Below are 62,202 nucleotides of genomic sequence, written 5' to 3' on the forward strand. Positions count from 1 at the left end.
ACACACACACACACACACATACACACACACACAATTGCTTCCATAGTGATGTCAAGACCTACCTTGACGAGGAAAAGGTCAAACCTTTAGAAAATGCTGCTAGTACATCTGATAACTATTCCTTGATTCACAAAGCTTCATTTGTCAACAAATCTTCCTCTCAGCAGCTTTTTGGAAGAAAAACCATCCCAGTTTCACAGTTGTACTTCCCAATCTCAATATGGCATAATTTTTAGGAATCAAACTTCTGATAAGTCTGATCAGAAATTCTTCTCTCTTCCAATGTGCACTTATTGTAAGAAGAGGGGGCATGTTAATTCTCATTGCTACTGGTTGCAAAAAATAAGCAAAAGAATAATGACAGAGCTATTCCAAATGCTCTTATTTCTAAGAGGTTAAGGTTACAGTCATGTATTTTAGGGCCAAACAATATCTGTCTGATTTTATTATGGAGAATTATGAACCATTCATTGTTGAAAGGTTATTTATCCTTTGTTGGTGATTTTACCAAGCCTATCATATTAAAATATTAACTGACACAGGAGCTTTTTACTCTTTTACTATCATTACTAGGAGCAAAAGTTACCCCATCAAAAGACTGACCAATAAATGTGTCAGCTAATGAAATAACTTCAACATCGTTCTCGAGAGCTCTCTTTGCTACTGCTCTTCTTACTGCACAAGCTGTGTATAAATCATAGATTTCAGTTTCAATAGGATCAACTTTCTGATCCCAACAAGGCTTGTTGGTTACAAGTGGATTAACCACAACCTTATCTCCAGCTAGGTCATTGCCTAGTAAATAATGAATACCCTAAGTGAGTACAGAAATCAGTGCTGGTTGCTGAGACTATGACTGATCAAAAATTAACAGAATGGAGAGGAATATTAACAAAGCCACACTTTACTCCCAGAATAAAAACACTTTCACTAGAAGAAGACTTCTAAGGCAAAGGCAAAGTACCTGATAATAAAAGACTGATAAAGGTTTTTTTGATACACCTTTTGGCTTTCCCAGATCTATTTTAATCTGATCAAAGGTCAAATTTTTGGCCTGGAATTACCCAGCAAGTTATGCATCAATCAGACATCCAACAGTTTAGATTTTCTGCCTATCACCTTGAAAGTCGAGGGGCATTTGACAGATTTCACCAAACTTTAAAGAATATTATTCAGTCATATTAATTTGATAAAGGAAAAGATTGGGACAAGGATGTTCATTTGTTCTTGTTTGCTGTTAGGAGGTTAGTTCAAGAATCTTCAGATTTTAGTCCCTAAGAATTAGTTTTTGAAAATAATGTCAATGGATGATTGAAGTTATTAAAAGAGTAACTTCTTTCAACCAAAAATTCAGAAATTAATCTTCTCGACTGTCTCTGATTTCAAATATAAGCAGTCAAAGGCTTGTGAAGTTGCAAGAACTAAACTTCAATCTATTCAGTCAAGAATGAAATTAAGGTATGAAAGAAATACAAAGAAAGGGTGTTTTGAGCCTGTTGATAAAGTTCTGGTGTTCCTGCACATAGCTCAAACTCCTCTTCTGGTCTTCTGGGTAAGTATTATGGTCCTTATAGAACGGAAAAGAAGGCAAGTGACTTAAGTTCTTTCATTAACACTCCTAGGGGGTGGGGTGAAAACAGAAACAACTTTGCCACATAGATATGTTAAAAGAGTATGTTGTTGGAGATATCCCTGTTAAAACGTCAATTTAGTTGTGCATATCCCACACAGTGAGGATTTAAATGATGACATGCAATTTTGTTGTAATGACTTTGATGTAACCAATCTTTGGAATTCAGAAATATTGAACAATCTGGACCAGAAACGTTTGCATCTGTCACACAAGAAAAGAGTGATCTAAAACAGACATTACATGAATATGAGCACTTGTTTCCAAATGTTCCAACATAAATAAAAAACATCTTGCATGAAGATTAAAATGTAGGTTCTAAACAACATTCTTAGAGTGAATCATCTCATACAGGAATGTTTGTAGAAAGAAATTCAATATTTGCTGGAGAATTATTTCAAAGAACCAAGTAAAATTTATGAGTTCACCACTATCGTGCTGAAACCGTATGTGCACTGATTATAGAAAAGTGAATAGTGTCATCAAAAGATTCATTTCTAATGTCAAGAATCAATGACTCCATTGACAAAATTTGAAATACAAAGTATGTCACGCAATTTGATCTTTTGAAAGGATTTTGGCAAATTCCAGTCACAGAAGGAGCAAAGGAAATTTCAACATTTGCAGCTCCAGATTGTCATTTTCAATATAAAGTCATGCTGTTCAGCATGAAAGGTTCTCCTTCAACTTTCCAGCATTTAATGAATATGACAGTATCTGGTTTAGACAATTCTTTGAATGACTCAGTTGTGAGACAAATTTAGGTAAAAGTGAGTTTTGCCATGCTTGTTTTACAGTCTTATGACATGTAGGGCACAGTCAAATCAAAGCTATAGAAGTTTGGACAAGGCTATCTCTGAATTCCAAGTGCCTATCAGTAAACAGCAACCAATGTGATTTTCAGGTATGGTTGGATATTATTGGAAATTTTGCTTAAATGTTCCCATAATTGCTGAACCTGGCCAATTTGTTGAGTAAGGAAACCAAGTTTCATTGGTCTGACAAATGTCTTGAGACTTTTGATAAATTGAGACCATACATAAAAGTGTACCAGTTCTTTCAGCACCAGATTTCAGTCAATCATTGAAAATTTATGTTGATGCAAGTGGTGTAGGGGTTGGTGGAGTATGGATTCAAGATGACAAAAATGGTGTGAATCATCCAGTGTGCCATTTTTCCCAGAAATTAAATGGAATGTTTTGCTTCAATATTAGCATTGCAACATTTTGAAGTTTAAGTTAGTTCTGCTCCCCAGATTGTTGTTTTCAATGATTATAAATCCCTTACTTTCATAACAAAATGAAAAAAAAAATTCAGAGGTTGTTTAGATGGAGTATGATGTTGCATGAATACAATAGTGACATTAGGTTCATCAATGGAAAAGATAATCTGATTGCAGACACACTTTCATGTGGATAGAATCGCTATATCACTTTATTTTGTATATATGTTGTATCATTCATAAGATATTCGATGTAATTTTATGTATGTTTGACTAATATGTAAAAGAAAGCTTTATTGCATTGATCTTTTTTCCTTTATGATGAGAGGTGTTATGTAGCTCTACTTTGTGTGTTTAAGTTTAGCTTCAAGATTATAGGTTGTTAGGGTCATTTAGTAAACAACATATTAATTTGGTCAATGATTATGGGTATGTACATTTTGCCATTTTCTTTGTAAACATATTTGGAAATCCTATGGTCTATCTGATTTCTAATTGGTTGGTTACTAAAAATTCATCAAAGGACCTGACCTTGTTTACAAGTTGGAATGTTCTGGAAATGAACTTAGAACACTCATCCTGACACAGTTTTAATGCAATATTTTTATATAAGGGTTGTACCTTATAATTATTCATTCCTATCTTAACAACTGAAGAAGAATCAATCATTTCAGTTGTGTTCAATTGATATTTTTATCAGATGTATTTATTACAATTATTCATTGGAAATTATAAAGTGCTCAATAACTTTAAGAGTTTGTGTGTGTGTGTGTGATTTGGATTTTTAATGTAGCTTTAACAATGTTTCAGTTATTTTGCTATAATGTTTGCAGTGTGACAGTTTATAGTGATGTCTAGCACTGAAGCATCATGCTGCAGACCTGTAGCACCATGACCCACCAGTCACCTTATCCTGACATCAGGCCGACCAGTCCTAACACTAACCTCTAAATGCTGAGAGCCAAGAAAGGCAGCTGCTACTACCATTTTATAAGTCTTTGGTATAACTTGGCCGTGGTTTGATTCTGCGACCTCATGCATTGAAGGTGGATGTTCTAACCACTTAGACAACTGGTGCAATCGACAACAGGATAAAGTCACTACTTTGGAATTACTGTGAATTCATTTAAAGGCATTTTGGATCACACCATTGTCATACATCAAGACTTAGCACATCAACACTATTCATGGCTACTGGCACATCAGAACAATAAATTGGACTTCTTTTGGAACACCGCTGGAACTCAATTGAAATACTCTTTTTACTTGTGATAGAACATTTAGGAATATTTGGTATTTAATTCACAATGCTGTGCCATTAAGTTCTCCTTAAATTTTCACTTTGTATTTTAGGTAAATAAATTATAATAAATTATTTGTTGAATTTTACAAAACTTGTTGGCCTTCACATTTTTCTGTTACTTAGTTTAAAACCATATAGTTGTAACAGAAAGCTATTATTTTCTCAAAATGCTTAAAATCTGACTGTCATCAATTGGATTCTTCAACTTTATATATGCCAGTAATATGTTAGAATCAAGTTTTAAAAAAGTGGTAAGCAAAAGTGCACTATACAGTAAAACCTGTCATGAAAGACCACTGCTATGTGAGACCACCTGTCCTAGAGACCATATTCTCAATGCACAAATTTAATGAGTATATAGCATAGTGACCTGTAATGAGAGACCACCTGTCTTCAGGGAACACAATATTTGGGCACAAGAGGTGGTCCTTTTTGTAGATCTTGTATAGTTAAAGTGTTATTTTTCACAATCACAGTGACATTTTGTGGCCAACCTGCCATAGTGAAGTGTGTGTGTTTGTGATTTGGATTTTTAACGTAGCTTTAATAACTTTTTAGTCATACTGATGTGTGACAGTTTATGGTGATGTCTAGTACTAGGGTATCATGCCACAGACATGTAGCATGATGTCCCACCCAGTCACATTATCCTGACACCAGGCCGACCAGTCCTAACACTAACCTCTTAAGCTGAGTGCCACGCGAGGCAGCTTTTAGTATCATTTTTAAAGTCTTTGATATGACTCCCATAGTGAAGAAACCAAAAGTATACAATGATGAAATCTGAACTATGTGATACAGGTGATAGAGCTGTGGTGTTTATTGGAAGACATGGAAAGAAAGCATGACTCACAACTTTATCTCAAAGGGTACAAGTGACTGAGTGCAAACAGGGATAACACTTTTAATCAGTGACCTTCATCTTAAAAATACAATCCTGACTGTTCAATATGACATGTCATTAAACTGACAAAAAAGTTATTCCATAGTTCATCCTTGTGCATTATATAACATTTATGTTACATATATAAAAGAGAAACTAAAATCTAAAATATTAATATCTGAACTTCATCCTGATGATAAGACACTGAAAGTGTCTGAGATAAATGGATGAAACATATACTATCATATCCTTCTAGTGACAATATATAAGTTTGCCAAGTTTCATCCATTTATCTGATACAGGAATCGGAGATGTGAAATGTGGCAAAAATGTAAAAGAGTTCCTTGAAGGGTCTGATGCTCTGGCTGAAATACATGTTCAGGAATTCAGGATAAGACAATTTCTTCCTTTAAACTGCAGTGTGTTGAAATAATATTCAATATTCTTCAGCAATCATTATTTTTCTTCAGATTAGCACTGTGGTTGATGTATTGGACGTAAACATCACACAATTTTCATTTAGGACCAACAAGGTATCATAACAAGTCTTCTGGTGGAAACCCCATTTAAATATGATATTTGTGTTTTGGAGTAGCAACGACAACATGATTTTCAAGATGAATGCTATGGTGGCAATAGTTAAGATAAGATTGGTACCATTTCTGTTTAGATATGATAAGTCTTTTGGTGGAAGCACAATGTTGATATGACAAGCCATCTAGGAGATGTAGTGATAACAAGATTTTAAAAATGGCCACTGACAGTCATATTAGAAGTTGGCTGGCACCATTTTCATTTATGACCAACTTGACATCATAAAATGTCTTTCAGTGTAAACCTAAAGCTGATATTGCCATTCGGTCAGGAAAGTAATAATAACAAGATTTCCCAGATGGCCACTGTGGTAGCCATACTGGATGGCAATACTAAGGCTAACTAGATACCATAAGAGGCTGTTTAATTAATACCCCATGTTGATATGACCATTCAGTCAGGAAGAGTACTGACAGCAATATTTTCAAGATGGCCACTGTGGTGGCCATATTTGACATCATTTTCAGTTTGAACCAACTAACGTTACATCACCTGTCTTCTGGAGAAAACCCATGGCAATACTACTTTTCTTTCAGGAAGATTAGCAACAACAATATTTTCAAGATAGCCATTGTGGCAAAAATGGACATCAGATGAACACCATTTTTATTTCTGATCAACTGGACATCATATAAAGTATTTGTGTTAAAACCCCAGGCTGATATGACCATCCATGTAGGAAAAGTAGCAAAAACAAGATTTTCAAGATGGCCACTATGATGGCCATATTGGTCATCACAACAGCGTCATGTTCATTAAACATCAATTAGACATCATAAGAAGTTTGTGGTAGAGGAAACCCCATGCTGATATGACCATCCATTCAGGCTGAGTAGCGACAATAAACGTTTAAGAATTTATGGTGGCCATATTTGATACCCAAGCAGAACCACAGAACCATTTTCATTTAAGACCAGACTATACCATATGATGAATGTGTGTAAACAATTGCATGTAAATCCTCCATGTAGCTTAGAAGTAGTGATAACAAACTTGTACGAGCAGATGGATAGATGATGGATGATGGATGCCAGACCGTCTCATAAGCTTGTCTTGTCTATGCCCTGTATAGCTAAAACATCCTTAGTAACCTACCAGGTTAATTTCATTAATGGAGGAATTAAATGATAATCATATCTTGTCCACCAGAAGAGTGAGAAGATCACTGAACAATGATCATTGCAGCCATAGAGAGGCTATCAAAATGAGTTGGACTGCAGAGCACCCAACCTTTTGAAAGGACCTTTGACATCATCCTGAAAGGTGGGATGACATAAGCAAACAGATGATCCCACTTCAGACTGAAGGTGTCTATTGCCAAGGCCCTCTGGTTGGGGACTTTGGAAATAAAAGGTGAGCTTGTTGTTCAGCTTGGTGGTAAATAAGTCCACCAAGAAGGTTCCCAAAAGAAGGAACAAGAAATCTGCTATGGATTGGTGGAGAGACTATTGAATAAAAAATTTCTTGACATAATGTCCACCAAAATCTTCCTCCTGTCGGGGATGTTACATACTCAAAGGAATATTCCTTCTGAAGCAATCCAGTAAAGCAATCCAGTGAAGAAGGTTCCAAACCTACATGCAAAGAAAAGGTGCATGTGTGCCTCCTTCTCTCCGGAGGTACTTTTCCACTGATATGTTGTCATCGGAGACCATCACACAGCAACCTCCTATTTGTTGGATGCACCCCTGAAGGCCTAAAAACACTGTCATAATTTCCAAATTCATGAGACCATAAGATCTGAAGAATTGAACCCTTCACTTCTAGATGAGTAAATTCCTGGGTTCGGGTGGTGCATTGGGACTCCCTCCAGAAGCCAATCCTGATCTGCCCACCAATTTTGATGGTGGTGGAAACTGTAACTCAGAGAAATGGGAGCATTCAAGGGTCCCTGTGCAATTTCTAGGTTGCTTAAAGTAGAAACTGGACTGGATACAAGTAAAACATGCCTAGGGGAAACCAGGTCCACAGCAGCGTTCAAAGTCTCCAGCTGAGAGAAAAAGATGAACTGAAAACTCTGTCTTAACTTTCAGTGTCTCCAACAGGACAGGATCTAGTTTGTCTTGTCCAGAGCTACTCAGACTGCAGAGCTCAAAATTGGAATACCTCCCCATCCAAATACAATCTGATGTACTTCCTCTGTGGAGGAAAGATAAGGATATGAAAGTATGCATCTTGAATGGCTTCTCCAGCAAGATTTTGCTTATGGAGAAAGGGCGATAACTAGATGAGACTTTCCCACATTTTTGGGAACAAGGAAAATCTGGGAAGAGAAGACTGGAACTGGAGATTCATCCTTTAACACCTTTCTACTGCACCCTTCCAAAAGAAAATGGACCTCTTCCTTTAACTGGGCCATATTTAACTGGCAGAAGCAAATGAGAGACCTTACTAGAGGAGGGCAATTCCAGAACCGAAGACAGTAACCATCTCTTATGATAGAAAGGACCCAACCACTATGCATGACAAAGCCTATGAAAACAGGTTTAGTCTGCCACCAGCAGGAACTGAAGGAAGAGCTATGGTCTGCAGGAGTGGGTGCAAGTCAACATAGCTGTCCACCTTTGTTGTTAGGAAAGGATGACGGCCCTGGAAACCAGAGAAGGGCTAAGTGACCAGAATGAATGGGTTACCACACAAGTCAAACTCATCTTCAACGAGGACAAAACGGACATCTTCATCTTGGAAGGAAAGACTATGTGACCTAATGAGGGGAGACTTGGTGGGAGGAGAAACTTGATTGGGAAACTCCTCTCGCAGAGATAATAAACTGTTGAGAGCAGTGGTCTCTGTTTGTGGTTTAGGGTAATTTTCCACCTGCCTTTAGCGTTTTGGAAAGTTGTATCTCCCACACTCTTTTTTGGACTTCACCTCATCAGACAAAGTAGATCTACAGCCAGCAGGCATGACCTCACTACTATATGCGGCCCAGGTCCAGAAGTCCAAGGCTGCATGTAGGGAATGGGCTAATCACTTTCCTGTGGAAGAAGGCTCCACATCCTATAGGAACTGAGAGGAATAATAGGGAAGGAGGAATGCCATTCCAATTCCCATCCTTAATATGGTATCTGTAAGCTGATTCCCAATCCCAACAGGATGATAAGGCAGTCTTGAGGAAGGGGAGAACTCAGCTTGATACCTATCTCTATACTGTACAGGTTCTAAAGACACATTTACAGTGACCAGTAACTGGACACTGGGCAGGCACTCTACAGGCAACTCAGATCTATAGTAAGAGCCACGTCAGATCTGACAGACTTGGATCTGATCACTCCATTTTCAGGGAGCTAGACTGCATCACCAGGAATGGGTCAATGGGACTGAAAGGGTACTGCTCCCCCTTACGAGGGGTTTAACTCACAATCAGTCTTTACCAAGCTGTGGGTCAGTAGAGGGTGCTGCTCATGCCTGGGTATGACTTGCTCTCTGCCCCTTCGGACATGTGAGAATGCTCCTCCACCCTAAGGGGAAGACACAACTCGCTAATGTGGTAAAGAGAGGTTACTGTTCAGAAGGGCATGACTTGTTCTCTGCCCTCACAGAATGGAGACAGTGCTGCTCCGCCCTCTCAGGAGGGCATAACTCACTCTCCACCCATTTATACCTTCACTTGGGAGGGTCCCACTAATGCCAGTAGTCTCAGAGCAGACCTGCAAAAGAGAACCCAGAAAATTCAGACAAAGACAAGGATACCTTTTTTGTCACTTGGTAGGTTAGTCAACTCTGTGTAATATCCCACATCTTGTCAGAACAGAGGTTACAAAATGAAAAGCTGTCTCTTCTCTAACAGCATATACTGGATAAACAAGAAGTGGGGTATATGTCCCAAGGAGATTTCTTTTGTGGCCACACTTACCCACACCTAAGACAATGTTCCTGAAATAAAGATTCTGAAAGAAGAATGATACATAAAAAACCTTGAAATGAACCAGGTAAAGCTGGGACTATCGGTAAATCTATGCTAATATAATTTATTCAGCAATGAAACACCTTAAGTGGGTGTTTCACTACATATAAATGGTAAAAAGGAAATAACTACAGCTGTTTCAGGAGATAAAAACAATAATTAAGTTAACCAAGCATTTATTTTGTTTTAAAGCAAGAGACTACATATTAGCAGAAAACCAGTAGGTTACGATTGCTAATATAAGAAAAAAATTACTGAAGGTTATCTGAACCGAAATGAAAAAGATCACAAGTTCTTGATCAAGGAGTTTCACGACAGATGCACTCAAATGATGCAGGACCTGCCTACCACATATAAAATGTCACAATTCATGGCATTGGTAAAGTGAATAAAATAATTAGCAGGTGAGTCTGTAGACTGGAAAAATATAAGGATAATGAAATTTGACTATAATGATTACCCTTGAAGTTCTGAAATGTTATTTGAAAAATATGACAAAGATTCAGCGTGAACTTATGATTAAGGGAGCTTGCAGTATCATTAAGTGTTAAACTAACAATGAGAGAGAAGAAAAAGGTCCAGGTGCTGTTAGAAGCTATTGATTTTACACTGCTGTTGATATTCTTATGATAAATGAAACTACAAGCTAGCTTGCTCATCTGGCCCACTTTAAATAACTGTCAGTGGGTCATGGAGCTTGTGATGTGTTAGATATCAATTAGGTCAAGTGAATGGAAGTGTGATATTGTTTACAATTACATGAGTTTCCTGGATAAAGAGGGACAAGTGATGCAACATCTATCTAGAAAAAGAGATAACATCCACCTGTCTACCAAAGGGGTGGAAAAGCTGGCAAAAAATATAAATGCATTCATTCATGTTGTCTGGTCTTCCAGCCATATTACAAACTTCATCTGTCCCTATAAATTCAATGTGGGTCAAAACAGCACCAGACAATATGATATGGTCAGCCATATCAATACAGTCAGTACACTTTGAGATGTGATTACTGTGGTGAGATCAAACATTCAGCACAGGAATGCAGGCACAGACAGCCAATACAATGCCATCAGTGTGGTAGCTTTGGATACAAGGCCAAAACTCACACTAGATTTATGGAATAGATAAAGGGTAATGAGGCCATCTCAACTCCACAGAAGATTCTATTCAGCAGGAGGACCAGTCTATCTTTCAAGGACTGTCATATACACCAGGCGTCCCTTGTCAAAACAGATTTGATCCTCTTGCTGATGCATGTTCTGAATGTGGAAATTTACCAGCTACTTGTACATTTTGAAATATGACTAATAGTTCAGATTTATACAATGACTATAAAAGTAGAAAATGCAGTTGCAGAAAAACTAATTTTTATACTGAGTAATGATAGTTGTAATGATGATCACTGTGGACATAGTTTTAATACTTTTAATGTCTCCTTGAGTGCCTCTAATAGCATTGATATTAATCTCATCAATTTAGGAATTTGTAGTAAAGGTTTACACATAGATCATTTAAATATTCAAGGTTTCCATGAACAGATTTATCAAGTGAAGTTACTGCTAACCTCTCCAAAAAATAATATCCATTTATTTGGACTCTCAGAAACAATGTTAACAGAAAATCAGGGTGAACATTTCTTGTATATCAATGGCTATGACAAGCCTTATCAAAAGGATAGGAAAGCAGGCAATAGTGGGTTCCTTGTGTATGTTAAAACTGGTATTATTTGCAAAAGACAGGAAGACATATAAGAAATACAGGAAATAGAATCCATTTGGCTACAGATCACTCCAGAAAAAGCTAAGCCCTCTTTAGTAGGTTTTGTGTACAGACTCCCATCATCACACACTGATTGATGTAAATATTTTGAACTTCAAGTAGATAAAATTTCCAATGAAGAGAAAGAATTTTACATTCTAGGCTATATAAAGAGACCGTCTCAATGATCAAATAAAAGGAAATTGGATGAATTTTATTGCTTCGTTAGGTGTGGAGCAACTAGTAAATGAACCCACCAGGGTAACATCTACCTCTAAAACACTTATAGATGATATTTATATAATACAAAAGAAAATGTTTTGGAGGTAATGGTTCCAAAGATTGGTAAAAGTGACCAACTTGCAATTTTTCTAACATGTAAAGTCAATGGCAAATCAATAAAAAATAATATCAATAAATCCATTACTTATAGATCTTTTCAAAACTTTGATACTGTTAAACTCCTAGAAGATCTGAAACAGATTCCATGGAATAGATTCCAAATCTTTGAAGATATTGATGATGTTTTAGATATGTGGACAGATCTGTTCATCAGTATAGTGAACAAACATGCCCCTTTAAAAAACCCATAGAATAAAGAAAGACCACCAGCCAGGCTGGATCCCCCAGAAATTTTAGAAGCAATTAGGCAGAGACCAACTAAAATCAGTAGGAAATCAAGCTGAATATAGAGTTTGGAGGAATAAAGTTAATAAAATGAAACATCAAGCCAAACAAGCACACTACAAAAAAAGTGCTTGATGAAAACCAAAATAACCCAAAAGCTATCTGGAAAGTGTTTACAGGGTTTGGTACAGGCAAGAGTAAAGCTGAAATTGTATCCCTCAATCATGAAGGCATTTATACTGATAATCCAACTGACATCTCAAATATTTTTAACAGCTTTTTTGTTCAAATTGCTGAAAACCTTAAAGAACACAGAACTTCATCTGATCATCTGGAATTCAAACAATTTTTGTACAAAAAAAACCTACCAAACAATATAAAGTTTGAAATTCCTGAAATGAGTCCAGAATTTATGTCGAAATACATTTTAAAAAATGGATGATTGTAAAGCTACAGGACTTGATTGGACCAAGGCTACTAAAGGTAGCTGGACCTGCAATTGTAGAGAGTATAGCTTTCATTTGCAATGAAAGTATTAAGTTTATTAAATTTCCACAAACAAGGAAAACTGCTAAGGTTATACCATTGCATAAAGTGGGAACAAAAGTTGATGTAAAAAAATGCAGACCCATCTCTATCCTTCCTTTTCTCTCCAAATTACTAGAATAACATGTGCATGATTCTTTTCTCAATTATTTGAACACTCCTGTTCTTATCTATGATAATCAACCTGGCTTTCACCAGAATCACTCCAGTGAAACTGCACTTCTATCTTTGATTGATACATGGCTGAAAGCATTAGATCAAGGAGAAATGGTAGGCACTATTATGGTCAATTTTCGTAAAGCTTTTGATCTTGTAGACCATGAAATTTTGCTTGAAAAAAAACTAAAACATCTATCAATGTAGTGAAAACTCCCTAAACTGGTTTACTTCTTACTTAACCAATAGAGTGCAAAAAGCATCTTTAAATGGCCAACTTTCTGAAAATAAAAATATTAATTGTGGAGTACCACAAGGCTCTATCCTTGGACCTCTGTTATTGATTCTATTTATCAATGATTTACTTCTTAAGATTGGAACTTCAATTTCTTCCACTGACCCGTATGCAGATGATACTACACTGTGTGAGATGGGTAAAACCAAAATGGTACTTGAAAATAACTTACAAGATGCTCTCAACAGACTTCAAGTTGGTGGAAGGAAAACTATGATCATAAATACTGAAAAAACGAAAACCCTACTAGTTAAAACACAGCAAAAATGAGCAAGACTAAACAGCAACAAACTGCAGGTTCTATTTGACAATGTGAGCCTTAATATGACCTCCCAAGATAGAATTCTCCGTGTATTCATAGATAACAATCTTACTTGGTCTATTCATAATTCATAATAAACATGTTTCAGAAAAGGTTAATTCTTATCTTTGGCTACTGAGGAAAATTAAAACATACATTCCTCTTCAGTACAGAGTCATGTTTTATAAAAGTTATCTGGACTACTGCAATATAACTTGGAGTAATACCTCTAATTCAAACATAACAACACTTTTAAGACTGCTAAAGAGGGCTTGCTATTTAATTCTAGATCAATGTATAGACAATTTTCAGGATGCAATGAATAACATAAAGGTTTTAACAATACATGAAAGAATATTTCTTAGAAAGGCCAAACTGATGTATAAAGTATCCAGAAAAGCCATTCCTGTCTATCTGAGCGATATCTTTCACCAAAGAGATGCTGATGGTACTCCAAAGTTAAGGTCCATAAGAAGTAAAAAGTACATTATACCAAGGCCAAAGAAGGAATTGTTTTAAAAATGTTTTCAAGATACTGGTCCACTGGTAAGGAACAACATTCCCAGGGCCATAAGGCAGGCTCCTAGCATTTCTTCTTTTCATAATCAATGTCTTAAATGGATGAAATCTTTTGAAAATTGAACAGTTCCAGTACAAAAATTACCTCCTTTTTCTGTAACTTTGCATCATTTTCATAGTTGAATTTTTCAATACAGGGTGATATCTGATGTTTGATATATGTTTATGTTTTCACAGATGCCTATCTATATGTTCCAGGCCTGATAATTTGAATTTTAAAATTACTTAATTATTTAGTGCCAAGCCAGATTCTTCACATCATGTTGAATATACTGTACATGTTGTACCTTTTCTAAATAAAGTCTTTATTATTATTATTATTATTATTATCATGGGACCAGGCTAATTATGGAATCCCTCTGTTGTTGGTTTACACTTTGTTGCTAATTGTTTTAAGTGACTTGGTATGCAAGATGTGTACAGTATTATAAAACATGAAGATCTGCTACATAGTGTTAACTAGGTGGTAGAGTTGTAATTTCTTAGTGACTCTCCCATACACTTTTTTCACACAACCGGTTGTGACTGGAATGCCTCATGTTCATAGGTAATTACTGCATTATTACACAAAATGACAGGGTAACATTACATTTATTTCAGATTCAATGATTCTTTAAGAATGGAGAAAAGGAGGATCCAGGGAATTACAGACCAATATCAATTCTAATTGTATTGTCAAAAGTATTTGAAAAGCAAGTAGCCATTCAGGTCCATACATTTTTTGAAACATACTCTCTGTTTTATAAAGCACAGAATTTAGAAAGTACCACTCGTGCCAAACAGAACTTACCAAATTAATTGATTATTGGCTGAAGGAAATGGATAATGGGCATACGACTGGGATTGTTTTCCTTGACTTCAAGAAAGCCTTTGATCTTGTTGATCATGAAATTCTGCTGCAAAAGTTTAACTGTTAAAGGTTCAACAATCCTTCTTTAAACTGGTTTAGATCATACCTAAACCAAAGGTCTCAACAAGTAAGTATTGGCAATATTAGCTTTTAAACTCGCACAATGCATTCAGGGGTCCCTCAAGGCTCAGTTTTGGGCCCTTTCCTCTTCCTTATCTATACCAATGATCTACCAACAAATAATGAATCCACAAATACAGATCTGTTTGCAGATGATGCAACCTTGTACACATCTAGTTCTGATACTGAAGTTATCCAAATGAGATTAAACTCAGACCTTCTTAGAGTCCAAAACTGAACACAACAAAATAGGATGGTAATTAATGAAGGTAAAACAAAATGTATGATTTTGGGGACATCACAAAAGCTACACAAGTCAGGGAACCCAGAACTATCTCTTGCAATAAATAATCATACATTGGAAAATGTCAAGCATGAAAATCTTGTAGTTGTGACCATAGATAAAAGTTTATTATGGAATGACCATATTGACAAGGTTTGTAAAGCACTGTCATCCAAAATTGCCCCATTCAGCAGAGTCAAGAAATATTTACCTATGGAAACTCGAAATCTATACTTCAAGTTATATATTCTTCCAACAATGGATCATTGTTCAAATGTATGGAGGAACTGTGTTAAATTTGAGCTTGCAGGATTTATAAACTTCAGAAACGAGCAGCATGTGTAATTTTAGATGCATCTATTGATCATCCCTCAAAAGCCTTATTTACAGAGCTCAAACGGTTCACAATATATTACATGATGGATTTTCACAAGGCAGTTCTTTTATATAAATGTCTATATGGAACTGCACCAGAGTATCTTCAGGACTTATTCAGGCCTTTTTCAACACAATACCAGTTGAGATCAATATCACATGGAAACCTACCAACAAAACCAAGAACAGAACAATTTAAAAAGAGCTTCCAATACTCTGGTACAGTTATCTGGAACAAGCTTCCACTATATGTAAAATCTGCTGAAAATATTAGAGTATTTAAGAAGAGATATCATGAGCATATATGTGCTTCTAATAGATAATAGAATTTAGTATTTTAATACTAAACATGTTAAAATAAACACTAATTATTGCTATCCTCATATAATGTGCATTGTTATACTCTCCTTAAGAGGGCCTCAAGGGAGAACAGTCTTTGACTAATGAATCACCCTATATAAATAAAGCATTAATATTACTATTATTATTATTATTACATGTGTATTATTATTATTAAATATGGATGGTAGAGTTGTTACCATCCAGTAGGATTCACAGCCCCAAGTTCATTGTTAAGGGCCATTACCTAAAACCGTCCAGAAAAAACCTGCTAAATACCAGTCAGAAAGGAGGATGTTGGATATGGGCCTAATAAGGATTGAATAAAACTGCACAAAATGTGATTCCTTGAGTGTTAAAGAATGTAGATGAATAGTGGAGATAGCTTGATGACACTAGTAGTATGTATTCATACCCTGAAAAAATTGTCAACCAGTTTTTTTTTCTCTATATGCTTGCACACTTTTCACTCCTAGACTATCCCTTTAAACAGCCATTACTCAAATCAAGCTGTCAGACTATGACCAAGTGAAAATATAAAATGCTTAAAGGATAATTTTGAAGAAGAAATATTTAGCATCAACTGATGGAAACACACAACATACCCCTTGTTTTCCACTGGGAATCAAGTAATCTATTTTTATAGTGTCAGATTTGTCAAACCCTTTCAAACTGAATTTCAAGATAGAGACTGTCATTTTTCCACCATCTGGCTGGTCTCCATATATTGTTCCATGGAAGGGTCCACACTTAGGACACACTGGCTTTATTTCAAACTTTTTTTCTATACACTTAATGCAGAATGTATGTCCACAACTCAGTGTTTTTGGGGATTTCACCTCATTCAAGCAGATATGGCAATCTTCCTTAGATAGTGCACCTGGTACAGGACTCTTTGGCTTGACCTACATAAAACATAAAAATAGAATATCCAATGAGATATCATTGATCACAGGAAAGGTTAAACAAGGATTTATTTTGAAGGCTGATACTGTGGATCAACATAAATAAAAAATTTCCCTACTTTGAAAATCAATTTATCACTTCTAGCCTCAATAATGCCCTTAGGAGAATTTTATAAATCTTAAAAGTGGTTCTTTTAAAAACTAATAGGTTCTTTTTTTAATCAGTGGCTTTTCTTCCTGATCAGTATTTCAAATTAACTTTTATTTAGTACTGATAACATTTTGAAAGTTGTCATATTTTTAACTACCAAAATTCAGGCTATTTTCAATGTCAGTAGCATCTATTTTGAAATAAAACTGTAATATTAATGACAAGAAACTTGAAGTACGCTTTTTCAACAAGTAATTTCACAAATGTAACTGGTACAATGCTAGCTAGGCAATGTTAGTTTTGAGCCCAACTTATTCCCTGCACTTCTAGAGGAATGAGCACGTTATAAAGAATGCAAGAGATTTTTGAGGTTTCAAATCAGTATTTGCAATTAAACAATTTTCTTTTAATATCATCATGATTTTTCTATTGTTTTAGCTTTTCAGAAGAAATATCTCTCCAAACAAAAATTATCATAAAAATAAACATAGGTTTAACAATGCTAAATGAAGTTTCTTTATGTAATTTTTCCTAAGTAGATTGTGCATACTTGCATTTTCTATGTGCTAATGATAGTGCTTTGCAACATGTTTGTACCAGATCACATATACAACAGTGTAACAGGCAGAAGTAAATGTATATTAAGTGCAACAAAACAATTAAATTATATAATAAACAAACTTTCAGATAAAGGGTCATTTGGTTAAAAGCCAAGAAGAGTAGAAGGGAATATATCACTAATATCTGATATGCTTGCTTTACTGAAATAACTAATGTTTCCAGTCAAATGAGAGGTATCAAAATGAATGAAGTATATTCCTGAAAAAGTTAAAGTAAAAGAACCAATATTACATGCCTTTTACTAACAGGCATTATTTCTTTGAAATTAAATAATTGAGTGAGCTAGACTAAAATTTTATTTACCAGAGGAATAGGATAGCAACCATCATTGATGCATGATAATTATGATCTCTATAATCCTTATAAAATATTAGTCTAATGGATATTAATATTAATGGACCTAAAATCTATTTTCGTCAACTAAAGTAAATAAATCATCAAGTGACTTTGAAGAGCTTTGTGATTCAGCTCCAGAAATAAAAGTGATGGCTGGGTGGATGAATAAACAAATTGTAAAAATAAACCACAGAAGAAACAGAAAAATGCCAATTTAGATCACTCTCTCTCCCTCCCTCTCTCTCTCTCTCTCTCTCTCTCTCTCTATATATATATATATATATATATATATATATATATATATATATATATATATATATATATGTGTGTGTGTGTGTGTGTGTGTGTGTGTGTGTGTGTGCCAAATATTAAAGAGATATATTAAAGTATCATTTAGTTTTTTCCCTGAAATAAAAGTGTGAGCAATTGATAGACAGAACATAGTCCCTCAAAGGAACTGACACTAATGCACAAAAAGAATTTCCAGTAATCCATGGTAAGCGCATTTATGTTCATTTTAATTGCTATGTATTGAAACCTTCTTGAGAAACTCCAACATAACAGATCTGGTAACAAAACTATTTTCTTATGTTTGAGTTAACATGCTCAGAAGTTTAATGCCGAGTTGGCATCATTTTTCATTTAGAACCAACTAAATGTATTTATTGGGACCATATTGTATGTGAACATATAATTCATCTCTCATAGAGTGACTGCAGAATGTTTTTATGTAAAACTCATGGCTTCTGCCCAATGCGCTCTATGCGCCATTCTTTTGTAAGCTTTTAAACAAGTGGGACATCAGTGTGCCAAATAAAAAATGTTAAACCCTACCAAGGCATAAAAGTCTATCTTGATTACCAAGAGCATGGACATGATTGAGACTGGAGATCTGAGTTGGTAGTGAAGCAACCAATGGAAGCTGTCTTTTTGCTAAAATAACCTGGTTGTGAGAGGAAAGAAACTGATTCATAATTTTGTTTGATCCTTAGAGAACCTTGCTGATTGGCATTAATCTTTATCCTTCACCTCACAGATGACAGAGCAAATACAGTAAGAAAACAGACTTAAAGGTAAGGTTCTTGAAAGATGCTTCACCCAAAAGTTCATTGGGGTTTTAGTTAAAGACTAAAATTCACACAAGAGATTTGATGTAGGCATTAGCAAGTGAGATACTGGTCTTGCAGTTCCAAATATTTGATCAGGTCTGCTATGTTAGAGACCATTCCAAAAGCTGGTTCCTTAAAACATTTGGGAGTGTTGGATATGGCAGACCAATAGCTCTTGATAGTATTGTCTATCTTCAAAAGGAAAGAGAAGAAAATCTGCCACTGCACTCACAGAGGGACTCCTAGGATAAACACATTTTCTACTGCACCAATCAATTGGCATCATAAACCCTGAACACAAATTGTCTCCAGGACTGAATGATTCACTTGACTTTGTTTCAAAATGTCCTGGTTGACAGAACATTTGAACTGAGCCAAAAATGAAAGTGGAGATTAGCAGGCTATTTTGTAGGAAAAACCCAAAGTTCTGTAACAGAAAGACCCTATTCTCATGTAATGTCCTTGGCTGGTCTATCAATAAGCTGAGAAGACTGCTGAACCATGGTCATTGGGGTCACATAAGAAGTTATAAAAATGAACTGAGCAGTGGAAGTTATTATGTTTTGAAGGGCTTGTACAAAGGCATTAGCAAACAGATGATCCCACTTCAGGTTGAGAGCATCCTCTGCCCATACTCTTTGGTCTGGGAGTTGGGGATCACAAGCTGGGAGTTTATTGCTTAGTCTTGTCACAAACAAGTCCCCAAAAAGAACTCCCCAAAAGTGTGAACATGGAATCTGCTATGGATTGGTGCAGATACCTTTATAAGAGGACTATCTTGTCCCTCCAAAACTCCACACAGTGAGTAGGGACATGTGTGCCTCCTTGTCACTTAAGGTATCGGTATGATACCACCAACATGTTAGAGAAGACTATTATGCAGTGACCACTCATTTTTTGATGCACCCCTGAAGAGCTAAGAACACTGCCCTCATTACTAAATTGTTGATGTGGAGGGCAGATTCCTACTGCAACCTCAAGCCCTGAAAAACAGTCCTTATGGTTCCAGTTCAGATGAGCATCCCAGCCTGAGACTATGTTTCTGTAAAGACAGAAGTGGGTTTGTGCGCATGTATGGGGGTTCTGACCAGAAAATGGTCCTGATTTGTCCATCAACTCGGATTACAGTAGAAATCCATACCTAGAGAAACCTAAGCATTCTGAGAGTCACTGTGCAGTTTCCATTTTGCCAGAAGGAGAAACTGGGGAGGGTGCAAGTGCAGTCTGTTGTGGAGTTCAAGATCCCTAGTAGAAAAAGAATTAGATGAGCCAGCAATTTGGTATTGTTTCTCAGCAACTCAGAGTCAGGATCTTGTCCATGCTATACCATAAGACAATGACTAATCCTATCTTTGAGAGTCCATTCATCACCATGTAGACAAAATCTTGAGATGCAGTATGTTCCAATTTCTCTAGATTGGATAAAACTCCCAACCTGGTCACTATGGACTGAAAGCAAGACAGATCTAGTCTGAAGGACTCTAGCTGGCCACTGTGAATAAGCCAATCACTGAATTATTGGAGGACAAGGTTCCACAATAAACTTAAGTTGGGTGTGCAGGCTATGTGGAATGATAAGACACAAAATTAGAAGACCTCCCTGAGCAAACAAATCTGGAGGTACTTCATGGAAGAAGAAAAGACACGGATGTGAAGGTATGGATCCTGAAGATTGATGGAGACTGTACAGTCAATAGGTCTTATGACATTCCTGAATGAGGCTGTGATCTCCATCATGAGAGGTTCCTCCTACAGAAACCTGTTTTTGAGGGAAAGATTAATAATTAATGTAAACCTTTCCCCTTTTGTTGTACCAGGAAAGTCTGGGAGTAAATAGCTGGAGACTGGTCATATATCACTCTCTCTACTGCACCCTTCTGGAGAAGAGAGCATCCCTTTTCCTTGAATAAACCAGATTCAACTGGTGGATGCATGTGGGAGACCTTACTACAGGATAATCTTGAAATTAAAGTCAGTATCCTCCTTTTATGATAGAGGACCCAATAACTGTCCATGATACCAAACCAAATCTCTGAAAAAAGGTTTTACCGGGCAGCTACATGTTGGAGGACAGCTTCAGTAGACTCAATGAGGCTGCCAAAAAGATGAAATTCAAGGCTATAGTTACTAGTGACCTACCCTTTAGTTCTAAGGCTCCCAGTGTTTCAACTGGAAGGCAAGCCCAGGTCCCCATGGAAATTCTACTACTTGTACTGCTCCATCATCCAATGTGGGACATTTAAAGGGACAGGAAGGGTCTCAACATAGAGGAGTGATAGACAACCCTTATGTTGTCTAGCAAACTTCTGGAATTTAATAAACCTTTGGGAAAGCTCCTTAATAATAGTTGAGCAAAGGAGCACCAAGAGATCTGGTTGAAAGGTAGCTCCAGAGATTCTCTCCAAGCTGGAGAGAAATTTATTGTCCTCAGAGCCTAAAGCCTTGGGACAGTGGGTAAAACACAGTAAATCTCATGAACCACTTGGTCAAAAGACCAGATCTCTTCCTCTTCTGCATCAAACTCTTGCAAATGTATGATGATAGACAGCTCATCATTATGCTGTTGCTCCTGGGAGGCAGGACCATGTGACAATATTTCTGTGCAGCAGAGATTTTGGCATAGGGGGAAGATAGACCCATAAATCTTCTTGCAGACTGAAGAGACTGTTCATAGTGGCGGATTTGGCTGCGGTGGGTAAGAGGGAACCCAGGACAGCATGACTTACTCTCTGTCCTAAGGGATTGGAGAGGTGTTGCTTCTCGGTCAGAAGAGGATGTTATTCATTCTCCACACACTTATTTTCTCCCCTGGGTACTGGAGAAGGAAAACCCTAAAAATTCTGAGGAAGAAGACAAATGTACTTTATTTGTCTGCATTCAGCAAGGACCAGGACCTTGTCTGACCACAGCTAAAAAAAAGACAACCAGGGTGGGTGTCCCAGGTTTTCTTGTGCTCACACCTCCCCAGATGCTGGTTAGACATTGTCGTAAGAAAATGTTAAAGCAAGAGTTACAAAAAAGCCTATCCATGTATTATTTAAAAGTGTGAAGTATTTGCGTAGACTAATCTAACTCGATACTAATTATATATATATATATATGATTCCAAGGTATGTTGTTTTTAAATGCACTGACAGCTATCTGAAATTACTTGTCTTTTATGAAAAGCCACAATTTGTAAAAATGTTTATTTATCTGATGGGGGGAGGGATAGCTTACAATCATTAATGCATGAAAAAAGTAATCTATATAATCCTTATTTTGGCTTATATGGGATTCCTGGGATTGGCCAGTCAAGAGTCAGTCCCTCTGAGGGACTGTTGTTCTGTCCATCCATTGTTCACAATTGGTGTGAGCACAATGTTATGAAGATAAATGCAGCCAAATCAAAATTCACAATCATAGGTAGTCCAGCAAGAGTAGAAGCTGACAAAAATGATTTCAAAGTAATGATAAAAGTAATGGATATAAAACAGTCTGAAAATGAAAAACTACTTGAGCTGGAAAATGCAGGTTGATAAAGTCATTATAAAAGTTTAGTCACTTTTTTATCTCTTTAACAGAATAAAATCTTGTCTCCCTCGAGAACAGTGAAAGATATTCTACAATGCATATATCATGCCACACATAGAATATTGTTGTTCTATCTGGGGCAATAGTGGTATCGAAAATTAAGAAAGATTAATGAAATTTCAAACACGAGAAGCTAAAGTTATTCTTGATGCTGATTTATATATACCATCAACAAATCTTTTTATAACCCTAAAGTGGCTTCCATTTCAGCGGAGAATTCAGTTTCAGAAGGGTTTATTAGTCTATGAATCCTTAAACGGTTTGGCTCCTGATTACTTTAAATGTAACTTTAAATTTGTTGAAAATGTACATATGAATGAACTAAGATCCATCTCAAACAAGTTATATGTACCTAAACCAAATTTAGAGTTTTGTAAGAAGGTTCTTGCTTTGTCTGGAGCCAAACTAAGGAATTCCATACCACCTTATATAAAGTCAGCTGACACATGCCAAGCTTTTAAAAAGCTTCTTAGTCAACATCTAAAGAAACAATAATTTCTATGATTTTAATTCAGGAATATTACTATTTACCACATTGTTATCATGTACTCACCTATAATGTTTTACACACTACTATTTGTATGAATCCTGTATGTACTCAACCTTGAAGCCTTGGACACATTTTATTGTAGCAGTATATCAATTGTCAAGTTTTGAATAGTGTTTGTTGTCTAAAGATACCTCCTCTTGTGAGAAAACTGGGCATTATATATATATATATATATATATATATATATATATATATAGACACACACATACACACAAATGTCATTGTAGAAAGACTCATGGAGGATTGGTCAGTTGACCAAATGAGCTTCTTCTTTAAATAAAGTCTTTATTATTATTCAAAGGAGTGTGGTCTTTGAGATGTACCATAACTGAATGGATGGTGTTCAAGGGTTTGTGGATCATATTAGCTCCATGCTTTCAGAAGATTTTTTTTAATCTGTGGGAGAGTTCACTAATATGTACATGGTAAAGGGACTGTTATACATTTTGCTCCTTCTCCTTCTGATGTTCCTCCCTTCCCCATTACTTTTCAGGCAACACAATCATCTAGTCTTTGTAACCATTGGCCCTTAAAGCTGTCTTAATATTATGATTAACCTTCATCACACAGTCTTCCTCAACACTAATAATGCTGTTCACCCGATGCAACAGAGTTCTCACCATTGATCACTTAAATTCAAGATGGTGGTTGGAGTTGATCTTCAGATACTGGTTTGTGAGAGTAGTTTTATGCAGTCTGATCATGGGATATGCTTGTCGTTATAGAAAAATGAATATACATCACATTTGGGACTAACCATTTCATTGGGGGTGGTAATATTTTCAAGTGTAAGGGGGGATTTGCATGTAATACAGTAGTAATATATGCCTCTGTCCAGTAGGTGTGTTAATGTTTTATCAACACAAACCATCTGTGCAACATGAGAATGTGCTTATTATTGTGTGTGAGTGTGGGTGTGACTTGGATTTTTAATGTAGCTTTAACAATTTTTCAGTCATATCGTTATGATGTCTGCAGTGAGGCAGTTTATAGTGATGTCTAGCACTGGGGCATCATGCCGCAGACATGTAGCATGATGTCCCACCCAGTCATATTATCCTGATACCAGGCCGACCAGTCCTAAAACTAACCTTTGAGTGCTGAGTGCCAAGCGAGGCAGCTGTTAGTACCATTTCTATAAATCTTTGGTATGACTTTGCTGGGTATCAAACCCATGACCTCCTGCAACTGAGGCGGATGCTCATAACCACTAGGCTATCAGAGCAGTTGCTTATTATTGTCTTTCATGGCTTAAATCATCCTGAAAAGCATAGGTCAATACTTTGTATTTTAACAATATTAAGATAATAATAAAGTGCTTCTATTTTGACAGACATCGTACAAACTGGAATGTCATATGTCGATATGATGTTGGCGGTATCTGCATAAAATTAAATGCCCCTTGCCTTCTTTGCTGGTGTGCTTGGTGAAGAAAAATCCCTTCAACGAGGAGTTCCAAGGTTTATTTTTGCTGGACATTGTTTTTGATGCTGATAGCAAATTGCTTCCCAATGAATTACTATGAGCACTATTCCCATAACTGGAATAATCATGTGTTACATTAGCCTACATATATGAAGTAAAATCTGACTTCAAAGAAACATTGATGCTGTTCCCAAACTTGTCAATAATCTTTAATACAGATGGATTAAACATTCTCACTCAAGGCAATGACATCCAATAACTTTTGTAATTCAACACGCACCTAGCATGTCTTTGATTTACCCTTATTGGGTTGTTTTACTTCGTGAACTTCACCTATGAAAATCAGCATAATGGGCTTGCCCACAGCAGTCATCCAAGTAAAGTAACACATCGCACTAGCTATTGTCACTCATTCAAGTAATATTTGAAATGGTTGTTTATACCCGTCCTCGTTGCCTTCTCACTGATGCTATTTAAACTGCTCCTGGATAGTTAGACTTGAACTCTAAGCAGGACTGTTTACATCTTATACAGGCAACATGTTACAGGCATATACAAAAAGTGGTGTTTTTTGTTTTAAAGGTTACTGAAAATTGTGTTTTTTTAAACATGACAGTGTCAGGGGAGCTTGGGAGTACAAAATTGTGTTTTGGCACAACACGCTTTGTTACGGTAGGTAAGGACATGATCTGACAGGCACGTCTACATAGCTTTCTCCTAATTTGCATACTGTTTATGCCACTAGACACAAAGAGAGACCCCCACCCCCACAACCCCCCATAACCACAGCACATGGTATTAGCTTAGACCAGTATCTGTGTTAGGAAGGTTGTCCTACATGAATGGAATTATTCCTTTAGGAAATCTGAGAGAATCTGGGTAGTATTGACCTTGCTTCTATTCTCCATTTAGCAACATTTAAGAAAAGAAAAGAAAAGATGGAATTAGTAATGTTTTCTGACTAAATATCAATCACAAATTTAGTTTCTCTTGGGGTACAATTAATCTAAATTATGTAATAATTACTTGCTAATATTGCATTACTATATGTTTTCCTGGTTCCAATCCCCAGTCCAAGGAATTATTCCCTCCTCCAATTAGTAAAATGAAGATCTAGAAGAAAGAGAATAAAACCATGATGATTCCAGTTTGACACCTTAGTCCGATTCTGATATTCAGTATATCTTCCTTCTTGGACTTGGACAGAGAATGAAGGACATCAGAGAGGCAAGGGAGTTAAGGGATTATATTGTTGACATAACATGAGAATGGCACCAGGAAATTCTGCGCTTGGCATCTTAAACCTTGGCAGTTAAATTCCTTCTAGCCTGAGAAATGCAATTGGCATTCTAGCTTGAAAACTCATCCTGGTAGGTAGAGCACCTTATGTGTCATGTGAGAAGGTGAAGGATTTGAAGACTGCCTTGCCTGACAGAATCTCACTAATGACAATAGTGAGTCATCCTTCTTTAGTGGTAATTCCATGGGATCATCAACCAACAGGTTGAGATCATTGAACCATTATCTCTCAGGTTACAGGGGAGCAATCTGAGGTTCTGCTGTGACTGGCAAGTTATAATTCTGTAAAGAATCTGAGGGATTATTCTGAAAGGTGGGAATGGACAGATTCTACTTCATACTGAAGACATTCACCATCGATGCACTCTGGTCTGGCACTAGAACAAGCTTATTGTTCAGCTTCAGCATAAACAAGTTCACCGACCTTAACCACAGACGACTTAGTGCCACTGCTACTGATTGGTATAAAGACCATTCTGCAAGGACTGTTTGTCCCTGTCTGGACAAGCTATCTGCCTGAACATTCCTCTTGCCCAGAATGTGGCAGACCCAGTGAATAGTCTCCTTGAAAGCTGGATGAAGTTAGAAACTTTCAAGCAAAGATAAGCAGCGTTGGTGTCTGAGGTATGCTACAGTCGATGTGTTTTCTGTAGAGACCTTGATGCTATAATGCCTTGTGTGATTGATGCACCCATTAAGTACTAGGCAAACAGTGTTTATTAATGTGGAAGAAAACTTCTTCTCAAGAAAATAAGCAATACAGAACTACTCTCTCAGGCATTAGGTGAGCCCCTGAATCTGAGTAAAACAAGGAGTCAGGCTGAAACCTTTCTAGAGGAACACAGTCTGCTGCCATGTTTAAAATTCCCAGAAGAGAAATGTAGATATGATCCAACAATGATGTCTTTTCATCCAGTCTTTTTAAGACAGCAAGAATCTGAAATTCTGTTGGAAGGAACAGAGACAAGTTCCTTGACAGGTGAGAAAGTTCAACTTCATGTAAACAAAATTCTGAGAAGGGATAAGATATGACTTCTCCTGCATGGGAGTTAGGCCTAGATTAGTGACTGTCACCTGATAGAGAGACATATTCCTAGAGAAAAGCACGTTCTGAGAATGTTGCACATCAACTAGTTGTACATCAACTATAATATTTGCACACCTTCCCGTTTGTCCTCCATAACGATTTTAAAAATGAAAGGCATCAAGGATATACAAAATGCACAAAACTTAGACATTTCATTCATCAGTTTATAAGTTCTAACTCGATTGTCGCCAGGGACTCAACCTGTTAGCATTTCAAAGCAAATGGAGGCTCTTGATGCAAACAAGCAGATAGATGCTGCCCACTGTCCTTTTCTGGTCTGTAGAACAATCCATTGCAGTCAAAAATGTTAATCCCTACCAGATGACTGCTCCAGTGGCCAAGTGTTTACAGCATCCACCTCAGATGCGGAAGGTTGCGGATTCAAATCCCAGCCAAGTCATAAAAAAGACTTTAAAAAATGATACTAACAGCTGCCTCACTAGGCGGTCAGCATTAAGAGGTTAGTGTTAGGAATGGTCAGCCTGGTGACAGGATAATGTAACTGGGTGGGACATCATGCTACATGTCTGCGACATGATGCCCCAGTGCTAAACATCACTATAAACTGCCATGCGATAAGACTGAAAAATTGTTAAAGCTACATTAAAAATCAATATATCACACACACACACAACCAGATGTAGAGTACATTGGTATATCAAAAATTTTTTTTCTATCTTTCCTATAAATAGTGCTACTAGAAACCTCTTGATTGAACTTAATAATTTATATTTTCTGATATTTAACACAATCTGTGTTGTGGTGAGATAGATTAAAATGCTAATAGACACTGGGGAATCTTTATGATAATGTATATCCCTCAAGTGTTCTTTTATTCTTACTTGGAATTACCTTTTAGTTGCACTTACATATTGGTTGCCACACTTAGTGCAGGTGAGTAAATAGACAAAATTACATGTGGTACAATATCCTCTTGGTTTTGATTTATATTTGAGGTTCGTAAATGTGCTTCTAAAGATTTTGGATTTATCCATTTTCAGGCAGAAACTGCAATTAATGGTCTTGCAATCTAATACTTTATTTGCGAATGTTTTACCCATTAAGCCTGGATGATTGCTACAAAACATAGCTCTTATTAGTTGGTTAATAACTTTATAACCAATTCTCTGAGATAATATTGGCTGACCTTGTAAAATCTCTGGTAGACTCAATTTGACAACTGGCCAGAGAGTTTTAATTGCCTGTTTGAGGAAATAATTATCCTTATCATATGTGAAGATAGCTGGTATTACATTGTTATTTTTTGAGATTTTCTGAATTGGTTTCAGTAGTTCTGAACGATCCTTCTGGTCTGCTTTTTGAAAAGCCTCATAGTTGGATAGTCTCTTCTTTCATAAAACGGAACTAGGTTGGAGGCATGTTTTTCAAAGTCCAATTGTTAAATACAGATTCCTCTAATTCATAATAGCTGACTAAATGGACTGGATTTTTTTACAGTGATTTGGATGGTAGTAATACATAGTGTAGATAACAACGTTTATCTGTAGGTTTACAATATGAATCAAATTGTGTTGTTGTCATGAATTACTGTAGAATCAAAGAATGTGATTTTTTTCCCCTTGGGATATATTACTATAAACTTAATAGTTTTATGGTAACTGTTACAGTATAGGTGAAATTTATTTAACTCCAACACTGAACCAATATCCTTATCATAAAAATATCTCTATAAACCTTAGATAAATGTAAGGTTTATATGGTGCTGGTTTTAGCATTTTCCATTCTAAATCACCCATAAAAAGATTGATGTCCGATGGGGCTACTTTAGTTCCCATAGCAGTTCTGCCAATTTATAGATAATGGGTGTCCTTGAAAGAAAAGTTATTGCAGTGCAATACTAATTTTGGAGAGATGATAATTCAGTTTATTTAAATCGAGAGTTCTAGCTATAGAAGGTAAACCTTCAGGATTCAATATATTAGTGTAGAAAGAAGTGACGTTGATTGTGACAAAAAATGAGTCATCAGGTAAATCACAAATTACTTGAATTTTATTAATAAAATCGGTTGTGTTCTTGATATAAGAAGGTATAAATTTCATGAGTACAAAACTAGTTATTTTTTCTGTTGGGGAACTGCTGCCACTAATAACTGGTCTTTCAGAGATTATCCCCAGAATAAGGCATTTATGTAGTTTATGAAGGATATAAAACCTTGGAGTACGGATTTTGTCACTGATGAGGTTAGGAACAATCTTATCATCTAATTTCTCTTTGTCATGAATTTGTATTACAAGGTTTTTCACCATGCTGTGGTGTATTTCTGTAAGATTTTTCCTCAGTTTGGTATAACAATTCTCATCAATGAGTTGTCTAAATAGGGCCTCTTTTGACATAATCATCCGTTTTTGTGATTACAATGGTAGAGCCTTTATCAGCTTCTTTAACCACATTATTCTTGTTATTACTAAGTTCATAGAGGGACGGTTTTCATTTTTTGTTATATTCAGGCTGTATCTCCTTTCTTGTTTAAACTTTAACACTGATAATTTTACCAATCTGCAGAATGTCTAAATACATACATTCATTTTTGGTTGGATGAAGCCCATTTGCTTCTTTGTCTGAATTGACTTATTATTTCATTTTGAAAGAGTTAGTCTCATCATCTGTTTTTGGTGTATGATTAAAAAAAAATGATTCACTTTCTTCACTGAAAGAAGTTATCTAAGTCCTTATGAATTTGACAAAGGTTAATTTCCCTAAGAGTAGGACTAAAAGAAAGTCTCTTGTTTAGGGCTACAATATATGACATAGTAAGCGAAAATTTTTAAAGATTCATGACAAAATCGGAGACATAAGATGAGTATTGTTAGTATTATTATTGAAATTTGGTAGATCAGCAAAAACTGGTAATTTGTATACATGTAATAGCATTACAGTGTTATGTATTGTGTTCCAGAAATTAGCTGTGTCATTCTATATTATACATAAACAACTGAATGTAAATTTAAAATAAAAAAATTCATAAGAGTTTTCTAGTATTTTCTTTGTTTGTATCCACTGGACAACAAATTTTTACAAAAGTCATGTTACTGAAATAAAATTAGTCAATTCTTATCAATTTTTATGTGCTGAACACGAATATGACAGTCAAATTGCAAAATTGGCTCTAGTTTTTTTGTAATCTGCAAGAAATTAATGTTTACATAACGAAATGCATTCCAATAGTAAAAGGTCAACTGTAATAGCCTACCTATAAAAAATCAAGTCATTGACTACATCTTAGATTTCTTCGCCTGTCTCTTGTACAGCTGTTCGGGAGCATCTCTGAGGAGTGTCCAGCAGTAGTCAGCCAGCATTGTAGTGGACCATTTTCCCTGGTATCTTTGTTCCATTGTTGCGATATCTTGATGAAAACGTTCGCCGTGTTCATCACTAACAATACCACAGTTGCTAGGAAAGAAATCCAAATGGGAATGAAGGAAGTGAATCTTTAGAGACATATTGCAGCCAAGTTTCTTATACTTCATCAACATGTCTTCTACTAGTTCCTTATAGTTTTCTGCCCTAACATTTCCGAGGAAGTTTGTAGAAACTAGGCGAAAAGCATTCCATGCTTGTTTCGCGTCACCTTCCAGCAAGTTGTTGAACCGGTCATCTTTGAAAAGCTCTCGAATCTGAGGACCCACAAAAACTCCCTCTTTAATCTTTGCTTCGCTGAGTCGAGGGAATTTTTCATGCAGGTATCGGAATGCTGGCAAAGTCCGGTCAATGGCTTTCACGAAGTTCTTCATCAAACCTAGTTTGATGTGAAGGGGTGGTAGCAAGATTTTCTGAGCCTCAACCAGAGCTGGGTGTTGGATATTCTTCTCTCCAATGGCTACATTCTGCCTGTGAGTCCATTCCTTCCTCATGTAGTGCATTTCCCTTGCTCGGCTATCCCACTCGCATAAGAAACACATGTATTTTGTATATCCTTGCTGCAGTCCCATTAAAAGGGCAACTACCTTCAAATCACCACAGAGGTGCCAGCTGTACTTGTTATACTCAATGGAATTCAGTAGCTGCCTTAAGTTATCGTATGTCTCTTTCATGTGGACAGCATACGCTACTGGAATAGATGGAAGAATGTTTCCATTGTGCAAAAGCACAGCCTTGAGACTCAGTTTCGAAGAGTCCACAAATAGTCTCCATTCTTGTGGGTCATGAGTGATTTTTAAAGCATTCATGAGGCCCTCAATATCGGAACAGAATATCAGATTACTTTCCTTTCTGAAGAAAGGCTCCAATTGCTGGTGGCGCTTTCGATATGCAGTAATTGTGGCATCTTCTTCTAGAAGATTCCATTGTTGGAGTCTTGATCCTAGCAATTCTGCCTTGTTCTTTGATAAGTCCAAATCACGAATCAGGTCATTTAGTTCTTCCTGTGTTATTCTGTGTGGGGTTGATGATGCACCACAGTGAAAATCTGGATCACTGCATGCTGATGGACCAGGAGAAGAACAGGTCGACTCACCTTTGTCTTCGTCAGATGAATCAAGAGAATATTCTGCTGGAGATTCTGGAATAGGAAGTCCCTCACCATGTGGAACTGGTCTCAATGCAGACGGAATGTTTGGGTAGACTATTCTCGACTTCTTTCGCTTCGTTATTCCGCCGGAAAGAGGAGGAACCAAGCAGAAGTAACAGTCATTTAGGTGGTTGCTTGGCTCTCTCCACACCATTGGGACTGCAAACGGCATTGATGACCTTTTGCAATTCAACCACTGTGAAAGCTGTGTTGTACATGTAGCACAGCATATATGCGGAGCCCAAGGCTTGTCTTGGTCACCAACCTTGCATCCGAAGTAAAGATGATATGCCTTCTTCACTTGAGAATTGATACTTTTCTTCTGGTTGGCAAATGTCACTTCCCCACAAATATAGCAAAAATTGTCCGCGGTATTAACACACTTTCGAGGCATTACTGTTCTTTATTGTACGTAAATGGATAAAATAATAAGTTTTATGTAACAGTAGCTTGAACTGTCTCGCACAACGTCTAAAATATTTTAAATGCTGAACCTATCTGATTGGGCTTTATATAGTACACTGCTTACGTCAGCTTCAGCAGCCGCCTGGCATTAGTATAATAGGCCTACACATGTATAGTACACTGCTGACGTCAACTTACTTCAGCAGCCGCATGGCATTAGTATTGCATTGCATCAGAAAATGATGCAATCAACTGTGGATGATGTGAGCATGATGGTATTATGCAATGTTACATCATTATTCCGGATGTTGCTGCAGTCCTACTGGAGAAATTTACACAGTGAAACATAGAAAATGAGGTATATGAATATCTTCAAAACGAGAGCCAATACAAATTTTTCACGGTTATATTCGTGTTCGGCACACCAAAATACTACAGATTAGGGCCTTTTCAAGTCAGTAATGATTTCGCTGTTGACCAGTGATCCCTATTTGTTAAATCATTTCTCTATGTAGCCAAAACCCGGCTATGAGACAATTATTTATTTTGGAACCCAGATGCTAGAACAATAAGTCGCGACAATACAATTGTCATATGACCTAATCAGCAGCAATAACAGCTTCACCAGTGACAATGGGGTATATAAACCTTTCACTGACTAATCAAGTGATCAGATGAACAAATAAACCAGCCAGAACAATTCCCTCTAACGAGTTACAATAGTAAAAACTGGTCAAAGGAACAGGGGGTGACTAGACCACTTCAGCAGATGGAAGGAAATGCTCCACATCTTCTCTAAATAACAAAGAACTCTTGTACACATTTGGTCAAAAAGAGTGATCATATCTGTTATTTGAAAACATAGACACGCCCATGCAAATATGGCAACCATGTTACTAAAGAAACACCCATTTGATTTAAAATGCCAACAAGTCGACAGTGTTTGGTACTCCCTGACAATGGTCAGGTTAGAAATTATAAATTGATGAATGACATGATTAAGTTGGTGCATTTTTATATCATTATTTATTGGTCTTTAAAATTGGTTGTGGGGAGCAAATAAATAGGATGGTGTAGGAATACTATAGTTGATGAAGTAATGGTAGATGGGAAATCCGAAGAACCCTAAATGAGATTTTATTACATCTATAACCCTGGTGAAGGCTCTGAGAATGGAAGCAAGGTAAAAATGAAAAGTGTAAAATTTAAATATCTCCTGTCCTACTCAAAGCTAAGTAAACTTTCTGTGGGCTGGGAAAATGGGAATGTGGAGATTTAGAAATCCATGGAGACCAAACACTCATTTGGGCCTGATGGCATTCAGACTGAGGCAGCTGTCTCCATCATGAACCACTCTTCTAGAAGGAATTTGCTGAATGGGGACTGATCAATGAAGAGTCAATGATGAATCAAAACTTTCCCCACTCATAATCTCTGAAACCAAGAAATTCTGATAATAAATTCTGATAATAAAAGCGCTGAGCACTGAAGAAACAAATGTATAAATACGCGAAGTCCAAGGAAAGGAGGGAAGATATTCTAAGCTAGTGGACTAAGTTGTCAGACTGGTATCATGTTACTTTTATTCTAGACCTTCAATTACTAACTGGAGGAAGGAATAATATCCTTGGACAGGGACAAGTGCCAGGAAATGACATAGCTTAATGTAATCTATAGCAGGTAATGGGCAATGTATTACTGACTTTAAACAGGCTTCCACTGGCCTAAGTTAGGTTAGTAATGATCAACTGAGGAGGAGGAGAGAGGCATGATTTTATATCTTATCTGTCTGGAAACAACAAAAAAACCTGACCTGTGATATTCCTCCTTGAGATTTAACAGAACTGGCATATGAAGATGGTTCCCGTGCTGGTTTCCACTCGCTACCATGGGCTGCCAATGCAAATCTAACTTTCTCAGTGTGTTTAATGAATACATCTGCTACTCTCTCAGTTATGTGTTCATCTTTATCAATTACATTGATGATCTTTAAGTTTGATGTTATATTTTTGTTGCAAAATACTTCTAAACTGTCTAGAAAGAGTTTTGCACTCCCCTCATGACCATGCTCCAGACAACCTAAAAGGGTAAATGAAACATGTTTTATTACAAAGTCAACTTCTATTATGAATTGAAAGTTGGAATTTTTAAACAAAATTAAGATTAACAGTACATATAATTGTATATATGGGCAAATACAAAATTAAGTTTAAATCATTTTTCTTAGAAATGATAATACATAACTGCTGATAGGTTGATAATTTAACATTCACCTGAATCATTACAAACTTGTGCCAGGATAGATGATACATTTGAAACTTGAACTTAGATTTTTCTTATTTACTGCTATTTCCTAACCCTTGTGCTCAGACCTCAAATCCACCTATTCTTCTTCAAATCCTCTTGTATTTAAAATTTAAAGACCACAAACTCCGTGACATGTACAGTTATTTTAAATGTACAAATAGCATTTAATAGGCCATCTGCTACTTAAAAAGTGGAACATATGAATACACTGCTTCTCTGGCATGAGTTAGCATTGTTAAAAGTTTTCAATTAACCAAAGAAAGTAAGTCATAACAAGCAAAGTTTTTTCAATGTGAAACAGCTTAATCTCCAGTTGTGCCTACAGTGCAACTCTGTTGGCAACAGGTTAAAAGAAGTTGAAATTAGAAGACATAAAACATCTTAAAATCATGATCAAAATTTTGTCTAAACGATCTTAACTTTTTACCTCATAATTAATAAGCCTCTCCCAGTACCTAAGGTTCCAAGAACTATGGGGCTCAATGGCTTCTTGTTGGATCATTCAGCCTAATGTAATCATTGTACTTTTAAATTCAATTTTACATGCTTTTCCAATGTTTTCAGCCCCAAATTAATGTGCTTCCTTCTGTACACATCAGGAAAGTCATATACAAACTGTGGTGAAGATTGACACCTGGTATTTGTTTGTGTGACAACCTTTTTTCTTCTATCAGTGAAATCACCTTAACCTCTTGATTTTTTGAGCCCAAAATGGATTGGTTTCTTCCTTACCACAAGTGCACACTATCCCAAAGATTGGTGCAGGTCTATGAAGTTGAATTTTACTGCGTGGAAACCACTATTCTTTCAGTCAAAGAGACCCTGACACTTGACTCAAAATTCAGTAAGATTCATCCTTGCTCTAAGTTCAAGCCATTCACAAAGTTTGGTCCAGGTCTGTCATGTAGACCTACTTTCATTGCAGAAGCAATATTCTTCACTCATTCACAGCCACTTTCCCTTTTTAGTTTTGATTACAAAATTGACAAGCTTCATTGTCAAGAAAAAAATTCTTTCTGTGTCACCAGGGAAAGGAAATTGTAAAAAAAATAATACAAACGCCCCATATATATATATATGATTGCAGATTTTAAGGGTCATTTGTAAACAACATATTATTGTCCAGAGTCAGATTATACTGCAGATTATACTTCAAGATAATCATTATTTGTAAACAACATGTTTACTTGGATCTGAGTTTAGGACATTGGTTTTTCCCTTGGATATTCTACTGTCTATCTGATATATTGTTTTTATATTGTAAATAAGTTGTTGACTGATATTTCAGTTCAAGATCCAGCCTTCTTTACAAAAGTTTGAATGTTCTAGAAGCAAACATCCTGTTAATTTATAATGCACCTGAGGTTTTTATATAAGGTTCTGAAGTAAACAAAATTAATATCAGTCTTTGTAGAATCACTTTTAGTTGTATTCCAATATAATTTGAGAGGAGTTATTGATTTAATTTTCATTGGATTTACAAAGTGCTCATTCACATTTCGGACTAAATTACCACTTTGTGATTACCATGATCTCATTCAAGGACATTCTGGATTATATCATTGTGATACATCAAGACTGTTGACACATCAGCTTATCCAAGACAATTGGCATGTCAGCATATTCAATACTGGATTTCATTTGGACCATTTTCTTTTGGACTGGTAATATAACTTTTAGGATTATTGGGGAATTAATTCAAAATACCATAAGTTCCTTGTAAATTTTCACTTTGTATTTTAGGGAAATAAATTATCTGTTGAAAATTACAAAACATTTTGGGTTTGCTTCTTTCTGTTATATAATTTAAGACCATAGAAAAAATAAAAAATTGCTTTTGCAATTTGAAGTGACATTCTTTATGAATTTTCATTATCTCTGGTAAAACATATTTCACAAATTTGAGAACTTTTTAGTAAAACCAGCCAACTTTCACTATGAGTCAACAAGTCAACAACTTGATTTAAAATCCTACCTAAGAAGGGTTAGAGTCCTTGAAAAAGGATGAGTTGTTTGAGCTTGCCAGATATTATGATCTTTCTGAAGTGAAGGCTTTAGTGAAGCAAAAGTCAAAGAATGTTCTGATTGTGTATTTGCTGGAAAAGAATTTTTTGGATTAAGTGCTTAGGGTTTGATAGTGTGTGTGTGTATGATTTGGAGTTTTAATGTAGCTTTAACAATTTTTCAGTCATATTGCTACAATGTCTGCAGTGTGGCAGTTTATAGTGATGTCTAGCACTGGGGCATCATGCCAAAGACATATATCATGATATCCCACCCAGTTACATTATCCTGATACAAGGTTGACCAGTCCGAACACTAGCCTCTTAATGCTGAGCACCAAGTTGGGCAGCTGCAAATCCCATTATTTATAAGTCTTTGGTATGACTCAGCTGGAGTTCAAACCTGCAACCTCCCGCATCTGAGATGGACGCTGGGCCACCAGAGCAGTGTGTTTGATTAGAAAGCCTTTATTTGGTTTTCATAATTAATACAATTACAGTTAAAATACCAGATGGAATTAGAGTTAAGAAAGCTTCAGCTTCAGAAGTTAATAATGCAAATGCAGAGAGGAGAGAGAAATACACATTCAGAGAGAGAGAGAGAGATAGAGAAGAAAGAAATGTAAATTCTGACAGAGGAAATGCAGATCCAAAGAGAAGAAAAGGTTCTGATATGTTAACCCTATCTACACCTTGGCGGACTGAGCAGATATTTTAATGCTTTATCCTAGTGACTCCTATTGGATTTCATGAGTTGTCTCCCTTAGTATGTAATGCCAACTAACTAATAGCATGAAACAGTGGTGCATTATGTATCAGCCAAAGAGTGGCAGAGGCAATTGACTTCAGAAGGATGCTTTGTAGGTTGAACATGAAAAGGATGACTTTATAATGTACTGGAGAGAAGTCTTCATAGGTGTATTTGAAATAAAGGTATTTGTATATCAACAGAGGTTTCAGAATTCTAGAAAATAAACTGGATCAACCCACATCGAATTTCAAAGGCAAAAAGAACAACTACCTGACAGGTGGTGTTCAGCCAAGAAGGGTGATCAAGAATACAATAACTTCAAACAGCTCATTTTAATTGAAGAGTTCAAAAATTACACCCATAGTGATGTCAAGACCTGTCTTGCTGAGCAAAAATTAAAATTTTGTAAAATGATTCATGAAAAGTTGATGATTATTCCTTGACTCATGAAGTTTCATTTGTCTCTGAGTCTTCCTCTAAGCAGACTTGAGTACTTCCAAATCTGACATAACATTTGGTAATAAAATATCTGATTAGATATCCTTATCTTTTCCTCTTTGCACTTATTGTAAAAAGAGAGGCACATCATTTCTGATTGCTACCAGTTGAAAAATAAGCAACATAATAAGACAGAGTTCTTCCAAATGCTCTTTTTCCAGAGAGGTCAACAGTCAAAGATATTGAAAGTAATTTGCTGAGTCAAACAAATTCATCAGATTCATTATGAACCACTCACTTATTGGTGATTCTGCCAAACCTATCCATATTAAAATATTAAGGGACACAATGCCTTTCTGAGTCTTTTGTTATCTGGAACTTTGCCTTTGTCTGAAAAGTCTGCTAGAGAAAATGCTTTTATTAAGGGAGTAGAGTGTAGCTTAGTCAATGTTCCTCTCCATTTTGATTCCTTTACATATCAACCGCATTCATTTATTACTAGGCAGTGACTTAACTGGAGATAAGGTTGTGCTTAATGCACTTTTGTTTTGATTAGAAAGTTGATCCTTTTGAGAATGAAATCCATGATTTGTACCTTGACTGTGCAGGTACTAGAGCTAAGGCAAAAGAGCTCTTGAGAATGATATTGATCAGGAAATTATTCCTTATGCTGACACATGTATTAATCAGTCTTTTGATGAGGTCACTTTTGCTACTAGTATAGATACTGATTACAGTGATTGTGATTTTACTACTCATTCTCTCTATCCTAATCAGGGTGACAAAAACAATCATTTCTCGAACAGGAACAAGATCCTGATAACTCCTATTCATTTTAGCTGGCCACTCAAGTCTCTATTTATTAATTTTGTTAACAAAAATATGAGAAAATGGAGACCTCCTGAGGTACCTGCTGGTGACAAGTGGTCTGTGAGATATCAAATTGTAGTTCCAAGGACATATCAACAGAAAATTCTAAGTCTTTCTGATGAGATTCACTTGGCTGGTCATTTAGAAGTCAATAAGACTTATCAAAAGATTTTGTTGGCCGACCCAAATCTGTCCAGACTAATGAAGGTCAATTTTATGCTACAATTTGCCAACAAGCTATGCATGAATTAGGCATCAGACAGATTAAAACTCCCCCATCACCCTGAAAGTCAAGGGGCTTTGGAAAGATTTCATCAAACTTTGAAGAATATGATTCAGTCATATCGCTTAGATACAGGAAAAGATTGGGTTGGAGGTGTTTATTTGGTGCTCTTCGTTGGTAGAGAATCAGTTCAAGAATCTTAAGGTTTTAGTCCTTTTGAACTCGCTTTTGGACATACTGTCCATGGGCCATTGCAGTTATCAAAAGATAAACTTTTTTTCAAATGAAGATTGAAAGATTAACCTCCTTGATCATGTCTCTGATTTAATTATATAATACAATCTGCTGTAAGAGCTGTCTCATTATAATGGTCTGTTTTCACTATCAACTGACATATAATTGTAGGTGGAAAATAATGCTTTTTACTTTTTATAATACTGTCTGAAAGAGTTGGCAGACAGAGTTATTGTTTACGAAAATATGTGTTAACTGCTTTTACATTACTTAACTCATATTTCACTCTTTATAATGATGTGACTGGTAATAAATTATTAAAATAAGTTCTCTGCTAAGATGGGACAATCCAGGAGAAATTTGGACTAGTTCTAGATCATGTTGTCACAAGCCTGGTAAAAGATTGGACTGGTTCGAGGACATAATGCTAAAACCCAGGACAAGATGGATTAGTTCCAGAACAAGGACAAGTTTGAACAAGCCAGAAAATGCTTTTACATAGGCAACCTAAAACAGCCAGGAAAAGTCAAGAAAAGCCTTGACAAAGACTCAAACTTTTCCTGGTTCAATACTGACCCTGCTTATCCCAACACTGCAGCAATTCCTTCACATATCCTAGTCAAAAGCAACTTTTATCTTTTCTTCAGAGATATTCAAGGAAAGTGGCAAATGCAAACAATTTTACAAGGGTGGAGTTCAACCTATTTGATATACCAAGAAATTATTGAATTCATGCATCTATTTACCTGTATTGTACATACCTGCACCTATCAAAGAAAGGGCAAATGATGCTATCTGCCAACTATTGATCTCATTCAGTATTCCATGATAGCATTTCTGGACTATCTCTTTGTGCCTCTCAGGTGGTGTGCTGTCTTTATGAGATGGTATCACTGCATGGATCACAAAGCGGAATTTACTATCTCCTCCCTCTGTGATGATGACATCTCCAAAATGTACTTCCTTTTCAAAGGCTTTCTTCTTTGCACTTTCATACTTTGATTTTCCAATCTTCAATAATATAGAAGCTACTGCCCCATGTCCAGTACCTCTTCTGTCATCAGAGCATACTATTGCTTCTACTCCTATTAGTTTAGTAATGTCAGTCGTGTGAATGTTTACTTCCATTCTTTTGTTTGGCCGATAAACATAGAATTTCTGTTTCCGAATAATAATTTCCTCAATTTCTGGACAGACTGGTGCAGCAGAGTTTTGTTTTTCTTTTGTTTGCCCTTCATCTTTAGGAAATGTTGTACCAATATCTTTTTGTGGTTTCTTGTCATGTTGATTGTTACCATGATCTCTCCCAGCATGGTCACTGATTGCTGTTGCTTGGTCCACACTCTTCACTACAAGTTTAATAATAACATGTCACATAACTGAAAGTTTGTTAAATAGTTTCTTTGTTCTATAATATCCATGTAATTCTTGAAATACAATTTCTAACAGAACTCATTGAATGTATTTTCATCATAAGGAAATATTTTTTACTGTTATTAAAATACATTTCAGTTTGAAAATACTTCAACCATCCACAGCAGCCTTCCTCACAAAACAAAACTTAAAACTCTATGAATTTATGTATATCAATTAAAAAGAATAAATAAAGAATTAAAAATGTAAATGAATAAAACTAATAAACTGATATAATTTTACAATGGTCAACTTTTTTTGAAATTGTTGGGGGCTTTTTAGTGTGATTTTGACTGAAATTAGCAGGAACACAATACAAACTCTTATTGCAACAGGAGGCAACCTTCAGTGCAAACTACATATTTTATTTTATTTTGGAATCATCTATAACATACAAGTGCATACACCCTATTGAAGGATCATACTGTTTTGCCTTGACATTCAATCCAAATCTGTTGAATGGCCACCACTGTCCATCATGTATTAATAAAATAGAAGTTATTAAAGTATTCAAAATATGTTTGAGTTGTTTTAAAGTTCTCTTCATGATTATTTATGTTCAGTGGAAAACCTTTTCAATGAATACCCACTGGTTTTTATATTTAACAAAGGCAGATATTTTGGTAAGCTTTAATTGCAGCTCATGTCTGTTACTCTAAGTCTGTGAAATGGATAATACATCTGCACAACAGAGACTATCAGCAAAGATATAATAATGGGAATATGTATGCAGACAATAATATTTACCCATTTACTCTCCTTTTTCATGCAAGTATATAGAGTGTACACTAAAAAGAAAGGTCTCTTCCTCAATCAAGCAACAATTTATAACAAGTCTTTCAGTATAAAAGCACTAGTTAACATTTTTTCATAAAATAATATACTTTTTGTGAAAGGCACATTTATTCTCTAGTTACCATGATTAGTATTTCCTGAGAAGACATGGGAAGTATTGTTAAAACTTGTCTGTCTTTCCGACCATCCATTTGCATCCAGTCATTATGCCTCTTTTCCATCAGAAGCATCATATTAAACTTTGTAAATACTTTCCTGTTTTGTTATATGGTACTAGATGAAAGCTATTTTTGGTTCCACATCTTGTTGATCCAGGGGAAAAGGTCAAAATTGTCATGTGCAGAATTCATAAAATAATATTATTATATGCTCATTTTTTTTCTCCGTTAACTTCACATTGTCGAATCGCTCAGTATTACCCAATACTGAACCTGCATGCCAATACACATATAGCATTCATGTGCATAAAGGAACTACTTTTTATTGTAAACAAACTATGGATACAGATGCCAGCACATTTGATTTGTAAACAAATCATATACACTCAAGTAAGAAGCGCTTTACATTGTGGTTGTTTAAATTTGTTTCTGAATGAACTAAAACATGTTTGATGGACTGCCACATACCAGCTGCTTTGACACATTCTGTGTTAAATTTGTTGATACAATGTTTCAGATTTAGGCTAGCTACAGTATACAACAGACACAAGAAAGTGTCCTTACAAATAACATACAAGTGACAAGTCATATACTGTCTTCTTTAGCTGGTGATAAGAATGGCAAAAAATATACTTAGTTTTGCATCCTGAATTTCCTCAAAATGTACTTTCTTAGTTCTCAAATCCGAATTACATGAACCATGTCATAGGTTCTCAATCTTGATTACACATTTCAAAATTGTATGTAATTTTGATAATAAGTGCAACTACATCCTCCTTACTGCACTCATAATGAAATATGCATTAAATTCCATAGCGTCTTTATGATAATTGCAATTGAAAGACTTCATATTTTTCCCACATTATGATTTCAAACTTTCAATGACAGAAACAGAAACACATTTGCAGATGTCAACACGCTTCTCCCCCCCTTCTTCAATGCCATGTGGAATTGTCACATATAAATCAAGTCCATAATCACAAAAGTTCGTAGAAAAAAAAAATCTATTGAATCCAAATCAATTGGAAAAGTTGTTACAATGCGCATTCATTCACAATATGGCTCCAAATTTCAATTTTAACTAGACATGCCATTTTCTTTCGAAAGTTATGTCGAGCAGGTGACTAACTTCAACTTTATATGTGCAAAGTAATAATGTTCTTGTTGTGTAATGATGAATATGTGCATGTGTATTTAGTTTGGAATGTGGCATACATTCAGTTACTTTATTTCATGCAGTGTATTTTGTTAACATTAAGCAATAGGTAGAATAAAAAAATTTAGCATATAATAAAAAGGTTACTGCATTTGTATGGAAAATATGAACTTGTTTTGTTGGATGGATATACTGAACTCCCAAGGTCCTGCAGTATTTCCATTCAAAAAACTCGTTCAAATTTTCCAATACAAATGCAGTAATCTATAAATATAAATAATAATAATACAGTTTTTTTATAGTTACAGAGAAAATCATTCTTCCTTGGGGACTTAATTCTTAGGAAAAGTACAACTAAATGCATCAAATATTTAATAGAAACTACAATTTATTTTAAAATGTCTTGTAATTACTTAAGTCGTACATAATCTTTTAGTTATACCTACATACTCATGACCTCTTATACATCATACAACAGCATAAAGATAAATACGTGTACTACTATTTAACATTTCTTAAGTATTGTCAATATTAAATTCTTTTAAAATCTTCATTGACAAGGTAATTATATATTTTCTTAAGAAAGGAGTGGTGGCTGCTTATTGGCTAATATCATTGTTTCCAAAGTTAAACAAATTGTGTTTCTCAAATACCTACCAACCTTAAAGACAGTGTAGGTGATGTTTGCAACAATTAAAATGTGTTTTTTGATCCCATGTGGGGTCAGTGTGAATTACCTCAGAAAAGAAACATTGTACAATCGAGAACAAGTCATATACTCACACAAACCTATAGAAAATAACTGGACATAGATTTTAATTTTAATGAAATAAAGTACATGTATGTATTTTCTTTGCAACATTTAAAACACATTAAAACACAAAATACAGGACTTAGTACTGTTATGTAACAGCACACACATACACATAAACTCCAATGATCACATGCACATATTAAATTAACAAAATATATATAAAGTTTCTTTCTTTACAGTCCATTGGGAGTGGAATACAGTCTTAACTAGATCCAATATTTGCTGCTGTCAAAATGTCAGTGGAGGGTTTGAAGGTGATGCAAATTTTAGTGGTCATTTTTGCACTCATCAGAAAATGGATGGGACTGTTGTTCAAACTTACCCGAAGACCATGTTTAATTTTTCTTAGTACTTTAAATGATTCTTTCTGCATAATTTTCACTACGAGTGTCAAACATGCAATTGCCACACTAGTTAGAATTCCAAAAGTAGTATGGTAATCGGTGTTTTGCCTCATTTGATACCCTCTGGGTCCGTAGATACCCGTTCTCACCTCTAACCCCCATAACCCCTGTGACCCATAGTTGTTTGGTTATTTTTCATTGTTGAGATATTGCTAGTGGTGTAACACACATGAAGCGAGTGTGTCAGTCATGTGGGTCAGAGTCTCATATAACCATCATTCCCCACTGGGTATCGAAATAAGGCCAAACAGCACTTCCATATTACTCTAGTCTGCAGTAATTGCAGAAAGGATAATCCCTGAGAGGGAGAGAGAGAGAGAGAGGGAGAGAGAGAGAGAGAGTGAGACAGAGAGACATGTGCTAAGTAGACAGGCAAGTCTATGGTAGCGATCAATAAACATTTTTTACTCTATTTCTACTGTCTGTAAATTTGCAGCGGTCTGCAGTTTCTTATTTGTTTTCTGAGTTGTCTTTAATTTTCCATTTCCACCAGTGCATTCTCAAAACTCAGCTGCACTGACCAATTTATCCTCAACTGTTACTGAGTACTGTAGTTTACTGATTGTATTTGAGACTGCCCTATTTGGCCGTAAGCAATTTGGAATAGACACATACACGTGAATGCAGTCTCATCAATTTTAATTTGCTTGCACCACCTGAGACACTGGTTACTATTGATACAGTTCCAACAACAATACAGATTGGTGCATCTAATATGGTGGATGTTGTCATGATTCCAGTCACACCAAGGCTGACAGTTGTTGCCACAGACTGCAAATAGCATCTACTACTGGACACAAAGTTTTTACTTTACAATCAATGCTGTTCTCTTGGCGATTTTCTCCCACAGCTGTTGTTAAGCTCTGATGATATTTACATGTCGGTAGTCTTAGGATCTGTCATAATTCTTATATTAATAAGACAATCATGTATTTCAATTGCACAACAGGTAGACATTAACGGATCTCATCATCACACACAGGCACAATATGCACATGCACTTCTAATCATTTATCTTTTCTACAGCCAGAATCATCATGCAGTTATAAAAAAAAAACAAAACATGGGAGTCAGAAATAATTATATCTCCAGTGATTTTGCTTTCTGGAAGTTCGGCACCACTTTCATACAAAACACACTGATTAACACCTGAGCCTTTTACATTTAACATTGGTCTTTGCACAATAAATGTTGCCCAGACCTTATTAAATAACAGCTGAGATCATTTATGTCTCTGCTGTGTCAATGTTTGTGTAAAATATTTGTTGGTGAATGTAACCAGGGTGGATATAGTGGAGAATACCGCTTTGCTGTTATAGAAACAATCCTGGAGTGATTTTGCATCTGGTGCTGCAGTCAACTTTTGGGCATTTGCCTGTGCAATGATGACCTCTAGTTGGTAAGTGGTATATCAGGGTGATTCCAAATTGCAATTTTTACTTGACCCTTAACAAAATTGTATGACAGTTCATGTGAGGGTTTTTGAAGCAGATATTCATTGACAAGTGTTAACATATGTTTGCATCCACTGCCAGTTCAGAGGTTTAACACCCAATCAGTAAACTCTGCAGCGACATCACCATGGTAAGATTCCATTACTTATATATAGTGATAAAATCTAATCTTAAATACATATACCAAAGATGGTTAAGTACCTGTCAGGATAAACAATGAGTGCTTCAAACTGAATTTCATCTCAGGTGACAAATCATTTTGTTACATGTACTGCATATGTGAAAAATCTACAACATGATCAGATTTGTTGAGACATGATTTAGTTAACAATATTCCACTCATTATTTATCACCACTACCACACCCACATTTACAACTAGTTCTATCAAAACCATTTGCCAGAAAACCATTTTTATCAAGAGAATTTAAAATAAGTTCAACATTTACTAGGGATAATAAGTTAGTGTCTTCCTCTCCTTCTTTGATTAATATTCCCATAACTGCACTCCATGAAGTTACTATGTGTTGTGGTGTGGACAAATGTGTGACTTCTTGCACGTATATTTTTATTGCAATATTAGCATTATTAACATAGTCTTTTCATAAATGCTACAGACACACCACTTTCTCTAATTCCACCATTGTAAGTGAGCTCAAACAGATTCTTTGCTATCAAGATGCCATTGAGCTTGATAATAATATCTTGAATGTCTACGTTTGACGTTTTTAATTGCCAGTTTAATATCGAAAAATCACAATCTCACCTGGATCAACACTAACAACAACTTTGCTAGCAAACTCAGACAAATATGCTTCGATGGCAAATTGGCTCAGATCCACATCAGCACCACAGCCGAGTAGAGTAACCACTGTAAATAACACAGCAGTATAATAATATCACACACACTTTAATGTGAAAACGGTAAATGCTTGAGGGGTCAGTGAATGTTCCAGTGCATGCAATGCTTCAATGACAAGATAACCACATTAGAGGCCATCCAACCAAATTTGTTCTGACATACATGAATTAAACAATGGTAGATGACACTGTCATCCACATCCACCGTGCAGGTCACTAGTACCCTGGGATAAATAATTAACTAATTTGACTGTCAGCGCAAACCCCAATATGAGGTGTTACCATGCATGGGACCCAGTGAGTGCCAGGGTCTGTTGATGAATCCAGATTGATGCATGATGCCAGTTTTACATGTGCATGGCACCATCAATGCGAGTTCATCTCACATAAAACCCCATGAAAAAATGCTTGATCAATTTTGCCATTGTGAGCAAATCAAGATTGGTCAACAGCACAATCTCTTGGTAACTGAAGACCTCTGCCTGAGGGTATTCAACAACTTGTGCCTGGCAATTGAAGGTCACTTTTTTTTTATGTGTCCTCCATCTGCCTTTTTCAAATCCATTTTTGATGCAGTTCTGACAGCCCTTAACACTGCAGCTTCTGCAACCGGTGGAGCCACTGCTACTAAAAATGTTAGAATGGCTACAGGGAACTGAAATATTCACAGGTTTTTGCATTTGTGCCACCTCTGACTTCCAACACCTTTGAAAACAATAACTTATCAACAGTATCACAGTATAGCATAACCATAACCACCTCCATTGTTACTGACATGTGCATGAAAATACATGCCAATGACGGACTGCCTGAACAACTCCAGATCTTTCAGTGAAAAGTAATTAATTATATACAGTGTACGATGTATGAAAGTCTTGTTGAGAAATCTGTAAACCAGTGTCGGCATTTTGATGCTGGTCCATGTATGACTGTAGACTATGATTTGCCTGTGCAATATGCAGAGTTCCATCAGCAATATCAGCTGAATTTCTTCCAAAGGTTCCTGATGACAAGTGTAACTGCAAAGAGATCTCAGTCACTTCTAAGTTGTCATATATCATTTTATTCTGGGACTGGTCCTTATCTCATTCTGAAAGTTGAAAGCTATAAACATGTGTTTTGGTGCAGTAAGACCATGCTGAGTTCTTATCTGCCAGGTAAACTGTGCCAAGTCAATAGATTTCTCACCCATTACCAATCTCTACTAAGCAAAAGGTAATCACATTCCTTATGTTAAAGAAAATGCAAACAAAGATACAGCATAAAAAACTCTGCCAACCTGATACAAGAAAATTAAATAATATGAACTACAATTAAAACCTGATTATTAAGTTTAAATTTCTCCCTTATTTGAAGTCAGGCAAGAGATTATTATTAGGAAGATACTTTCAAAATTTGATAAAGTGGGTGGGGGAAGAAGAATTCACTTTCTGTAAATGTATGCCTGGTAATTATTTTTTCCCCAATATAAAAGCATGGATTGGCAATGTTCAAATTATCATAAAATTGTATATATATTTTCCTGCATCTAACTTGGCTCACAGATGAGTATTGGGTGATTGCTGCTGGTAAGAAGTCACCTTCTTCCACAGTTGTAAGTTACTCAAAGCCAGCCAGTGCAATCACAATGCATAATGCCAATCACTCAAGACTTGTCCCTAAAAGCACAGGATTCATTAATGTTTCATTATATTTCAACATAACAGCATATACTAGCTGCTTCTTTCATCATCATCTTGGCACAGTAAATGTATATGACCAGTATTATACTTTTTCATTTTTGAATGAAAGTGTATTTTGCTGTTTCTGATGACCAACTTCATTTAAAGGTACATGCCAGGCAGATTAACAAAAGCATCAAACACAATGGTTTAATTGGGTAAATAAAAAATATGGACAAGTTCTGGATAGGGATTACCAAATTACCAATTTTGTTTGAAATATGACAGATAAGAAGACACAATTAAATCAAAAGAATACTGTTCAATTATCTCTTGTTTTCAGATCTCAGTAGATTATACAGGTATGAAGTCCTCCTTCTCACCTTCCATCAGCAGGGCTGGTGATGAGTTACATGCATTGTGGGCAATTAGAACTAACTTCTCTTATCCCTGTCAATTATGCTTGCAGTGAAACCTCAAACTGTTTACTGACTTGTAACACAATGTCTAATGCAAAAGATTTTCTTTTGAACCTTTAATTACAATGGAGAAAAACATGTCAACCATGTTGAAAGGTGTATCACTTTTCCTATTCCAATGACATTTCAACCAAAAATCACAACAGAGCCAAAATTAAATCTTCCTTATATCTGTAACAAGATTCAACTTTGGGTTTTCTCTTCTTGAGCCACACACACACACACACATCTGCAGCATTAAACAATATTAATGATCACATACATCTTGCTGGCAACTGTAGCAGTGTACTATTTAGAAGTAGTGATAATGAAATTTGGTGAAGGTCTGATTTGCACAATTTTTACTTTTGTGTATGCATCTTAAGTTTTTTCATGAAAATCTCATGCAGATATGATCAGACTTAGCAGCAAAAGTAATAATAATATTTTCAAGATGGCCATATTGGATGTCATGTCTGTATTATTTTCATTTGGACAAACTAGACATTATATGAAGTCTTTCCGAGAAAACCGTATGCCCATATGACCATCTCTTTAGGAAGACTACAGGTAAGATTTCAAGACTGGCTGTCCAAGGATATGTTTGATGGGCAACATTCTCACTTAAAACCAACAAGGCAATATATGAAGTCTTTGTTTTTAGTTAAAACTCCATGTGAATATGATCATTCTTTAAGAGCAGTAACAATATTTTCAAAATGGTTGCCTTAGTAGTCATATTGAATGTCCAAGGGGCACCATTTTTAACAAAGGTCAATTAGACCTTGGGATGTGTTGTAAAGTCTGATGGACATTCTCCTGTAGTTTAGGAGAAAAGTGCCAGACATCAGATGTTGGATGAAAACTCTTCTGATCTATGACCAGTAAAAACACTTCAATAAATGTGAAAAAACTCATGTGGTGTTTGCTGAGTTGTGTGAATAGAGTTTTTGTCCAAGAAAGCTTCAATTAAAAAAGTTAAAAATTTGTAAATGGATGGAAAAATTGATTTCATGACTTTAAAATCTAATCTTGGTAAACACATATAGATACAAATATGTCTACTAAATTTCATTTGTTTACCTAAAGTGGATTTTCATTGATTATGCTAACAAGGTTTTTGTCAAAAATTTTAAGAAAAGGTGCAGAAAACTGAAAAATTCTAAAATGAAAACTAAATTTTATTTGTCTAACAGATAACTTTCTTTATTGATGCTTATAAGAATTTTCTCAGATAAGTATACACCCATAAAGTTCACAGAAAAAATTCAGTAATAAGGTTCAAAAATCTAACCAGGTCATTCATATAATTTATTGAGACATAAATAATCCTAATAAAGGAGTGTGTTCACTTAACCCGCTGCATGGTCCTAAAATCAGGTAAAAAATAAATTTTCATAGACTGACATATCTCTATCATAAAATGTTATAATATTGTAGAGTTCTAATTGATACCCTTTTGATGTCAGAGGCAAGCACTAATATCATGACATCATGTGACAAAATGGTAGTGGAATTTTAGCCAGAAATATAGCCATTATTTCGATGAAATTAACACAGCACATGCATCATCCACCACAATAGTTTGTCAAAAGGAAAGTAAAAGCTAATAAATGTGAAAGAACTAATTTTAACACATCAGCCATATTTCTGTAGTTTTTTATTTTTATTCCACCAGTCCATATTTTAAGCATCATTTTCACAAGACTTATGGCAAAATCGTAAGGTTAAGGCAGGTTTGTGATCAGATATGCTTTGTCTTCGGAAACATATTTATCTGCTTGTGCTAAAATGTGAGATATGCATGTAAGTACTCCTTGCAAACTATTTTGTTAATTTATCAAACATAAATAAATTTGTTGGATTGTCAAAATTCTGAAAACAGAACTTAAAGTCAGTGAGGTGCATATGCTTGCAGCAGGTTAAAATCAAGAAGTCAGGATAAAGGTCACATGTGATTCAGGATAGAGCTATCATGTGCTGGTGGTTCATACTGGGAAACGTGATTATACACATATAGGACTGTAATTAAAAAAATCAAAGACTGGATGGCCAACAATTTCATTTAGGACGATCTTGGCATAATATAAAAGTATTTATTTTTGTGTGAAAACCCCATATAAATATGACAATCCTATATAATCAGTAGCAATAACAAAATTTTCAAACTGACTGCTGTTGTGGCCATTGGCTACATGAGGGGGGCCCATTTTCATCAAGCACCAACTAGACCTTGGGATGAATCTCTCTGTACAGTTTGGTAGAAATCCTCCCAGTACTTTATGAGGGGAATGATAATAAATTTGTGCCAACAGATGTAAAAAGAAAGGCAATTGCATAAGCTCTTCTGATCACGACCGCTACAACTATAATTTCAACAAATGTTGAAAACTTTTATAATGGCTTGAAAAGCCAAGTTACCTACACAAGTATACAAAAACTGTAAAAGAAATGTCACATGCTTACCTCATTTAGGTTCTGCTAACTGTGCTAACAAGATTTTTATCTAAAAAATCTTCCAATTTTTTTCCAAAATGTGTAAAAAGATAGAAAAATGACTGTCATGACTTACAAAGCTAATCAGATTAAATACACTGTACAATTATAAACAGTAATGTGCCAACAAAATTGTATTGGTCTAGCTTAATTTTCCTTATTGATGCTTACAAGGATTTTGTTGAAAAAGTATACATCCAAAAAGTTCAAAGATGTTTTAAAACTGCAAAACTGCACTGGTGACCTAGTGGTTAGAGCATCCGCCTCAGATGCGGGAGGTCTTGGGTTCAATCAAAAGCTGAGTCATACCAAAGACTTACAAAAATGGTACTAACAGCTGCCTTGCTTGGCGCTCAGCATTAAGAGGTTAGTGTTAGGACTGGTCAGCCCAATGTCAGGATAATGTGACTGGGTGGGACATCATGCTACATGTCTGCGGCATGATGCCCCAGTGCAAGACATCACTATAAACTGCCATATTGCAGACATTGTAGCGATATGACTGAAAAATTGTTAAAGCTACGTTAAAAATCCAAATAACACACACACACACAAAACTGAAAAATGTTTTAATTAATAAGGCTGGAAAATCTAGTCATATCATTTATATAATTTACTGTCACACAACTATGCCTACTACTTATATCAATTTCAAGCAATATTGTTTAATCAAGCTACAAGGGTTTTGTCAATAATGTCTACAACTAAGAAGTTCAAAATGTGTTAAAAATAAATTCAAAACTTTCCTTATAATAGGAATGAAAATCTAATCCATTAATTGGTATAATTTAAAAATAGGCCTATTAATTTTCATGTGCCAGTTTTAAAAGATTTCTGCTTAAACTTCCTTAAACAAGTTTCTGTTAAAAGTCATATTTGATAAAGACACATGCTAAAAATAAGGTCTTGGGACTTACTCGTGGCATCTAAATAGACAATTTTGTTTGATTTGGCTTTATACATTTTATAAAAAAAATTCTTATAAGGAGAGTGTAGCAAATTCCACATTTACAGACATCACTAAATTATGGCTCTCTCCTTCCCCTTGAGTTGGTGTGGAAGAGACAAAACTAATCCTACCTATGTGTTTGGTATTTCCATCACCACTGAGATGTCTTTTGAATGCCATCTGCATGTCCTTAACAGTGTTTGGTAGTATATCAATGAAATGGATTTCCTGCAGACCCTGGCTAGTTCTTGTTTTGCTGTAACGAATCACTGCCTTGACATACTGCTCTGTGCACACATCTCTTGGTACTGCAAATATTCCTGTTGAAGAATAGTTGAAAAGAAGCAATACAAAAGAATTTTCATCATTTGGGAAGGCTCAATGGGTCTTTACTTATGCAAATTCTTAATTGGAAAGGTTCAGACAAAGATACTCTTGAATCTTGCCAAAGTACTTCAAGTATCTTTAGGAAAGAAGAATGATGATTCATAAGTTACTGTTCTCTAAAAAAATATTCTGCAAAAGTAAGCTTGGATCAGGGCTGCAAAAAGAAAGCATGATACAATGATTTCCTACCAAATCATGGATAATAAAACTATCTAAAATCCATTTACAATGTTTTAATGTACCTGGGATTATTTGAGTTTTCATTATTCCCCAAAATTCAAATTATCCATAACATAGTTTCTTTCTAATAATAACTGTGTAGAACAGGTCCAAGAATAAATCAGAAAACAATCCATTACAAAAACGCTCATTTACTTTGTAATCAAGACACTGTACAATTATGCACTCTCAGCCTAATTTTCCAGGATCTTTTCATGAATTTACCTTCTGTATTCAAGGAAAACCCTATGTTGATGCAGCCATCCATTCAGGAGTAGCAATAATAAAATTTTCAAGATGGCTGCTGTAGTCCTCTGAGAAGTCTTATGGTGAAAGCACCATTACAATATGATTTTCTGTTCAAGTAGAATTATGATAAGATTTTTTAAATGGCTCCCATGGCAGCCATACTGGATGTCAGACTGGCATCATTTTTATTCAGGACCAACTAGACAAGCTAAGAAGGTTTAACATGAAAATCTAATGCTGATATTAACATATATTCAAAAGGAGTAGCAGTAACAGATTGTCAAGATGACTGCTATCGAGGCCATATTTGATGTTGGATCAGCACCATTTTCATTTAGGACCATCTAGAACTATAAGCAGTCTTGTAGTGAAAACCCATTTTGGGTGTAGAACTCGTGTTGCTGATGTATATCAAGTACTTTTCCAGGAGGAAAATACCTGACTGACAAATGAAAATTCTCTCTTCCAGAATTCAATCAGCCCTTCATGGTGCACCCTGCACAAACAAAAGGAATACTCACCATCACAGAAACACAGGAGACAAAAATGCAGGATGGAGTCCACATAGCCCACATTTTAAGCAATGATGATTTGGCCTAGTGAGAAGATGCCTCTGCTCTGATGGCTAACAAAAGTAATAGAAGATGAATGAGTTACGTAGCTCAATAAGGCAGCAATGGCACAAACCTCATGGGTATTTATTTTCATCCAAGACAGGTCCCCATCAGCAAAGGACTGGTAAGCTCTCTTAATAGTTAATGCAATGCACCTAAAGGCTGCCAAGTAAAAATGCAGAACTGGACATAAAGGTCTATCTTGGTATTGCCCAGATACAACTGAGATTGGGGATCTCAGTTAAAAGTAAAGCAACTGAAGGAAGCTGGGTTTCTCCTAATAAAACTTGGCCAGCAAAGGAGAGAAACTGACTCAAAATTCTCACTGAACCTGAAACAGTCCAGCTCAAGTGACAGGGCATGGAGCTCACTCCTTCATCTCACAGATAAAAAGGCAAGCAAAAAAGAAAAGTCTTGGTCCTCAAAGAAAGCTTACCCCAAATGTTCATGTGATGTGATTTGTGATGTGATTTTGATTTTTAACGTAGCTTTAACAATTTCTCAGTCATACTGCTACGATGTCTGCAATGTGGCAGTTTATAGTGATGTCTAGCACTGGGGCATCATGCTGCAGACATGTAGCATGATGTCCCACCCAGTCACATTATCCTGACACTGGGCCAACCAGTCCTAACACTAACCTCTTAATGCTGAGCGCCAAGCAAGGCAGCTGTTAGTACCATTTTTGTAAGTCTTTGGTATGACTCGGCCAGGGATCGAACCCACGACCTCCTGCATCTGAGGTGGATGCTCTAACCACTAGGCCACTGGAGCGGTCCCAAATGTTCATAATGGAGTGTCTGAGAGACGGTGCATGTGTGGCTCTTTGTTTCTTGGGGTATGCACCACCCACATCTTGTCACTGTTGCTTGGATGGGGAATTGCCCACTGTTTTAGAAGGTGCTGGAAATCCCAACTGAGAGAACTCTGATAATGCAAGGAGTCTCTGTGCAGTTTCCATGCTGCTAGAAGTAGAAACCAGAGCAGAAAAAGTGAAGCTTGACTAAGGAACCAGGCCAGGTCTGTTGCTGCCATCAAGATCCCAGCAGAGATTGAAAAAGATAAGGTGACAACTCTGTCTTTCTCTCAACACTTCAACTGGGACAAGATCTAGTCTGTTCTGTCCAGTTGGAAATGGATTTTCCCTCTGTCCATTAGAAAATTCATCCCAGTGTTGACAACATTTTGAGATGGCCTGAGCTCTGATTTCTCTAAGTTTGGTAGAAGACCAAGCCTGGTCATTGTGGACCAATAGCAAGATGGGTCTAGTCCGAAGGACCCTATACTGCCTTTGTGGATCAACTAATCATCAAAATACTGGGAGATTGGGACACATAATCACCTAAAATGATCTGCAACCACTCTTATTATCCTAGTAAAAGCTCTGTGTGTGCAGGTTTGGTTGAATGGCAAAGTTTAGAGTTGGAAGACCTCTCCATCCAAACAAAATCTGAGCTCCTTCCTGTGTGGAAGAAAGATAGGGATGTGAAGATATACATTCTGAAGATCAGTGGAGACCACCCAAGTGCCAGGTCCTATGGCACTTCTGACCAAGTCTGTGGTATCCATCTGGTATGACTCCTACAGCATAAATCTGAGATGAAAGGTAGAAAATTAGATGAGACTTTCCCCCTTTCTTAGAAAACCAGGACAATCCAGGAATAGATGGCTGGACATTGGTCATTTAACACCCTCTCTACTGCTTCTTTCCCAAAAAGGAATGGACCTCCTCCTTTAATTGGCAGATGTGGGGCACCTTACTAAAAGAGGTAGATCCCAGAACTGAAGCTGCTAACCATCTTTAAGACAGAAATTACCAAATCACTGGCAGTTATGCCTTCAAAAAGAGGTTTATTCTGAAGATTCTGCTTCTGGGCTGGTGTCAAAGAACCTGACAAGGATGCAAGAGACAGGTGCTGATGGTCTCTCAAATCCTGAGTGGCCACAGAGGGGATGAACACTCCAAATAGTATCTAGCTTATGGGAAGGGGTAGCACCCAGAAGGGTCTTCTGCTCTCTAATAAGACCTTGGAAGCATCCAAGACCACATCCCTGTGGAAGTAGAGAAGCTTTGCTGACGAAGTCATGGACAAGGGCAATGCATGCTTACAAGTTTCTGACACCACTTCCAACAAACAATGGACAGTCAGTGGTGACAGAGATTTCTCTTGGTTGGAGGAGAAACTTCATCTGGCAATTCCTGCTCCAGTGTTCATTGACTGCTTAAAGCAGTGGTCTCCACTGATGGCTTTGGACAATTTTCTGTCTGCCAAGAGCATTTTGAGAAAGAACGTCTATCTCCTTCCTTCCTTTCAGACCCAACCTTGTACAGTGAAGTAGGTCTACAGCCCACATGCAGGGTCTTACTAATATGCAACCAAGGTTTAGAAGTCAATGGGTGAATCTAGGGAAATGGCCAATTACTTCCTTGTGGAGTAAAGCCCCACATCCTATAGGGATTTAAAGAAATAATAGAAAAGAGGGATGTTGATCCAAGTCCTTGTGTTAAAATGGTAGTTTGGAGGGAGGGTGGACTTGGCCAGATCCCTATCTCAGTACCGCACTGGCTTCAATGACCTGGTGCCTGGCACCTGGTATTCTGTGCCCAGTCACCAGGCAAGGACTCTACTGGTGACTCAGATCTATATAACAATTCATTCCTGGATCTGATAAACTCAGATCTGACCACTCTCCTCTCTGAGGACAAGATCCTATCACCAGCAACTTGTCCCTTGGACTGAAAGGGTGCTGCTCCCCCTTACACAGGGGCTCACTCACTATTAGCCCTTACAGAGAAGTGTATGGTTCTCATGCTTTTTTAAAGATAAATTTCCAGGTATTTACGAAACAAAATTATTTTTTTCAAATTAAAATTAAAATTAATTTTTTCAAGGTTCACATATGACCATTACTGAATGGAATTAAAGAACATTTTAGCCTATAACATGCATTTTTTATATCAAAAGATGTTTCTCTTTCAAGACTCTCCCAAAACATCTGAGTAAAATATGTGATCATGCACTAAACCACAAAATGTATCACTAGAAACAAAGTTTGACTATTGTTTATTCATATAAATTGGAATGTAAAGTCAATTCAATTTACAGAATAAAAAAAATTTAATTTTACTTTGCTGAACTGCATAATCTGTTGGTACATGGAAACAATAACATAATGAACATAAATTAAGTTTGTTTCCTCTTAAACCTTTAATTCTAAAGAAATCAGAATAATCAGCTGTAAATCATGATAACAATATCTATATGCATGTTATACAAAGTAAACATTTCCTATCAAAGTATAATAAGGCAAAAAACAGAGTATTATAATCTCAACTAATAAAGAGAAGGTTTAAACCTTGAATTAATCTATGCTAATAAAACATCAACCAGGATTTTTCAAGCAACCTAAACTCATTGTGATGATTTGGTAAAAAAAATGCCTCATTTCAAAAGTCCTAATTACACAAGGTTTATTTCAATTTTGACAACAAGACCTAAAAAATTACATAATACTGTATAAACAAGGACTACATTTTCTGTAAAAGCAACACATGTCTGCTTGTACTGTGATAAATCAGTCCCCAAACCTATATTGATATTCATTTGAGCTAATGTATCATTTCTTAATATATAATAAATGGGGTGACCTATTTAAGACCTGTACTCAATACTTCAGGCTATTTGTCACAATATGATAGTTTAGCACCAAAGTTCAGCTCAGAGATTCAATATTTTGCGCTAAAAATCTGACTATAATGAATGGCATTCCATTTTCTAATCTGGATTTCCTCCAAATATTCTGACAACAATTTTTGCATTTGGACATTTATGTTACGGTGTGGGGTCTGAACCAATTTGCCTATATAAAAATTGGAATTTGACACCACCATGCAGTAGCATCATACAGTAGTGACTTAACAGTGTACCTAGCAAACTTAATTCATGTTACATTCAGTAATACTTGCATGAAATCAATAGCAAAATGATATATTTTCTCAGAAATTTAAGTACATGTATTATAATTGTTGTATCTATAATCCACTGAGAGACAAGATGAAATTACAGCATAGGTGAAACCTGACCTGGTACTTCCTATTTGCAGTGCTAGTCACATGACTACATAAATCTCAACCTGCAAGATTGGAAGCCCAATAGTCATACGATATCAATAACAAACTGCTTTCTAATGTTGTTGTAACAAATATATTAAATAAAAGTCACTCATAGTTCTGCAAATCACAAAAGGACATATAATTCTCAACATACTTATTTGAAGAACAATGACAAAAAACCGGTTGCTGTTGCAGCAACCTGGATGGAACCAGATTCATCAAGTAAATGGCACATGTCAACAAGGTAGTCACATGATACAACTTTGGTAGTTGTTCTCTGAATAAATATATAGACAATTTTGTTGTTCTTTTGATTTTTCTTTTATTCCAAACTCTATATGACTTTCATTTAATATTTTTTATATTTTCTTTATGACTGGTGAGTACCAGCTCAAATTTTATCCACACTTTAGTTTCATCTTGTCTGTCAGCAGATTAGAGAAAATGATTGCAATACTTACAATTTCTGAGAAAATAAATAGTTTTACTATTGATTTCATGTATGAATGAGTCCATGCAACAGCGTTTAAGTTTTCTATGCCATCTGGTATGATGCTACACTTTGCTGCAAACATGTTGGCTTTCTTGAGATGCTAGAATGTTTTTATACCTTGCATATAATATTGGGCTGTCTGTGAAATAACATGTCTATTAAATGAATCTAATCCACCAAGCATTTGGATTAACTATATATATATATATATATATATATATATATATATATATATATATATATATATATATATATATATATATATTGTAATAAAGTTGGAGTATGCGCATTTGGTTATAGTGCCCCGTTTTAAGGAATTCTTAGATGTGTGTGATTACTTGTGTGTTTATTGGAATTCGGTGCAATGGAAATATCCATAGCCTGAAATATTTAGACAGTTACTAGGAGCAAACATCACGGAGTGAAATGTTAGTGAGTTTCCATGATACTATGGTTCACCAGTAATGAATTCAGGCCAAAACCAAATGAATATCCCTGGAGTAAAATAGTCCATACTAAAATCTCGTGGTGTACATTGGTGGTGTGACTGCAGTGGCAGTATTTATGGCAGGAAACTGGTAAATTACACAAAGGAATAAATAGGAAAGGGACTCGGCAGATATAATTTATGTCACCATGGTGACAAATCTGGTGCAGTTATATTAACGAAATGTGCCTGGAAAGCTTACATTGACTGGCTTAAGGTGGCAGAGTTAAAATAGTTCCCAGTGTTAGGGGATACTCGTATGGTTTCTATAGCGTGAACGGCTGGCAGTATGGTAACATGATGAAGAGAAGCCATGCAGATGTGCGGTTGATAGATATTTGGCAGGTTGTGAGATCTGTAGTCTTGCCTTGATTGGAGTCAAATTTAGGTATAGAATGGACAAGTCTGGCTTTCTAATTTACAACTGAAGTTTTATGGAAGTCTTTGGAAAGTTGGGGTAAACTTATGTTTTTTTGTGAGAATCGTGACAGGGTTTTGACAACTGCTCAGTCAAGTAAAGACCCCTGGCTTGTAACAATATATATATATATATATATATATATATATATATATATATATATATATATATATATATATATGTGGCAATATAATTATTTAGCAAAAAGACACCTTACATGTGTGTTTCATTAAGATTAAATGTTAAAAAAGATGCAACGCTAAGCTGTAGATAATAAACAGCAATAATTAAGCCAACCAGGCTTGAAAACAGTAGGGAGCTATCAAGTGTTTACAAACTGAGCAAAATACCAGCAGGTTACAATTGCTAATAATAAGGGAAAATTAAGGAACTTAAGACTATTCAAAATTAAAATCATTAAAGAGTTCAATAACCAAGCATGATAAATTAGTGTGCTACCTGCTTACCAGATATAAAAAATGTCACAATTCACAATATAATTAAGGTGAATAAAATGATTGGCCAGCATGTGTGCAAGAAGCAAGGACATGAAAATTAAAATAAATTATCTAGTATTATAGCTGCTTAGAAATTGTATTTGAATGCAAATAAAAACACCAAACTGAGAAACTAACACCTATAGAATGGGAAAATAAACTGTCAAGATGTACACATGTCTGGAAGAATTGTCTAATAAACTCTGAGAGAGCTTAATTAAAGAGTGATACAAACTTATCAGGGTAAAAATGTTCATGAGGAATATAGCACACCAGACCTATAATATGCTCAATGACCCATGAGATGGAGGCTAATCTTTACATAAACAATATTCAACATTATGGCCTGGGGAGAGAAAAATATAATAAAGAGGGCCTTTCACCATATCTAAGATGTGTTGGGTCTCATGCAGTGTTCTGGAACATTCTGGTTCACCCTAATGGAAAGATTAGAGTGCATGAAATTTTATTCTTTCAGTCAGGTAATTTCCTCCCAGAAAAGTACTAGCTATGAAATATCAACATGTCTGGTATTTACTGATATTGAAATGGCAGTTAAATTAATTAAAAAAGTTTATAAAAATAGCTGGAAACAAATTAGTAATAGCTTAAGCAAAAGTTGCACTTGAAATAAATGAAGGCTAAAAGTATTTTATCATCATATAATTTTGAATCAGTCTCTTATGACTTAACATTTAAACTGCAAGCTCATCTCCATGTATTGAATATTACTTAAAATGAAACTTATTCAGCAGAATTGCAAAACCTGAGAGAGACCTACCTGAATAGATGGCAAGAGGAAAAATATCTAATATGTCATTCTCTGTGGCCTTAAAGTTAACAAAATAATGATATCAGAAAATATTATCTATGATAACCTGAACAGACCTCTATCAGCTAAGTATAAGTGAACCGTAAGTTTACACACACTGTCATTTTCTGACTAACAGTTAACTATAAATTAATGTTTCAAGCTCAAGGTTTACTGCAAATTACAAAGTTCAACAAATGAGCTACTCCAATTGTTGTTCCCACAAGATTTATCAATTCCAATGAGTCATACTAACAAGAAGAATATCATAAAGGTTTATTGAAAATAATTTGAGATTTAAAAAAACCAACTCCCCAATCACTGAATAAAACTCCAATCTTTGACTGATCATACATATCACAGATTGAATAAAGCAACGTGTGTGCTTGTGTGTAGCAAGGTGTGTGCTTGTGTGTAGCAGCGTGTGTGCTTGTGTGTGCCCCCAAGTCTGTTATTATAATTAGTACCAAGTTTACCACTGTTCTTCTACCTGAGCATGCACAGCATTTGCATATCAGAAAATGGTTTTCCATACTGGGCTTGGGTGTTGACTGTTGACTGTTAATGAGAGCTCTCATTTTATTTTATTTTATTTTGCATTACATTCTCATTTAATTTCAAAATGGCCTTTTCTACTGTAGTGATAGCAACTGCAACATCAGTGAATTTCTGCATACGCTGGATAGTGTCATGCATAACTGTCAGGACACATGTATTGATTCAACCCTGAACTTGTTGGTTACATGATATACATACTGGTTGAATATCCAACACATGCAGTATGATATTGATTGCTGCAAAACACATTTCCTTATGTCAGTGAATTCAAGAAATGGATACTTATCAAACCAGTATGACTGAAATTTCTGGGTCTCTTAGTTGTGTCATATTTTATACTGTCTGCTACCGCACAGCCTGACTTGTGTCTGTTTAGAGAACTAGTTAACTCAGACTGAATGGCCGACTTACATTTTAATCCTCTACTTTTAAAAGAATTTTTCTTATCTGAATTTTCCCTATGACCATCTTTGCCAAAATAACTGAGAAAACTTACTTTATCCAAAATAGAAAAGATATATCTCATTTGACAACTACTTCCAATAAGATGATCAAAATATACATTGTGTTGACCACTGCTTAATAAACATAAATGTTAAAATGCAATATTGCACATTTAAAGCTGATCCTCTACATAATCAGTTAAAAATTAAAAGACTCATTACTGTCATTTATTCAGTTCATAAAGATAATGGACACTTACATCAGTAATGTGCATTTCAATAAGTTCATTGCACTGACTCAATGGATTTATATCAAAGGGTGATCCACCTGTGCATATCTGGGTTGAGTAAACACAAGGTTGTTTAAAACACTTCTAATTAATCGCACCAGATCTGTTTTATTAAAAGTGTTTTGATTGGCCCATAATTTGATCACTTAGCCCAATATGCAGTCATACAGTAATAGAACTTGCGCTCAAGAGACAGTTACCTGGAAAGACCACTTATTGTTCTACGTAAATGAATCAATGAAGAGCAGTTAAAACTCATGCATTCAGAATGTTCAAGGGCATGAATGGCAAGATAAAGGTATATAAAATCATTAAAGCATGAAGATTAGCACCTGTCCAACATGTTTTGAAATAGGATTTAAAAAAGCACTTGTCCTGGACTAGTACTTTTAGAAAATATTACTTGAAAATTAATAGTTTGGTATATTGGGCTATGGGATTCAATCAGCCCTGAGTACCAAACATTCTCTTGAGTATATTCTAATACAATGTATTGCTGGATAATGAAAATTATTTGACACCAAAATGATGGTTTAATGGCAAAAATCCAGAGCCCAAAAGATTTCTGGGGCATCACTATTATGATTAGACTTGGCCATACTTCTGTTATCCATCTCGGGAATTTAAACTACACTGCTGTGATGACAAATCAAAACTTGTTTAATATTTGGTTCAAGTAGCTTACTTGATGAAGATGGATTCTGCTAAATATATTTTTGAATGACAAATAGCATTTATTACATGGGGAATAAATCATGTTTATGGTTGTCACCTTTTTGTTTATTTCAGTTAAAAATTTATTATGGAGCATGAAATCTGGTGATTCAAAGTAGAATGCTAATGTGTTTAGAATTGTGTCATAAATTATCATTTCAATAGAAATGTGAGAGATTTGTATAAGGACAGAACTTATAAGTTACATATTACATGTATACATTCTATCAAACTGATTACTTGTATTTATATAAAGGAACAAATTCCTGTGGAGGGAGCAGCTTTTTTAAAACCACATATTCATTGAATTTTGTGGGAATTCACTCTTAATTCTCACATATTTGTGTAGCATGGTAATGACTTACATTTCACTTATAAATATGAACAAGTTTTTTGGATGGAATACTGCATGACCATGGGAGTGCAGTATATCCACCTGACAAAATGAGTTCATATTTTCCCATACAAAGGCAGTAACCTTTTTATTATATGCTCATTTTCTTATTCTACCTAATGCTTAATTATATTAATAAAATATACTGCAAGAAACAAAGTAACTGAATGTATGCCATATTCCAAACTAAATACACAAGCGCAGATACATCATTACACAACAACAACATTATTGCTGTGCACATAACTCAGCCCAGATAAATTTGATCTTAGTCGTGCGCTGACATAACTTTCGAAAGAAAATGGTGTGTCTA

At 35.7% G+C, this 62,202-nt stretch overlaps 1 protein-coding gene across 1 annotated transcript; it reads right to left on the reverse strand.

Annotated features, from left to right (window-relative positions):
• Positions 1 to 16,287: 16,287 nt before the first annotated feature.
• LOC149770914 (uncharacterized) lies at positions 16,288 to 54,354 on the reverse strand. The gene is made up of 6 exons (XM_089948991.1): positions 54,222 to 54,354; positions 51,333 to 51,521; positions 45,543 to 45,647; positions 39,346 to 39,933; positions 33,572 to 33,837; positions 16,288 to 16,673 (listed from the first exon to the last, which is right to left on the reverse strand). The coding sequence occupies exons 1-6, from the start codon at positions 54,352 to 54,354 to the stop codon at positions 16,314 to 16,316; spliced, it is 1,641 nt and encodes a 546-aa protein (XP_089805117.1). The 3' UTR covers positions 16,288 to 16,313.
• Positions 54,355 to 62,202: the final 7,848 nt, after the last annotated feature.

This window comes from Sinohyriopsis cumingii, unplaced genomic scaffold (genome assembly GCF_028554795.1).
Source record: "Sinohyriopsis cumingii isolate HCF-2022 unplaced genomic scaffold, ASM2855479v2 utg002220l, whole genome shotgun sequence".
Classification (NCBI taxonomy): Eukaryota; Metazoa; Mollusca; class Bivalvia; order Unionida; family Unionidae; genus Sinohyriopsis; species Sinohyriopsis cumingii.

What these genes read in the sequence shown, in the direction of transcription:
- LOC149770914 (XM_089948991.1), bottom strand. Translation starts at nt 54,354, where the DNA reads ATGACCAATGTCCAGCCATCTATTCCTGGATTGTCCTGGTTTTCTAAG. An exon ending in AGATGGATACCACAGACTTG is followed by an intron (nt 51,522 to 54,221) that starts GTCAGAAGTGCC and finishes ATTCTTCAACAG; the next exon opens with GAATATTTGCAGTACCAAGA. An exon ending in CCTTTCTTTGATAGGTGCAG is followed by an intron (nt 33,838 to 39,345) that starts GTATGTACAATA and finishes TTACCCTTTTAG; the next exon opens with GTTGTCTGGAGCATGGTCAT.